We start from the raw sequence: 62,905 nt of genomic DNA on the forward strand, positions 1-62,905 counted from the left end.
CCTCACCCCAGCTTGCTGAGGCCTCTGCTCAGCAAGCATGTGACTGCAGAATCAGGCCTCAACTTCTCCCCCTCATTCCAATCAATGGGATCAGTGCTGTGAACTTGGAGACTGGCTTTCTTTTTTTCCCCCTAAAGTCTTCCTTTACTCGGTGAAACAGGCAGTTTCACCAGGAAAAGAGTTTGCAGGGTCCTGGTGTTCTGCTGGGGGCATATGTGTATTTTGATTTCTATGCCTCATTTGCAAAAACTGAACCTAGTTTTTCAGTCTGGAAAAAGGCACTAAACCTCAGCCTTTAGTGCTGGCACCAACATGAATGTTAAGACTATCCAAGCCATCATGGCACAGCCTCCTCCTCTCACAGCTTCCAAAGACAACGCACTCCCTGCATTGTCAAGCCCACATCATTTTACTGTCTTTGAAGGGCAGGGAACGGTCATGCTGCACATTCAGTCAACACCTTGTTTCCAGTTCATTGCTAAGCATCAATACAGACAAGAGGAAGTGTTGTTTTGCCCTAGTCTCAATTCAGATTTGCGCTTAGCTTTGTGCCAAAAGCTGATTATAAGCCCTTTATCAATTGAGGCTCTGTCCCACAGGCCTCCGTTGGGTAATGGAAAGAGAATCGGCTAGCATGAGGGCAAGGGCCCTGGCCAAGCATCGCCTGAGGTAGGTAATAGACTTGCTTTCGAAGGGTCGTGTATTTTTTCATGGTGGGATGTAGAGGGTTTTACGGGCTTTAAGCTCTTTAGGGAGCACATTGGTGTCTCTTGATGGTCCCAGCAGTTGATGCTGAAGACAAAGGAGAACTGAGGGAGCCATGGCGCTTTGCAGCCAGGAGGACAAGACCATGGGGACATGGGGATGATCCCCTCAAACTGCCATACAGAGTAGAACTGGCCCAAGCCCCTTCAGCAGCCTCTGGGGCCCCAGGGAACCTCAGCGGGGTGAGATGGGGGTGACAGCTGCCACGGGGTCCCTGAAGCACAGAGCACATGCCACAGCCATGGCACCTTGCGGCCAGGGTCAGGCCGGCCCCTGAAGAAGCGTCGATCCCCCCGTGGCGGGGTGCCGGTCCCGTGGCGGGGTGCCGGTCCCGTGGCGGGGTGCCGGTCCCGTGTGGGGATCCCTGGTGCCGGCGGCGGGGCAGCTCCCCTTCTCCTCCTCCTCCTCCCCCGCGTGTGCGATGCGCGGCCGCATGTGGGGCGCAGGCGGCGGAGTCTCCACCTCTTCTGGCAACTTGAACCTGTGGCTGCCAAGCTCCATTAGAGCTATCAGCAGCCGGGGGGACGCGCTCCGCAGCAAAGGCGGGCTGGCTTGCGGTGGTTTATTTAAAAGTATCTCTTAATTTTTTTCCCCTCCTTTCGCAAGGCTCGGGGCTGAGCAGGACGACTGCTCCGGAGCTTGCCCCACCGCGTTCAGCCTCCCGGCCGAGCTGAAGCCGGGCTCCTGCCGCCGCGGGCACCGGAGCGCCGGGGGCGGCCCATGGCTGCGCCGCCGGGCGCCGCGCCCCGCTGAGCTCCGCGGGCACCGGCGCGATCGCGCCTCTGCTGCCGCCGGCTCGGCGAGGAAGCACAGCGGACACCATGGTCCGGTGCTGGTGGCTGGCCGGGCTGCTTGTAGGTAAGTGACATCGGCGGTCGCTGCCGTTCTGAGGCGGGTGGACGGGACGGGACGGGGGGGCGGCTGCCGGAGCGGCTGGCCCTTCGGGGGGCTCCCTGCCACCTCCCTCTGCCCCCGGGCTCCGCGAAGGGCCGGGAGAGGGGAGGATGCCGTGAATTAGAGGGGCAACGGGACTGAATGGAGAGTGCCAAGAAGTCGTAAGGAGCGTGCAAGAAAGCTGTAAGGAGGGTGCAAGGAGTTAGAGAAGAGGGTGCAAAGACATGGCAAGGAGGGTGCAAGGAGTTAGAGAAGAGGGTGCAAAGAGGGTGCAAGAGAGCCGCAAGGAGCGCGCGATAAAGCTGCGAGAAGATTGCAAGGCGTGCACAGGGCAGTTGCGAGGGGGGTCTCCCTAGGGCCGGCTCGGGCCGTGCTGACGGCGGGGCGGGAGGCACCTGGCGTGCGGAGCTGCGCTCACCCGCCCTGCCCGGATCCCGCTCGGATGCCGCCCGGCGCGGGAAGCGTTTCGGGGCCGTGCGCACCCGCGGTGTCCAGCCGCGGCGTCCCCGCTCCGGAGCAACGCTCCGCGCAGCCCGGCACCATCCACCGCTGTCCCGCGCGGAGAGCACCGGAGAGAGCCCGGATCCCTGGGGACAGAGCCCCCGCTGCCGCCCCCCAAGGGGCTTCCCTGAAGCATTTCCCGTCCCACTCTCCGAGAGGCGTGTAAACATACCAGGAGCGCTGCAGGGCCGGTGCTGAGCTGCGCGGAGCAGTGCTGGGAAGGGGCTTAATCTCTGTTTCCCCCTCGAGGCTCCCAGAGTGATGGAGGTCGCTGTTCCACCAAGCAAAAAACCCTGTCAAACTTCCCTCTGTGCCATTGCAGTTTGTTCCTGTCCGGAGCACAGAGCACCGTGAGTGCTTGAGCTGATCTTAGTTTCAGGGAGGGCTCACAGGTGATTCTTAGTGGTGTTTCATTAGGAATTGGGAATTAGCCCTGGGAGGATCCAGCACCTGCCCCAGCAAGGGACAACTTAATGAGCAGTCTCCATCTCCTCCAGCTGTGCAGACCTTCAGAGCTGCACAGGCTGCATCTTTGTGGCCCTTTTTCAGAAAGGCATCTTTCAACCCCATAGTTCTTGGAGCAGTTTGAGAAGAAAAGGTTCTGGCTTAAGGGACCATGTGAGAGAACAAGACAACTGTGCTGTGAAAAAGGGCAAAATGATTTCTGTTTACAACAAGCAGCAGAGCCTAAGGGAGGCTCTTCAATCCTTGGACAGAGTATTTTGGTAGGAGATGCAAGTAACACTCTTGGTTGAGGCTCTGCCTCCCCTGAGGAGAAGGGGGAAGGTGAAAGGAGGAGTGGGAGGGTGTCCCTGAGGACCTCGTGCAGTCTGGACACTGAAAATCCAGACACCTGGGTTTTTTGCTGCTCTCTTTTTTACTACCACTTACTTTACTCATGTAAAAGTTCTAGGCAGCAAAATATCATGTTGACTTGCCTCTTCAGCTCAGGGCTTAGTTTAATGATCATCACAAAGAATCATGTGGTGACAGTTATCAGACATTGCTTGCATTGTGTAAAGGATCAGGCTACAGAAAGAGGTCTCGAAACAAGGTACTTCTACAGTTATTTTTCTGTTCTACTTATGTGGAGCCTTTGTCCTATGTCATTCCTCAAAGATAAGGCTTAACTGGTTAAGAAATATATATTTTCCTGCTCCATATGTTTTATTAGCACAAGTTGCCCTGCTCAGAGGCCTGTTATACTGCATTATGTAACATTACTCACTTCAGTCTAATAAGAAAACTTTTTTCTGAACTCTTCATACCATTTATTTTAGTCCAGTCTAATTTAAACCCTGTGCTTCTTCCATCTGATGTCAGTGACAGAATTTCCACTGATTTTAGTAAGAACAGAAGCTGGACCCTAAACCATATATTTAAATAGCTGAGTCTGATCCAAAACTCATTAAAATCAAAGCAAGGTTTGCCAGTGACTTCACTGTGAGCAAAACTGGCATTCTGTATTTTGCATAAAACTGAACATCAGCATGAGCATCACACTAGGGCATAATTACTTGAAAAAGTACTTGAGTTAGTGAACTGATTTTGGAGTCTCCTCCAGCAGAAAAAAATCACTCATTCCTGGAAGTGTCCCCAGAGACTCGCTGAGTTTTACCTAAGCTTTCATTAAAGTCTTTACATTCCAGTAACACCACGCTGATATTTTTCATGTGTAGCTTGTCCTACATGGCTTTAACATAAAAGATCTATTCTTGCTTGCTTTGTTTATTTTTAAGTTTAAAAATTACAGTGTGGGGGTAAGATAAGATCAGCAGATGCATTCAATTATGAGATTAGGAAGAGAATCCCACAAATGATAGTAGTATCCAATGTGGATATGTGTGTGTTTGTGCATTTACACATGCATATAAATCTATTAACTTACTATTAAATTAACATGATGGTCTTTGGTTCAAATATGTGTTTGGGCAATATTTACTCAGCTAATTTATTTTTACCAAGTTGCTGGGTTTTGTTCTTCATTTCTCAAGCTAGCCAAAAAAAATCAGCAACTAGTGTATTGTGCTGGATCGTGTGATAGGACTCTATTTGTTCTTTCCATAATTATAGGTTAGCTGTGTTTCTAAGTCTATGGATATAGATAAAAACAGGGCTGAGATGTAAAAAAAGCACAAGTGAAAAAAATATCGTGTGGTTTCTATATTTTCCCCACAAGGACAAATTGTTGAGTAAGGAGATTTTCAAAAGCCAGAAATTGCTATGAAGAAAACCAAAGCTGGAATCCAATGCTAGGGGAGGCTGCATCTGGCAGAACAAAGTTTGGAAAGAGCTTTTGCCTTCAGTGGGATCCTGTGTTTCCCCACAACATAGCATATGTCATCTACAAAGACAGTTCCTTCATGCCTGAGGTACAACCACTGCGAAAATCAACCTGAGAATTAGCAAGCACCTATATAATGCTGTTGCTCAGTTCCTTTGGGCATCTTATGTGCATTTGCCAAGGAAGATAAAGCTATGAAAAAAGAGAATTCCTAATGTCATCATTCAAGGTGGTGCATCTGAGGTATTAATAATAATACCAAGAAACTGACAGTGAGAATGAGAGAACTTTAATGTGCAACCCTTCTGTAGGCTGGGTGCTGCAAGAAACTGAAAATATGATTCATAGAACAGCTCCTTCTCTACCCAGTTTAAGTTGTGTAAGATCTGAGGGGTTAGTAATCTGCAATCTGTGTGGGGTTTTTTCTTCTTTTAGGAGTTAAAAGGTCTCGTGCTCTGAACTGCAAAGTTAGGAAAGTTCTATTTCTGTGCATTAGGAAAGAAACTGATGTCAATTTGAAATGCCAAAGCTCCAGAGTATTAAGTGATAAGGGGGTTGAAGTGCATCATTATAGTGGAGCTTTAGCAGGGTGATGGTGTGATAATCATGTCTTTCACACTGATGTTTTCTCATTTTCAGTGAATAGCTTATTAAATCATCACAGTTTTAATTCAGTTGAAACTCAGCCCCTGTGGCACTGTTACATAGACTTTTGGATCAGTGCAATAACAGCTCTCAACTTACAACTGGGGTGATGGTACATGAATCAACAGGAGAAGTCTCATCACTGAGTGTCTGAATTGATTTTCTTGAGCTCAGTTTGTAAACTATCGCTTTAAACTTGAGTGTATCCTTTTAGCCCATTGTGTGGTTTCTATAGGGTTAATAAGAAGCACGGATGTGTGACATTTTGGCCTTGTGTAAGTTAAAGACAGAGATTCTTGGAAGTGGGATTTCACCTCCTAGTCTGAGATTAATGTATACACCAAGCTTCCTACTGAGACAAATGGAATCACCTTGTCCACACTCCTGCCAAATCCACAAGCGCAGAACACTGTTGGGTTTTGGCTTTTAAGTGTCTGTTCTTTTTTGTTGATACAAAAACACAACACATTATTTTCAAAGCTTTTTCAGAGAAAAATATTTTTTGCAGTTAGACTCCCTGGAAAAGATGGATGAGAACAGAAATGACAGCAAAGTTTGCTGCAGGAAAGCTCCTGAGTTTTGTGAGCTTTGAGTAGCGCGAGTCCCGTTATTAGATTAAGCAGCACATAGGTTGAATGTCAGCTTTGATTTTAGCGTCTGTCAGCAGTGTTTAAGAGAACTGGAACACATCAAAACTCGGCTAATGCTGACAGGCAAAACAGTAGACTGAAATTTCAGGCTATCTACAAACCACACCCAGACCCCAAAACACATGTTAGAAGTAACTTTAATTCTGTGCTTCAGCTGAACAAGTAACCTTTTTCTGTGGTCACTTGTGATTCTAAGTTGAACATGTGTGTGTATTTCTGGGGTGGGCTATGTATCAGTTTACCACCTTTCCACAGAGCATTTTTTCTGAGGATAGCTCCCTCTATGACTGCTTTTGAATGCCCTTCTCATCTTTGGCTTCACAGGACCCCAGTAGCCTCAGCCTATTAGATCCTATTTTTATTACTATCAACAGTATCCTTGTGGCACTGCCAAGATCCCTGTTGTGTTAGGTGCTAACTAAGGAGAGGACAATGGATCGCTCTTGGTTTAGTGGGTTTGTAATCTAATTTCCCAGACTTAGAGTTTCGACAGTGAGTTCTTGCCATTGCAGGGACCTACGGGGATTCCCAGCTGTGTCCAGCCGTTTAGGACCTACTGCAGTTACTGATGTCTGGATGCATCTAAACACCTTTGAGCATGCAGCCTGTATTTCTAGCCCCACAGGGACCAGGCAGTGATTTCGATGAGCAGGACAGCAAACAATGTGCTTACACAGGAGAGCAGCTGTCTCCCGTGGGAGAGGGGAACTGAGGTGGCTCCATGGCAGTGGGAGACTGAAAGGCCACTCAGAGTATCCCGCCGACTCCCTGCCAAGAGCGGGTTATTCCCTGCTGTACTAATGCTTTGTTCGACCCCTCAAAATCCTGCCAAGCAAGTAGACTTTGCACTGCCTACTAGATTGTGCCTCAAGAAGTTCACCCTGATACACAAGCCACATTTTTTTCCTCTCTTCATTCACTCCCAACAGAACCTCTTTATTCACTGCAGGGAATTCCTTCCCTTCCTTGGTGTTTATGCTTTGTGAATAATTATAGGCTGTTATCATGTCCATCTTGCCCCAGCTGTCACTCAGCCAGGCTCCATGTGCCCTGCTCTTTTACTCTTGCTTCGTAACTCAATCCCTCCCACCCCCTAATCATTTTTTGTTGTTCTGCTCCCAACTCCCGCCAATTCCAGTTGCTCATTTTGCTTTGAGTAAATGCTATATTTATGTTAATGTCATGTGGTGGGTGGTCCTCTGTGTGCTCATGGGCCATGTAAGTGATTTAGACATGTGAAATGAGGTTGGCATTTTATAGCCAAGCCATGGCCTGATTACTGGTTCTGCTCTTCAAAGCACTCCAGGAAAAAAAATACACTTAGCCATCGCTATTAAAAATGGCCACGATGGCCACTAAGGAAAAGTCTGTGCAGGGGTTCGAGGGAGCTGCCAAAAACTGTGTGGGTGCTCTGTACATAGGAAATGACAGTGTGGCATTAATTTCAAACCCATAAGCTGTATTTTCTAGTGAGATTCCATCTCATCTAAATGGAGGGAGATAGATCTGATATTTCCCATTTGGTAAGAACACGAATTCCAGTTAGAACTTATCCGAGTCAGGACTGTACCCCTGAGCTATTGCTCAGCCTTGGATTGAGTTGGTTTGCTTTCATTTTGGAAAAGAACCTCATGTGTTCTGACCAATCTCTCACTGTCTAGGTACCCAGGGGATTAGAGATCATCTCACTATGGTCTCACCTATCTCACCAACTTAAAATTTGAACTTTCACCAGTCTTCAAGGAAAAGACCTCTAGCATTGCCCTCTTTCCTTTGGTTTCTTTTCCTTTCTGGTTATGTATTTCTTTGTGCCAAACTTAACTGATCAGTTTGACACAAGTTACAATGTATTAGTGTGGCCTGAACCCATTTGCTTCTTTTGGCACTTGCCAATGCCAAAAATAGAAGGCACATAGCAATTGTCCCAATAGTTCTTACCTCTCCAGATAAACCATCCCTCTGCCTCCAGAGTCTGTCCTGTAGTTTGTGTGGAGGTAGTGAATGGCAGCAGGGGAGCCTCGTGATTTCTCTGATTTTGGCTCACAGTAGGACCCAATTTTCAGCACTTGCCCACTCTCCTGGCCCTCCAGCTGGGCTGTGCTGTGCTGCGGGGCTGGCAGCAGGACAGGGAGCTAAGGACCAGTTACCGCTGAGCTCATCACAGTGATTGGGCCAACTGGAGCTATTGGGCCATACAGAACTGCTCAGCTGTGCTCCACTAAATCTTTTTAACATTGACCAAATTAGCTGTGGAAAAGCATCTGACTCGTCTTTTTGAGTCTGCATAATGTCTTCTACGGGGTGTGAGGGAGAAGCATGAAGTGAAATGCCTTCTATATCTGTCAGGGCAGCGAGGATGTGGTGAGCAAAGCTTTGTTCTGTAATTAGAAAGTGTGGTGTTTTGATGAGCATCGACTGTAGGAGATCTTTGGGGAAGATGTACTCACATGAGCCACTGGTGCTTTTATTTGGGAATTTGAGTCAGCTGATTTCCCTCTTAGGAGCTGCAGAATTTCATATGTGATTACACTCCAGAATGCTCAGGAAACTCAAGGTGATGCTCTGCAATGACAGCTAACACATAATACATTCCTGGTGTCATCCTTAAAAGAACAGATGAGAAACATCCAGGGAATTTGAAGCATTTTACAAATAGCATGGGCTGAGCATCAGGCTGGTGAAACAGCTCCATGTTGTTGTGCCTGTTTTACAGACAAATAAGAGACAGGACGAATAATAGAAATACTTTTCCAGAAGCCAAACAGTACTCCAGTGAAAGCACTGGCATCCTCCCTCAACCACTTGACCACATTTTGGCTTAAATTCAGGGAGGCATTACTAATCAGGAAAAATGCTCATGCACTGGCTTAATTTCAAGTATATGCTTAAGTTTCACTGAAACCAATTAGACTGAAGCATGTGCTTAAGTCCTGTCCTGAACTGAGTTTAGTTTTCCGATAGGCAAAATGCAAAGTTCTGCTCTGATACAGTTTTCCACCCCCCGTGGGTTATATTTAAGTTTTAAGGCTTTATGATATTCTAAAATCTGTCTCTTCCCACAGAATAGTTCTTTTGGGAATGCCTTGTACTGAGTGAATTAAAAGCACCACTAACTTAATCTCCACACAAATGCAAGAAAAATGGATTTGATAAATACAAACGTTTCCTTTGCTTTTAAAACAATGCTTATTCCTTTAGTGGCTAACCCAAAACCCATTCTTCCTGCTCTCAGGAGAGAAAAATGCTAAAGAAACACTCTTCTGCTCTGTTAATGAAGTCTTTGTGGCTAAGTATAATTCACTTATGCAGAATATATTGATATGTTTCTTATCATCCATTTCACTCCAGTCTGAACATTCCTCAGAAAATATCAAAGGTTTTATGTCATCTCTAAATTTAAAAATGTGTAATGTTCCGTGACTTCAGGCACTGATCTTATCCCTGTGAATGGGTGACTAACTGAAACATTACAATTATAAATGGGAATAATAAATTCTGGCCATAGGAGGCAATAACATGTAACAGATTAAGCAATCTAGCTCTGGAGAAGAGTTCATCTGCAGTAACTAATTTGGTACAAACTGTAATGTATGTATTTTCTTCTCTATTTATGAAGAAACAGATGTGACTCAACTTTGCTTTTTTTTCAAAGTCACTGTGCTTGGAGGAACACGACATTTGTTTCCAACAAGGCATGTTACAGTATTTTTCTCCTGGTTGTTTTTTTATCCTTTTAAAAGTGAGAAGTGGATCTGAACGTGGAGCATCCAGCAGCAACATACACAATCCCACTGGCAGACTCTCCTCTGCAGGCTTGGCTGTTGCCTAGGAATGTTTGGTCTTAATTTTACCAACAGTTGACTTAGCAGAGAGTTTCTGGTTCTGCTTTTCTATTGCTTGATGCCGTGGGTCTGATTTTCTTCTACAAACGAGCGTGTGCAATAGCTGGTCAGTGTTTGCTACTGCTGTCATCTCCAGGCTTGATCCAGTTTCTGCTGATTACAGAGATCAGCTGCTGCTCCCGGTTACTGACAGTCCTAATTGCCAGAGTGCTTGTGCAGCCCCATTGCTCAGAGACTTTGGGCCAGTGCTTTGGATGCAGCATGCCCCAGAAAGCTGGGAAAAGATCCTGTTTTGTCTAGCTGCTGTACCGAGGAGCTCTCTGGAAGCGCTTGCGGTTAATCGATACAGACAGACGGGATAACAAGTGAGTGGAAGAGATCACAGTTGGGGATATTTTTAGGTTTTCCTATGAATGAATATTTTTCTGTCGAAGATGAATTGTGAATACTTCCTTCCTCCTGCCCAAGAACTCTATAAAGCAGTTAATTTGTGTCTCTCTTAAGATGGAGAGAGGAGCTGCTCTGATGTGCTTCACCAGGAGCTGAGTGACAGAGTGACATATGAGTGACAACCACTTTATGCCACTCTTGGAATAGAGATCTGCTCAAACTACAGATTTTAGGTCTGAAGCTGAACTTTTCCAGTTTGAAAGGATGTTTGGGTCTGGTTCTGTTTTGGTTCTGTAGACTGTAGTTCTGAGGTACACCAGTACCTCAGGAGCCTGTGCTTATGAGGAAGAGCAAATCTGACCCTTACAGTCTTTCACCTTGAATACAAATACAGTTATTTTTTAGTTGACCATATTCTCTAGGATAGAGTTTTCATGTTTAAGTGCAATTCAGTTTGGACTGTCATACTGATGGCTCTCCAAAAGCTTTGCCAGTAATTAGGCCTCTTGATAGGGCAGTCAGACAAAACTTGGCATATTCTGTGGGTGAGTGAAAAAAGACCCAGGGGTAAGAAGCCCACAGGAGTGAATTTGCCTGAGCAAAGTCATGGCAGAACTGAGGTGTGGATGCAGAGCCCCAACTCCTCATGGGCTCTACTAAATAGGCACCCACAGGGCAGCCTGCATGCAGCCTGCAGCTGCCAAATGAAAGCTCTCACTAATAGCTGTGGGTTTTGTCAACCAGTATCTTCCCATCTTCGTATGAATACTCACAGGAACTCCTTTTTAGGAAGCACTGGTGCAAGCAATTGTGAAGGATCTGGTTATATTTACTCTTCACATCCATCCCTTAAAGATGATAAAACCAGTGCAATCTTGAGCCTGCTCCAAAAAGAGCCCTTAACACTAATAATGCATCTTTCCAGCTCATTTATACACTGCAGTGCGTAGTGAGGTAACAGAAAATCCAAGCTGTTTTCACTGGCCTTTGGGTAGGTAGGCTGCTTCTGTAACTGCTCTGCTGCTTCAATGGGGGCTGCACTTTCCATATGTTTGTTGCCTTTGTGACAGTTTGAAGGTTTTCATGCTTAAATCTACATGAGTACATTTCAAAGACCCTGGTCCTGTAAAACCGCTGCAAATGGCAGCACTATAGTGAAGTGACTGAATTCGTCCATCAGATGTAAGTCTTCAGTTATATATTCCTAGATTAGTAATAAAATACTATTTGAGTGGAAATCTCTCTGCCCTGCCACATGTTCAGGAGCCTCTGAGTTGCACAGCAGATGTTTAATTACTGAGTTCCCATTTGACTTGGTCTAGAGCTTATGTTTGTGGAAAATTTGGATGTGTAAGGCTTGTAACAGGGGTTTAACCCTGTGTGTGTGTGTGTGTATGTGTAGGATGTGTTGATGCCAGGGATGAGAGGTTCTTGTCTTGGAATAAGTCATTTGTGGGAGTCAGGGGAGCCTCCTTGGTGGGCCCAGCCATGAAGCTCAATCTCAGTGTTTATATCTGTGAGATGTCCTGAGCTTGCAAGCTGGGGAATTTCGCTGATGTTGCTCAACAGCTCGTAGTCTTGCCCAAGGTTTACAGCAGCACCATATGCACCGACTTCATCCTCAAACACTGCTGGTTAGGAAGGCGATTACACTCTCCAGGCTGGGCTTGGGCCCTTTCAGTTCTCTCACATGCAGCCATATGGTTTGGGTTTCTCTTCCCCATGAAGTATCTGGTTGAGGCAAATCTCCCTAAAAAGACAATGGGATGGTTTTGCTTATATAGAGGTACACGTGTGGCACTAAGACGAGCAGTTGTGACTCTGTATCTTGATTTCCTGCACTGAGGCACAGGGTGTGCAAACGTTTAGCATCCTCACCCTGTGGGAAGGTAATACATATGTGTGAGATCTTTCCTCCAGCTGATGAGCAGGCTGGAAAGCAATCTGTGTCCTAACCATTGCTATGTAGGGAATGAAAGTTGGCTTGACGATTTCCAGCACACCACTAGGTAAATTGCAAAGCACAGCCAGAGCAAGCAAAGCCTGGCTGGGCTCATGGACCCCAGGCAGCCCTGGGCTGTGCTGAAGGCCATCAGGCCATCCATGGGACTGGGCTCTGCTGCACCAGGCAATGGTACGATGGCTGAGAATTGGAAGAGCTTCTGAGAGCTCATTTTGTGGTGTTCTGAAGAGGTAAATCCCAAGTTTCTTACTGAGCTCACGATGAGTCCATGAGAAATTTGTTTAAGTAAAGAGTGAGTATATAGGAATATATGTACATATATATGTGTGTATGCAAAGGTCTTCAGGATTTAGCTGAGTGTTCACACATTCCCTAAGCCAATAACATCCGTTGTTATGGGAAATGAGGTAAGTGACAGAATTACTGTCCTTATGGCGGGCGACAGGCGAGCCCAGCGTTCCCATGCCGTAACTCCCGGTCTCGGTTACTGCTTCAACAATAGCTTGAGGGAGAGAGAACGTGAACAAAGAGCACGCAGCTTTAGTTGAAGATTTCATCTAGAAAATAGTTGGATTCGGATGAAACCCGAGTTGGAAAACACTAAAATAGAAATGTGTCCTTAACTTAGAGCTTGTTGACCCATGGGGACTCATTGTCTAGCCAGCCCTTGTGGCGATGGAGCCAGGCGAGCTTCCCCCGGCCGTGCCGCTGGCCGTGCGCTGCGTCCGGGGGTCCCGGCGCGGGGGGCGAGGGGGCGGCCGCCAGAAGAGCCCCCAGCGCTGCGCCTCCCGCCGCGGGGCCCAGGGAGAGACCCCGGGGAGATGTTCGTGTGTGTGTGTGTGTGTGCGGGGAGGGTTCTGGGGGGAGGGTGCGGAGCGCGGGCTCCGGGTGCTGACGCCTCCCCCCGCAGCCTGCGCGGCCGCGGAGCCGCCGCTGCGCTGGGAGCCGCCGTGTCGCCAGCAGCTGCGCCACCTGCAGGACGGCGCCGGGATCGCGGCTCGGCTGCCGCCCCGACTGGACGGGCGCTGGGTCTCCACTGGGTAAGGCACCCCCGGCCTCAGCCCCGAGCCCACCTCTGCTCTTGCGCACCCCCTCGCCCCGGTGCTGCTGGAGCCGCGCAACCCTTCGATCCTGAGAACCCACCCCAAGGTCACCCCCGCGCTGCTTTTGCCCCAGTCACCCCCTGCTCGGTACTGCCGGGCTGGGAAAGCAATCGCTGAGCAACAGAAAGCAAGGCTGTCCCCCTTTCCCTCTCCTCCCCAAGCACCCACCCCCGGCCAGAGGGAAGCCTGAGGTCACTTGGCCCCATGTGCCCATAGGGCCTCTTTCTGTACCCCTTCAGCGCACAGCTGATGAGCACACCCAGCTCAAATGGGCAGAGCAGCCTTGGTTCCTGCCTGCCCTCAGAACACCTCCCTGGGAATGTGGCACGAGGCATAAACCCCTCTGTCCACCCTGTCACGTTTTGGTAGCAGTTGCCCGGATCATAAAATCACCCACTGGGTGTGGGAGGCTCCTGCCCGTGATGCTGCTCCCACCTCTGCTCAGCCCTCTCCTCCCCGCTCCGCGTGCCCCTGGGGAGGGTTTCCCCCTGCCGCTGTGCTGCACTGGCTCAGGACTGCCTCCCTGCCCAGGTGTGAGGTGCGGCCAGGACCCGAGTTCCTCACCCGATCCTACCTCTTCTACACCAACCGCCTCTTCAAGGCCTACCAGTTCTACTACTGGGACCCCTCCTGCCGCGACCCGTCCTACTCACTGGTCATCAAGGGCAAGCTCCGGCTGCGCCAGGCTTCCTGGATCACCCGCGGGGCCACCGAGGCCGACTACCACCTCCACAAAGTTGGCATCGTTTTCCACAGCCAGAAAGCCATGAGGGAGGTGGCCTCCTGGATCAACCAGACCTCTGGCGAGGGGTGCAGCGGGTTCCTGCCCCCGGGGCGCACCTGGGTTCCCGGAGCCCTCTACGAACTGCTGAGCACTAAGAGCGAGCGTGACTGCACCGCTGCTTTGGGCTTCGCCATGCACGAGCTGAGCCTGGTGCGGGTGGAGAGGCATTACCAGCCCTTGGTGCAGCCACAGCAGAGCGGGAGCCGGCTGGTGGAGGAGCTGTACCTGGGGGACATCCACACCGAGTGGCTGGAGAGGCTCCACTACCGACCCACCGGCTATCAACGGCCCATGCAGAGTGCTGTGGTAAGGATGGTGCCTGCACACGCTCCCCTCAGGTTCATGGCTTTGCCAAGCATTTGTTAGTCCCTTACTGTTAAAATGCCACCCACCTGCATTCAGCCGCCTTCTGACCCAAGGACAGGCAGATGAGGAGGTGCAGGGCTGTCCTGTGGGTTCCCAGGGTGCTGCCTGGGTGCTTCACAGCACATGAGGTTCAGCCTCTCCCTCACTGAGAGCAGGAGTGGGTCAAGTGAAAGCTCAGCAAAACCAACAGCAGGAAGGAGCCCGCGGTGGCACGGGCTGGGAGCGAGCAGCTTTTCTTTGGCTCTCTGTTTTCCTAGGAAACTCAGCTTCCTAGTTTCCTGCACCAAAGTCAGTGAAAGCTTCAGGCTGCAAGTCATTAGAGACTGCCTACTCTGTCCTTTGTCTTCCTCCCCTCTCTTTCGCTCTCTGTTGTGTCCTCCAGGTTGAGAGAGGAGTGAGGAAGCAACATCTGCCATTAGATCATTAGTCCTCGGCGTAATGCCATTAGAGGAGGAAGTTGCTCTGAATACAATTATGTGATTACACAGAAATCAAAGTTCCATGTTGACATAAATAAAACTGAGCAGGAGATTTGGTTGCATTTTATCTTTTTTGTTGCATTTTTTGTTTTGCAGTAGGTTAGTTTATTTCCAGGAAAGCTCATTTCTGTCGGAATCATAGCGAATGATTGAGCAGTGGGATGGGGTGAAAAAAACCTCTCTGATTTACCAGATAGAACTGAATTAATTGAAAAAGTAATAATAATAATACATTTTTTAAACCCCCCAAATTATTTTGGGGGCAGCATTTTCCCACTCCCCAAACTGCACCAAGAGAACTCTGGAAAATACAGATGCAACACTCCTCCTCAGAAGTAACATTCCCAAATTGGTTAAACTTGTGTTATCTTGGGCCAAAACCATATATCTGAGCAAAACCAGATGGTAAACATAAACACTTTTAAAAAGTTAATTTAAAACCAAACCTAAAGATACTGAAATTCACTCTCTGAATGCAGTGCTGTAATTAATCAGCCAACAGCTCTCCAATGGACCCGCACATGATGTCACCACTTGGCGATAATTAGGAGCTGCCATACGTTAGAAATAACTTCACACGGCTGGTTTAAGCAAGCAAGGTTTTTGGCTCCATGTCTATAGTGATAATTCTACTGGGCACAGGGTTTTTCTTTCTTTTTTTCCTTTTCTCTGAGCTAACCTCCCTTTGCCTGTGCTGGTGAGTTGCACAGCTATGCTAGGAATTATTTTTATGAAAATATCACTCTTTTCCCCTTAAATTTATATCTGTTTTAAAGAAACCCATTCTCCCCAAATTACCTTTCATTATCAAAGAATTTCCTGTCTAAGGAGAGCATATATATTTGCCAAGTTCTGGGATTATTTAGCCATAATGTACTGTGTACTGTCAGCACTCATTAAGGTGACAGTAGCAGTAAAGCAAGCTGAAAATGACTAAATTACTGTAGACTCCAATCAACCTGCATGTAAATTATCCACCCTGCAGTTAACTACCGAGTTATTTAACCTTGTTGCATACGACGCTTCAGTAAAGATTAGCTCGTGCTCTAGAAAACGATATAATGTTCAAACCCTGGTTCTTCAAAAATAAATCAGTTGTGATATATAAAGTATAAGGAAAAGTTCCAAGCTACCCAAAAAACCCCCCTCCTGGCACTGGGTCGGCCACAGGGCTGGTTTGACTCAGTGCTCTGCACGAAGCACAGCCCAGAAGCAAAGGTCAGGCCCTTGTTTTGCAGCAGGTCCTTTCCTTCCCGTCTCCTGTGCAGGGCCCATCCTGGCTGTTTGGCAAAGCTCCTGCCTCCCCCTCCTGACCCAAAACCTCCTGCCTGATGGTGACCCGAAACACGGGCAGGGGCTCAGGATGGCTGTGGTGGGAAGGGGAACATGCCGTGCTTTGGCCTGTGCTGGAGAGGCTGCCCTCAGTGTGGTGTGGGGCAGCCAGAGGAGGTTTCACAGCGTTTTTGGTTGCCCAAAGGACCGCGTTGTTCCTTGGGAGCGGTGCAGAAATGCGCTGGGGCAGCTGACATCGCCCAGCACCCCCCTCCTCACCTCTGCCAGTGGGAAACTGGTGGGGGAAGCAGCTCGCCTGCCTGAGTGCACATTCCTTGCCCTTGGGGCAGCTCTGCCCTTGTACTGCTCCCCGCAGCCTGTCCTGGGGCCCTGGCACCAGGCCGGGATCTCGCTGTCCTTCTCCTGCACCAGAATAGCTGAGAGCCAGGGCAGTGCTTTATCTCGCTTAATCTCCTTGGATGTCTGGGCCAAGTTCATTGCAATTGAGTGCCCGGGTGTGGAAAAGGGGACTTTGAGCTTTTTAAATACTCTGGAAGGGGGTTTTGCCTGTCAGTTCACAAACCCATTATCTTTTGCCTTCTGCAGCACCACGTGCACCCTTGCCCAGCCTGTGGGATTATTTACAGAGCCGACGAGCACCACCCGCCCATCCTGCCTGTGAGAGCACAGCTGCCCATGCAGCTCAGCGGCAGCTGGGTGAGCACCCACTGCGAGGTCCGGCCGGCCGTGCTTTTCCTTACCAGGTACTTCATATTCCATGGTAACAACCACACCTGGGAAGGTTACTACTACCACTACTCTGACCCACTCTGCAAGCAGCCGACTTTCACCATCTACGCAGCTGGGCATTACACCCAAGGCATCCCTTCCTCCAAGGTGCGCGGCGGCACCGAGCTGGCTTTTAAAGTCACCCAGGCACGGGTGACGCCGATGGACCAGGTGACGGTGATGATGCTGAACTCCTCAGAACCTGGAAGCTGTGGGCTGACAGGCTCCTGGAGCGCAGGGGTGGAGCAGGATATAACACCCACGAATGGGTGTCTGGCTTTGGGCATCAAGCTGCCCCACACAGAGTATGAACTTTTCAAAACGGAGCAAGACACGCGAGACCGCAGCCTGTTGTACATCGGTGAGAGGCCCACGGACGGGTCCAGCCCTGACAGCCCTGACAAGCGACCCACGTCCTATCAGGCACCTCTGATTCAGTGTGCTGGAGCCTCAGAGGAATTCTCTAACTATGTTAGTCTAAAATACTCGGCAAAAAAGGATGCTAACGGAAACAAAGCACTAAAACCCTTGCCTGTGGCCTTCTTACTGTTTATAGCAGTTCTGTTTTTAAGATGGGACTAGGTATCTGTTGGGGTGCAGCACAGAATTCACATAGTCTTGGTGCTAGCGTGATTTTTGTATCCTTCAAATAAGCACATCTGGAATCAGTTTCACTCAGATTTGGAACCACTTTTTTAAAACACCCAACAACAGGGAAGGAAGCCAAGAAGATACGCCTGGCTACATACTGTTTGTCCTGTGGCCTCATTGCCTAATCTCCCCTCTTTGCATACCAATTTAATGTAGTGACACGGATGTGCTGCACATTCCAGTAGATAATTTAGCAATACGAGGGGGGAAAAAAGGCGACATCAATTGCAATCGCCGCTTTGAGCTTTTGACATTGCTAAGATTTAACCAGGAGCTTGATTCAGATGTAATTCAAACACCCCAAGTGTCGGCTGCTGAGTTTCTTTGAGGTTAAGTTCCCTCCTCCTTGCTGTTCTTGCAAATTTAATCTGCAGAGTCAGTCAGCAACAGATCAACAGTGAGCCAGTGCTCCTGCTGAGGGCTCGGTTAATCATGCTGCTCTGTTTACAGACATTTCCTGCAGTTTTCATGCACATGTGCACACACAAAGATGCATCACACCATCTTCCACTGACAGACAGACAGCTGCACTTGCACAGCGTTACCTCCACAGACTGTCGGGTCTGACCTTGGCCATAAAAGAAGGTACAGTACGTGGAAAACACCTCCGTGCACAAGTGCTCAGCTCCACCCTTCAGCATTCTCTGGCTGCAGACGCTGCCTCTCGCCGCCTGTCGCGCTTCCCAGCACAGCACTGGCCGCACCTGGGCACCTCAGCGATGGCACCGCGGGCACTGGCACCACCGACCCCCCTCGCCATGCACCCAGCAAAGCAGAAGATCTCTTACAATTCTTCTCAGGCCATATACCTTTGCTGTCTCCTTTTTTTAGTAAGTGTCCTGGTGTAGCAGTTGCTAGTCCAGCTCTTTCAGTCCAGACGTCACTTCCAGGTGCTTTATAAATCTTCCCTTAGTGAACAATGGGCTGAGGAGAATCTCGGATCAGACACTTTCGGGCCATCAGTCAGGTCAAACCGATTTCTACTGGCAAGAAGGACAAACTAAGAAATTGTACTTCCCATCTGCTGCAGCTAAGAAGCATATAACTTACTTGGAGAAACCCTCCTCCCAGTAGCTAAATCCTCTCCAAATAAGCCTATATATCTTACTCACAAAGGATATTTTGTTAAACCAGCTATGCAACAGCTACCTTCTTAATGCTGTATTTACGAACTTGCAGCTTGTATTTAGATAAATTATGGGGTTTATAACATAAAAATACTTTTGGGGGATGTGTACATTACCTAATAATTCAAATGAGATGCTTATTAAACACATACAGTTGTGACACAAATGTCGGCAGCATGTTTACATGTTCCAGGCATCATCAAATATTAATCACTCCCATAACAGTTGTACATTGAAGGTGATACACAAAAAGGCTTCCTCACCTTTCCTCACCTCACAGTCAGTGAAGAAAGAGACTTCTCCAGGGGTTCAGCAGGCAAAATGCCTCCCTGTTTCTAAGGAGTGTGTTTCATTGCTTGCTACTGCGTGGAGATCCGTGAGCAAGCGTTTGCAGAACGGGTGGAAAATGTGGAATCTCCTTTGGGACATTCCCCACTGAGATGCCACGAATCGGGGCAGGTCTGGGGTAGCACAGCATCGTCTCACAGAACCCACACACGTGGCAGAACATTTTTTTCAGCAGACCAGTTCCCCTTCTCTATGTAGAGCAGTCCCAAGGATCTTAAAGGTCTTTTCCAACCTAAATGATTCAACAGTCACTTCAGGCAGCCTGGAGGAAATGTTCCTGTGACTCAAATCATAGAATCATAGACATCAGCAAAGCTGTGTGCATGACTCAAAGATGTCCATGGCAAAACCAGATACATAACCTTGTGCCATCTTTGGAGGGTGGGTGAAGGGAGGGAAAGGCAATTCCTGCCCCACATTTGCCCTCCAATGAAATTGGTGTGCATGTACTTTTTTTCCACTTGTGTAGCATAGAAAAGTGTCAAACTAGGTAAATGTTCAGATGCTGCAGGGGGTAAACACTCCTCCAAGACCACAGATCCTTTCAAGGTGGTGATGGGATGGACATGATGTGAGGAGTTATGAGGCAACACCACGTACTATGCAACAAGCACCTGAGAAAGCTCCCACCTCTGTGGCACATCAACCACACTCAGCTCCAGCACCTCCAGACCCTCAGACACAGCTCCCCAGCTCCATGACACGCAGTCTAAGCTGACTCAACCTTCCCTACAGAAGCCTCATCAGGAGTCTTTGTCCCATTCCCCTCCTTTAAGTATGCTTCTGAAAGGAAAAAAGGAAAGCCATGGAGAAGCTATTTGCATAAATATTTATTGTTCTGTTCACAGTCCTAAATTACACAGTTGCTCTCTGAAGAATTTGTGCCTTTTCCAATTGGAATCCTCTTGGCTCCGAGGCCCAGCCAGTGATTCTTGTGTTGCCCTTATTAAGATCAGAGGGCTGCAGTGTTCAGTATTTTCTCCCCATGCAGGTACTTGTGCACTGTAATCGAGACACTCTCAATTCTGGCAGATAAACCCAGCCAACTGAGCTCTCTCTCTCTCATGCTCTCTAAGGCGTTTTCACGCTCCACCAGTGATTTTTGATTCTTTTTTTTTGCATCCATTCCAATTACTCTGCTTCTCTTTGAAAATGTAAATATCCAAATTGCATCCAAAATTCCCAGCTCTCACAGCTGAGACATACAGAAGTATAATCACTTACTGCTAACAGTAATTAAAACCAGAAACACATTCGCAGTCATTACTCTTTTACCCTGCGACTGCACTGGGAGCACTTGAGGAGCTCTTGCTCGCTCTGGCCCTGGTATGGATGCTTTTGTCACCTTAATGTTTTATCTGTAACGATTTTGTATCTATTTTCACCAGTGATGTGGAACTGCTGAACTGTATCAGGTCCCAGCTGAACCCTTCTATGAGCATTCCCCATTTCATTGTGGTTCTCTTTGAACAACCACTTCTGAAGCGTGTGATTGTCAGGAGGTACCAAACTTTGCTGGAGCCCAGATTACTCAGTTCACTCTAATCCCAAGGAAAAGCAAAACCCAAAAGAGCTGAATGAAGTGACTTGCATGGCACTCCTTCATCACCGTGTATCTCCTCTTTCATCCCATCCCTGGGGACCTGGAGCACCTCCCCCAGCATTCCTGTGCTGTTTGCCCTCCCTCTCAGCAGCAGGTAGGGTTGCTCCAGGCATCTCCCCTGGAAACACTGATCCAGCTTCTAGACCTGCCGAATTTCCAGGTGTTAAGCACTGCTAGTGACTGACACCACCCTTCCAGCTCTCATTACTGTCAGTTCTACCACCTGCATTGAAGCCATGGTCCTCACCCTGCTGTGGATTCCCTCAAAACTGCTCTTTGGCAGCCTCTCCAAGCACTCCCACCCATACACTTTTCCTCAGGCTATTGCTTTCCTTATTAATTTTCCACACTTATAACACCCATTTTGAGTTGAATGCTGCCTGCTTCCCTTTTTCTTATTTGTTTTATAGTACTTTACATTTTGTTTTCCCCCTCATTTCATCATGAAATGGGAAAGGTGGTTAGCCAAAGTCATTCTCCTTCTCCACTGCAAAAGGACTGTGTTTTGGCCATTTAACACCTTTCATTTAGAAGACTGCCAATTCTAATTCAGTTTTCCATCTGATTTCTTCTTCACTACCAGATCTGATATGGGATTTGCTCAGTTATGTCCTTCTGAAGGGTCAGTTACAGTTATGAGCAGCTTGCTTGGCTACATGCCTAGCTTGAATGCAATCAGGATTCCAACTTTTAGTTATGCTATTTGCTCTTTGTTGGACATAAGTAAGACAGACCCAAAGAACTTTAATGTCTGACACTGCATTAGAAAAATAAGCCTAGGATACAGACAATGAACATTGGTCCTGACTACTGGATCCCTTTCAACTGTAAAATAAGGATCCACCTTTTTATGTACAATGTGAAGAAAAACCAAGCCAAAACCCACTGGCAGGTTAATGCCAGCTGAAAGTCAATGGCAGTGGACAGATGTGTTGGAAAACTCTTCCCTATTCACTTTGACACTTTCCAAGAGTTTTAATATCTTTTTTTAACTACTCCAAAAAGCAGAGTAAAATAAAATAGTTTTCAAATGCTCCAAATACATTTCCTAGCTTCCTGCACCCAGTCTGAGCACAAAAGTCTCTCGTACCTTCTTGAATACCAAGCTACTCAACAAGTTGCCTTTGCCATTTTCTGCTTCTCTAGCAGGCACAAACATTTAAAGCATGAACTGATTTGCTCGACAGCCATGGATCTGATCTCTTCACAGCTCAATTAGCAGTAAGTTTATTTTTCAATTAGCCATCTTCACGCCCCTCTGTTTAAAACACCTTACAATGTACTTTGCATTCTAGATTTCTCCAACAGCTCTTAAACTGAGAGGAAACAGAAATGCTGTAAAACATTTTTTGTATATATTTAGGGGTTGGACTAGATGACTCTTAAAGGTCCCTTCCAACCCAAACTATTCTATGATGTCAACAGTATTGAGCTGTGCTTCATCTGGTAAACAATCCACGCTGACTAGAAAAGCCTGCTATTTACTACAAATATGCTGAATTGAAACAGCAGAAAAATGCCAGACAGAAAGAACTTGATTGAAAAGACTCATTGCTCCCAAATACCCAGAGTAAAGAGGAAACAAGAGGAAGAAATTAGAACCAAGGAGGATGCAGAAAGGTGAGTGGTTACTGGGTGGGAAAAGACACTTGGGACCAGAGTTGGGCACCAAGAAAAACTCTGCCAGGCAGGCACAGGGCTCCAGGGGCAGGGAAGAGCAAGCGGAGGAACAGGATTGAGGTGCACAATAAATAGGCAGCATAGGAGAAAAGCCATTTACAGGCACTCAGCTGAACACTGGTTTCTTTGCCAAGGAGCAGAGAAGGAACAAGGATGACTTGGATTGAACCAAAGGGCTGAGGGACAGGAACAGCGTGAGGTTTGACAGCTCAGGCAGAACAGATTAGAAAAGAAACTGGGGAGGAGAGCCTGCAGCCTTCACAGAAATGTGCTCTTTCTGGGCTCAGAACCGAAGCAAATGTTCCTGGCTCCCATCACACTTCTGTGTGGCCTCCCAGTGAAATGGGAAAACAAAACCTGCTGCTTCAGCTCAGTTACTCACCACTACACTGGATGCTTAGGTCAAGAATGGTGTCCATACACAGAACATAACAGACTCAATCCTGACACGAGGGTTACACCTAACACCGTGATGTCATTTTTTTCAGTTCAACTTTTAAAAACCTTATTATACACATCTTAAGATAACTTTAGATTATATACAGTCAGGCACACAAAGCTGGGCAGTTTTAGACAACTTCTGGGCAGCCTCAGCTCCCTTTTTGGCCTGGTGCTGAGGCCTTGATCAGATAACGCAACATACTCACAAAAAGCGGCACAAACTTTTGGCTTTGCCATTTCCTAACTTGTGAGTGCTTGACTTGGTAAAGCCTTAATAAAGGCCTTTTAAAAGTAGTTGTGTGCAGATAATTGTGTGTGGGAACTCTGCCAACTCAAACACGAGGGAGTTCAAGAGGCTTTTCTAATCTCGTGAGTTTATCCACTGAAGAAAAAGATTTGATTAAAAAAATGAAGTACGGCTAAACTGGGAACAATACTTTACTGCAGGCTGTTCTTCAGTTCTTCACAGGCACTTCGAAATCTTGGGGAAAAAAAAAATCACAAAATTGGGAACTTATTAAATAAGAATGAAATGTGCTGTTGCAGAAACATAAACAGAAACGCCAGATGTATAATGTCAACTTGTAATATGCGGCTTCAATTAATTCTTCTTAATTCATTTGTTTTCTTAACTTCTTTTGCCATCTGGAAAAGGCCATTTTCTAATGACAGATCTTAGGAGGAAAGATCCAAAGTTCAAGTTTGCTCAAGGAAAAGCAGCTTTGTTTCTGTGCTCACAGACTCAGCGTTCCTTTTTGTAGCTTTCACTCACGCAGAAGCTTCAGGACAAACTTGTGCCTGAACTGGGAGGTGAAGAGATCTACATGGAAGTTTAGTACAGCTTTCAGAAGTTTTTGTCTTTAAAGAACAAATGTGAAGGGAGTTCTGTAAAAGGAAATGAAGCCATAGCAAAAGGAAATGGTGGAGTAAATGACAGGCATATAGTTATTTTGGAAGTATGCAAGTGCATGCTTATTACAATATTACATGTAAGAGGCTGCTGGCTGGCTTGTGTTATTTTAAAAACTAATCTAAATTTATCCAGTAAAAATAATTCATTAATAAACCAAACAAATTTTACAATTAAGCAGATCTGAGTAGCGGAAACACACCATTACTTTGTCCTCTGAAGCTAATCAAAACAAAAGTAACAGCACAATGAGTAACGTCACTTTTGCACTGGCGCCCATTAGACAAAGTGATTCAGTATATGTGAAGCTGTCAGCATAAAATAAAGAAATCTTAATTGGACATGGTCAAATGATCAGCATTGCCCTGCTTGAACAATAAATCTCACTATTTATCTACCTGCAACACATGATTTATGGCTAGACTGTATCCCACTGGCATCCTCTAACAGAGTGTACCTCGAGACCGGCTCAGCTGCTCTCCGTGGGGCAGCTGCCTCACTCAGTAGTTGCTTTCTCTTTTTTTTCTAAAATGCTTAACATTGGTTTATTCAAATGTTTTCCAGTTAGCAAAATGTAGATACCAGGACAAAATCTGGAGACAGGCTACTACTACACGAAGAGTAGTAACTTCTGCACAGGGCATGGAACTAGCCTCTCTCCCGTGGGGTTTGCTTTCTTCTTTTTATGTTAGTGTTTCTGACATGATAAAAACCCAAAACCTGGAACATGTACACTGAAATTCACTCACCACTTGTCCCTTCTCTGCTTCCTCACTTAAGGATTTGAGTAGTGGGTGCTAACTCATTTTCAAACGACAAAAAAGAAGCTCTCCAGCCCCAAGCTGCTCTAGTGCTGCTATGAAGTACTACGGCAGCTGTAACACAGCCACCACAAACACTAAGTCCGGAGTGCTTGGTTTACATCTTCTTTGATTTCAAAGACAGGGATTTTTGGTTGTGGGTTTGCTTTTTTTCCCTCAGTTACTTTATATAGAAAACAGAACTCAGGATATGGCATTTCAGGACATCATGTAAAGCAAGAAAACTATAGCTTCAAAAATGTAGAGTACTACAAGTGTAGCACTCTAAGTCACCATTGTGCCTGAGGGTTACAGACCTGTTCCAATTGAAAGTGTCATAGACATTCTCTAAAGGGATGACATAGGCTTCTTTCATTAGGCAACTGCAATATCAAGTACCTTAAGAGACATTAACAATCCATTTTTGTGTGCACACCACTAGGTAGATGTGCTGACTGCCAAGTCAAGATTATAATAAGAACTGGAAGTTCAAGTGTGCTGTGAATAGAAACCCTTCATACTTTATTGGTGAGAAGAAACTCTAGCCATTTGCAAAGTGAGGTTCCAATTTTATCCCCCTAACAGCATTTCAGCAGAAAAAAGTAACATGGAATACTACCATGAAGCTATTACAATTCAGTGGTTTTAGAAAATTACATCATGGTCCATCAATCCCTTGCTCCTCAACCCCTAAGGTCACTCAGTAGTAACTCAAAACTGAGTGCCCAGATTGCAAATGCAACTGTTCCAATTGTGCCTTCACAGCTGACAACTGCCAATGCAGAGCAATAGTTGTGATCATTCATGCACAGAATATTTGCTTTTAGATGTGGATAACAGCATGAAACAGTAGGAACTATTTGCCATCCATTTCCCAGTACTAGGCTTCAAGACATTTCAGGTATCTCTTTATACTGAATTTGCCCAAAGAATGCAGACAGGAGCATTAAGCTCCACAAAATAAAGCCTCACCTTAAGCAGACTCTCCCAGCTCTCATAAACAATAAATATATATGCAAGTGGGCATGTTAAAACAACAGCAAAACCAATAATTAAGTAGTAATTAGATTTCTCTTATCATGTCTCTATTACAGTTTTCTATTATCTGGTGGTGTGTGAGGACACCAGACAACAATCTTATCTGGACACTCTACATTTCTTGCATTCCTAAGAAATACCATGTCCTCCAGAATAATCCACTTTCTAGGAATACTTCATGAAAACATCTGCTTTGGTGTCATCATGTAAGGAACAACTTAGAAAGGATTCAGGTGACTTGAGAACATCCATCCAATATATTTTTTATGTTATGTCTACAGAGTGGACTTTTAGGGACCCTGGAAGAAAAAACATCCTTAGATTTCTCTCTACTGCACATGAAAGATGGGTCTGGTCAAACAGACAGGTAATAAGGATTCCACTGATCATTTTGTTTTAAGCTCAGCAAAAGCAAAGCATTACTCAGACAACTCACTGCTACTGTCTGTTCAGGTTCTTGTCAGAAATGGTTAGGAAAGACCTCAGAATTTTGTTAAGTTCCAAACTACATGCAGTTAATGTAAGAGTCTTGTTGAGGACTGATGGTGTGGGTCAGCCTCAGCCACAGGCTACAGTCCTTGCCAACACATCTTTAACTAACTGTGGTCCTCCGGTTGTTGTCTCCTTGATCACACATTTTAAGGCATCGAGCAAAACACCAGAGTGTCTTCTGAGACCTCTCTAATCCTGGAGTTCAACAGGAACAACTTTGCTCACAAATGCTATAAAAGTTGCAAGTTCACAGATCGCTACAAAGTGACTACTGAACAGTGGCAGGACAGATGTTCTGATAGCTTTCCTCTTCATCCGGGAGCAGCCTCTGTCAGCAAAGTCAACTGTGGCAACTAACAGGGTGTGTAAAATTTGTCTGGGACATTAGTGAAGATACACTAACACAAGATCAGCCAAAAGCTTCAAACCTTCTTCTTTAGCCTCCAGAGACAGCAACTTCTTTTTTTTTTTAAACAAACTTTTGAGGTTGTTTTTCAGCAGAACAAAGGGCTCAAAAAAAAAAAAAGTCTTTTTTAAAAAAGCCTATTAGGAATTCAGCTAAGAACAGAGTTTTAGTCAGATCAAGATACTTACAGCCTCTAGAAACAAATACTACACAGTTCAGTCTCCCTTCAGTAAAGGTTCTCTCAAATATATTCTTCAAAGCCATGAAAACTAGTTTTGCAACACCATTTACAACTCTGTCTTTCTAAAAAGGTTCTTTTATGTTTTCTGTGTAAGTTTCTGTTAGCTTCTACTGGCTGGAAAGTATCTTTTTCTTGATCAGCTCTACCCAGTTTGTCATGCTAAACTGCTTCACTCTTTCCAGCTCATCTCTCATTTTCTCTGCCCTTTACAGCCATACTTTAATAGCTGTCTCTTCCATCCTGACCAGACAAGGCACTAGCATTTTGAAACGCTAAAGATACACCTCTAATTTCTGTTCATTCTTCTAGAGGTACTTCCAGAGTTCTGTTCATAAACTGAATACACCAGTTAAGATACTTTTTCCCCCTCATATTATTAAACCTCAAAATTTCACTTGCACTTGCAAAGCACAAACACCTTGAAACACGTGGAACAAATACAAAGGCCAATGAGTCTAGCAGCCCAAACACCTTTCTCAGGGAAGCACAGGGATGATAAAGGAATGAAAGGAGTCACTTTGAAAAGATGCATCTTGATCCTGAAATTGTTTCAAAAACTTTTGCCACTTTTTGGACCTATCATTGAAAAATGTATGGGAATTTATCTCCTCAAAATTTGCTTCACCCACTGAAGTTCAACACATTAAAACATATTGAGTTTATGTATTCTGTACTAAAATATGCTTAGAAACACAATTACCATAACCTCTCTTTGATTGTGCTATCAAGCAGCCCAACTGCTGAACCCAACTGAACTGGAAAATGAGAAGTTACCTTGTACCTCAGCAGCCAGTATGGTTACTCTGAACAATGCTCATGTGTATCAGGCTCGTGATGGGGTTGTTCAGACTGATTTTAAAATTAGGCTGGAAAAAGAAAAATCATCCTGAAACAAGGCTGCAAGTGCCTTTATGCCATAAACACCTGACAGAGAATAGTGTTTCCTCCCCACCTCTAAAACTGTGAGAGCATGACAAAAGTAACAAAGGAAACATTAATTTGGGGGCTTTATTTAATTTTTCTTGTCTTTTTTGTTCTTTTTTAGGATGCTACATAGTCAAACAGAATTGGTCTTTTACGGCATAGGACTAGTTTACTACTAATATTTTCCCCTAGATAGACTTATTTACATACAAAAACAGTTTCCTGACCACTGTTTCTCCAATGTTCAGATGATCAAAACTCCCAACAATTGTGTAGTGCCCAAAATATCAGGAGGCAGAAGAATCTTGCATCACTACAGCAGCAAATTTTTAGTTCTAGTCACTGGCTTTAAACAGGTGCCTTTTCATACCATATAGTATTAGTCAATTTTGTGACAAGAAGGAAACATGAGATGAAATACATTAAATAAGTTAAATATGCATTAAACATCTCTGAATAACATTTTAATTCAACTAAATGAACCAACAGCAATGTAGCTTGGTCCCTTTATGAGAACAAAGCATTGACCTTTATTCCAAATGAGTGTCATACCAGTCAATATATGCCTCAATGATGCCTAGCGCGTTCAGCATTGCCACATACAATTCTTCTCAGCTTCTCACGATTCATTGAAGTGCCAAGAAATTGGTAACTTGAGTAGAGTTGAAGACACTGATAGAAACTGTTAAATTTATGAGCAGAATGGCAGATTAAAGTATTTTACAGAAGTTATCAACACCTCCTGCCTAACCCAGCTCCAAACATCCAATAGGGCCAGCTCCAGCAGGGGAGGAATAGTTTTTTCTGGTTTTCCTTCTTTTGTTTCGGTGTTTTGGTTTTTAAAAAGGAAGTAATCCATCACCATGTACCAGGGTCTAAGAATGTTTAAAATGACAGACACAATATTCCATTGTAGTGTTAAATCATTATTTTCTTCCCCCTTTCATCACTGAAGCATATTCTCTTCATTCATTCACTCATATTACACTTTAAACTTTCTAGGTTATGTTACATAGTATTTGTGCAGGGGTAATTTAAAGGCAAGACCTGTGAGATGTCATACATTAATTTTTTTTTAAACATTGTTATGAATAAATTTAATCCAATGATATGGCAGAACCATCAAACCAATTTACAATTTCCAGCATGCTGCCTCTACAAGGCTATTTTTCCTATAATTACACCAAAGACAAAGAACAAAACCACCAAAGCAAGTAGTCTGGAGCTGAGCCCTTCGTCCTTGACAGCAGCTGCAGAAGCAGATATTGGGTTGTTTGTCTGAGGTGCCTTCCTCATCCGCAGTCCATCTTCTTCCTAAAGGAAGATACAGTCACTATTTCTACTATTTCTAATATTCACCCTTATCATATTTATTTTGAGTGTAACAAAACAGGCAAAAGCTAATTTACAGCTAATTTAGAGCTCTATTTCCTAGATAATCCTGTGAAGGAAAGGGTAGTGAGGCAGACAGGAATTCTTTAAGGCAATTATACTCATCATTCCACCAGTTAGATGCCACAAGCAAATTTTACCAGTGTTTGAAGGGAAATCTATTTCTCCCATCATATTAATGCTGACATTTTGACATGAAACTAATGGCAGTAATTAGGATATTTTCTGGGTATGAGTTTGGCAGCTCTCTTGGTTTGAAGATGTATGAGATGACAAATAGAACGACATCGGAACACCGGATATTATCATTTCAAGTGGAGACGATGTTCTCCACATCTTGATCTAAACTGATGTGCAGCACAGCTGTGTATTAGCACACTCCATTCCACACACACAGAGAGAACACTTCAGGAGATGGTAAAATGAGCCCTTTGTGACCTAACTTGTATACAGCTGAAGCAACAGTGTTAGCTTTTATATGACACAGTATCGTAGTGCAAAAATATAAGATACTGAAGCAAAACCCTTCGGTCTAGACATAAAAAAGTACTCAAGAAATAAAACTGTAATAGAAGTTACTGCAAGCTTAAAAATTGTCAGTAAGTGAAATTCAAAAGGCTCAGCATATATCAGTGTTTAGCACTTTTGAATTTAAAGGAGCTCCTAATGTTCTGGAGGAAAACATTATTTCATCTTTTAACAAAATATTTCGTTATTAAAAGTCACAGACTACCTGAAACCTCACTACTGCTCTAAGTCTGGAGGGGGACAACTAACTTTTGTAAACAGTAAGACGTTGTTTACCTCTTACTGCTAGAAACAACACATTTTCATTTTAAATATTTAAACTTCCTTTTGCCAGTGAGTAGCCTGACATTGAGAGGACCTGGTGGCTGGAAGTAATTTAACCTTGTTTTCTGATGTTTTGCAGATATTTCTAACACTCCACAAAGGGAACAATGAGCTCACCATTCTAAGTTATTACTCTAAGACTTCCTCAATTCTAGGTACACGCTGTAGAGTGTTTAATTTGATTTGCAAAAAAAAAAGAGAACATAAGAAGTTAAGGTTGTGTCTCAGCTAATATATATGTTATTTGTATGTGTTAAACAAAGCAGGTTTACAAATGTTTAAGTGATTTCTTCATGCATCAGCCAGCCAAGCAGCACCAGAACTGACAGAACAGAGTTCCTTTCATTGGGCTCCAATAGTCAGAAAACTCTCATTTTCATTGGTGCTCTTATCTATGAAACTTCATGTTTATGAAACTACTGTAAAAATAGTTTTTCAGCACGGTGATGAAAGTTTCTCAATTACTTGATTGCAGAGTGATGTGCTGAAGATGACAGGGAGTATATTTCCTATTGATCTGTTTTACTGCAGTCATTTCAACAGCATAATATAGCTACAGTTACTAAACCAGTATTTTCACAGCACTACCCTAAGGCTCCCATCGGTTAGAGAGAACAGGGCCAAATCCAATACTGAATGCTTAATTGAGACTGAGAAAATTAGGTGGGAAAAGAAAGAGAGGGAATTTGTTACCACTCAATCAGTTTCTGACTGCATGACTCGTACACTTCTTTCAAAGGAAGCTTTAGTTTCAATAATTCTCAGTTCAAAGAGAGAAACTTAGGTTATCTTTTAATTAATTAGCAGTATTAAGATATTGTGCCAAAGACAGGTAACCAAACCTTTACGTTGGAAGCTTCTTTTTCTGGAAAGGGGTAAATCTGAAAAAAAAAAATAGTATCTTTACCTTAAACTGTTTATTCTCCTCCCGTAACCTCTGAACTTCTACTTGAAGCCTCTTATAGTCTTCCATTACTTTCTTAACTTCATTGTCATCCAAAGAAGAACTTATTGATTTAGACATTACAGAGGAATCTGTCTTTGTTGCAGTTGTGGATACAATTTTATTTATTTCTATGTCATGCTGTTAAAAAAGGACAGAGTGATTTTTGGTTAGTTATCAGCAACACACCACACACCTGATATTCAGGAGGAGAATCAAGTAAAATTGTCTGTGAACACCTGAAACGTGCCTGTATCAAAAGAAACAAACAACATTTTTCTTTCTGCAACCTTTACTCTACCTTTCTGTTTCACAAAAAACACCAGATCAGCAATAAGTGCAGACAGAATGACCTGAATTTGCAGTCTCTGCAAATACAGAAAAGGAAGTATCTTTAGATCATGTCCCACAATATGAATGGGAACTTATTTGCTCAGTCTGCTTATGGAGTACCAGTGCTCTCCTCACCTTTCCTTCCCCAAGCACAACACAAGCAGCTGACTTCAGGACCCAAGGTATTGTTAGAAAGTACCCATCTGCTCTGCTGCAGTCCACTCTTCACACCCTACAGCTGGCTATCACCTCTCCATCTTTCTGTGTTTCTGTGGTGATGGCAGAACCTGCAACCCAAGTTAGGAAACAAGGTGCAGACCTTCAAAGCCTCTTCCCTTTCCTTTCAATCCTCTCCATCTTCTGTATTTAGAAGGCAAAGTGCTTGGCTCTCATAAGAAATCACTCCCTCCCCACCCAATGTCTTAACATAAAGACTTTATTTATATTAATAAAGGAAACCAATCTTGTTACTACTAGTAACATTGCTGGTTCATGGTTAGTTTGCTGTTCACCAGAACTCCTAAGGTCCTTCTCTGCAGAGCTGCTCTCCAGCAGGTCACTCCCAGCCTGTACTAGTGCATGGGGTTGTTCCTCCCCACGTGCAGGACTCTGCACTTGCCCTTGCAGAACCTCATGAGATTCCTCTCAGCCCAAGTCTCAAGCCTGTCTAGCTCTCACCAAAGGGAGCACAGTCTTCTGGTACATAATTGTAATTACAAGCTGTCCAGTTCAAGGTGAGTAACTGTGCCTTCAATACCTGAATATTAAGAAACACTTTTCAGTTTATTCAATCCTTTATCAGTTCTATACCTGACAATACATACTTCTATTAGAAATGTACGTATTCGTTACCCTAACAAAAAAAGGATCCCACAAGAATACACCTGCTAATTGCCATCTGATCCCTAACTGCATTTGTGTCTTCCTTACTAGCTTTCTACAAATTTACTTGCTAAAATCAGTGTTGTGCTAAAGAAGCAAAGCAGAGTGTTAAACAGGCAAATTTATATTGCTGGCAATGATAACTGCTTCAGTATAAACTCTTGATGACCAATCGGCATCTTTCCAATTTTGAAACACTCTTTATCCTGTGATCTTTCACTAAATGAAAATGGATGAACTCGAAACATTTATCTGTGCTTGTGTTGCACTGACACTGTTCAGGTTAGGTGCTAGTTACAATGTGCATCACTAAGATTTTAAATGGTTTACACTGTGTTTGCAAAGGGTCATGCCATCCAGGCGGTTCTGTCTTTTGCTTACATAGCTGTCTCTTTAAACATGCCATTTTACATGATTTACTGTGGTATTAAGTGAAAACACTCTATGTGCATCTGAAAATACTCACAGGCTTATCATTTTCCGCTGGTAGCTCAAACACACACCTAAGTTTCGAATCCATGAGTTCTTCTGGTTTTGCTTCTTTCCACTGGAAGAATTTAATATCAATTTAATATTAAACATATCAGTATAGTAAAGCAGATGGAAAATGCAGTGTGTTATTTAAACTAATCACATCACCTTACTCAGGAAAATCCCCACAGGTGTTAGTCATGCTACCATTAACCACCTACATGATGAAAAATGAAACCAAATGCATAAATGAGTGTTACTGTAAAGAAAGAATAGACACTATGAAGGAAATCATTCTAAATAATCTGAAACTTAACACAGGTAATTTATGACGGAACTAGGAACTGTGTAAGAAGAAGTGGCATGGATAGGGGGAGCTATGGATCTGATTTACAGAAAAAAAAAAAAAAAGAGGGATGCATCCAAAAGGAAAGATAACAAACAACCGTTGGTCACAATGTCAGTTGTGAAGTCTTTGCTCAGTGATGCTCCTATTCAAGCTTTTCACATTTCATATGGCTAACTACAGGACTGTTCTTTCCCCTCCTTGTTTTCCAGCACCAGTGTCTAAACAATAACAGATATACTACATTTAGAAAGGGACAACTTCCCCTCTCATCCTCTCTCCCCTTCAACTAGGGAGTTTACCATAAAAAGTTTCCCTCCAACATTTTTAATAGGGATTAACAGTTATAAATCTTTGCTTCATATCAGCTGCAATCTTGAGCTGAAAATCTTGATTCATAGTAGTGATATACAGCAAGAAGTGTCCATACTTATGTCCTGGAGTTCTCACATGCTTCTCTTCATTTTGATCATACTTCTGGTAGTGTGGTATTGCTCAGTAGGTGTCAAATTATGGCTCACCCCTGTGCAACCTAAAGAAGTATTTGATTCATCCTAAATAGCTGAAACGTACTTCAGCTCTTCTGTGGCTGAAGTAAGAACTCTTATTTCAAACTTGTTGGCTGCCTGTGAAGTGTTGAAAGCTTTATAGTACTCCAGTAATTTGTCTCACCTGTTTATCCAGAATAGGAAGAGATCTGGAGACTGGCAACAAAACAGAACTGCTCAAGTGTTATAGGAAAAGAAACCATATAGGTTTGGATTGCTCCGGAAAACTGAAAGAGCCATCCAGGTCCTAAAAATCATTCTCTGCTAGCAGAAGAGGCAGATTGACTTATCCTTCCAGTGATGCAGATGTTTTATTACTACTGCTGTTTCTCCCTCCAGATCTTACGCTGAAGACATGAATCCATCTATCTCCTACAGAAAGGAAATTCTTTAACCTGCAGGGTGCCACAGCTCTAAAAAGCTATTCAGAAGATACATGTTGTGAAGACTACTGTAAAACAGCCGTGATATATACTCTGACCTTTTGTTGGGGTTGGGTTTTTTGTTTAAGCAATATGCATGCATACAAACACTCTCAAGCCCATAGGAAAAAATATGATCTATGAGGGACTTTGATTTACCTAAGCCATAATAGACACAGGGAGGAATAAAGAAAAAGAATATACTTGTAAATTATTCTCCTGTTTCTTGCTGGGAAAAGGAGCTGCTCAAGGGAAGACTCAAGACTGAGAGTAGAGGCATAAAATAGAAAAGATGCCACAGATTTATAATATATCCTATATATACTTAGAACATCCAGTTCAAGTTGGCCTTTCTAAAACACAATATCTAAAAAAAATAAAATATTACAACTACTTTACATCTATTTCATGGCTTGGCATCCCATGGCAGCAGCATCCCAAAGAAGCTACCACAGACATGAACCGTGTCTTTCAATGTAGATTCCTGGGGCTTGAAATGAACTGAAAACACCTTGCACAGAGATGAAAATCTGGCAAAGTCTTTAAGGATCATTCCAATGAGGTTTGACAACAGTCCTTATGCAATGCAGTAAAAGGTCTTATAAAATTATACAGTCAGAAAGAAATCCAATTTAATGAATTTGAATACTTACTACTGCTTCCATATCTGAAGTATCAGCGGGAGCAAACATAGACTGAACCATAAACTTGTGTTTACTTTTCTCATTAGGGTCATAGTCAAAAGGTTGTAGCATCACTGCAAGAAAAATGCCAAAACACGTGACGTTAACATTGCTCTGATGCAGAGTCATGCACTGATGATGTAGTTACCAGGTTTGAGAAGTAAAACATTTAAATGGTTTCATGTTCTATGTCCGTTATGACCAAAGCAGCTGAGATCAGGAACCCCACTTTAAAACAAAATTTCAAAGGATAAGAGAAACAATCTTCTTCAGTCTGTCTAGAGTCTTCTCTTGAGAATTTTGAAAATGCTGGTCTCTAGAGAATACTCCATACAAATCTACAGAGAGATAATCATAGTAATTCATAGTAAATAAGATAATGGGGAAAAACTTACAGTAAAATAGAATAATAGGGAAAAATTCCCAACGAAAGCATCCATTTTTCTTCCTCTATCCTTGGGATAGAAGTAACAAGCTGGCATTTTAATTAGCTGCATACACAGTATTGCTAATGGTTCCTGAGAAAAGCTACTGAGCTAAAGTCAAATATTTTAAACCTCGATGTTCAAGTCTCAGAATGGAAATTTCCTCTACAAAGTTTAGAGTCTCATGGTATTTGTTTTATCAAGCACAAGTATTTCTTCCAAAAATAAGTTGCCGAAAGATATAAACTTGGCCTCTGAAAGGTATACAAGAAATGTGTTTCTGCACATTCAAAAACCACCACCATTCCAGAAAGCGACTTTGTTCAGGGGGCAGAGCACAAAGAAGAGCAGGTTTGGGCAGGGTGTGTGCCTTTTTAAAAGTATTTTTTACAAATGTATTTAATATTAGGAATTTCCATGGCTTTTCTTTATGGGTAAAGAACAATCCTGTTAGAGTAACTTAAAGAGGGAGAGTTATGCATTATATTTACATGGAATATTCTTTAACCACAGTGGTTGCTTAGAATCCCTACACTTTGCAAACGATACCTGGATATTAAGACACTGTGACATTTATAAACACGGGTTTGGCTTCAATATAAGACAAAATATATGTGAAAATAAGCAAAGCAGTTTACACAAACATGTTATTAGATATTGCAAAAAGCTATCGCCCCCTCAAATTTTAACTGAAGCTTGCATCTACTGCAATTACTGCCAGCATAAAAAATGGTGTACAGTTTGAAAATTTACATTTTACGACCCATAGGGCTACTTCAGCCCCTCAATTCCATCACTAAAGAAAGGGAGCAGTTCAAGAATTAGGATTACATTCAAATACCAGTGCTATTAACAGTATATGCCCAAATTCATACGCACTAATTGCAGGGATTTGTCATATAAAAGTGGTATCCAAGGATCCCATTTATTGAAAATGAAGGCAAGTCAAACCAATTTGGCTCCTCCAATGGGCAGAGCATGTTATGGCTGTGCCATCTTTATTATGCACACAATCTGTGGCTATCAACAACCACATGCCTTTTAAAGTCTGAAGAGAAGGAAGACAGCAAATTCTCTCAGATGAGGTGCTTTAAAAATCATACATGTATAACTCACCTTGCAGTAATCAAATACTTGTTCAAAATCAATCTTTGCAAATTAACAAGCTACTTTTAAAAATACTTTTCCAAAGAGAAGTGACTGCACTGTAAAAACATGTATTTCAACGTTGCATGATACATCACTGAAAAGCAGTAGGGTAATTTTTTCTCCCCTGTAGTAGACACCGAACTGACTTCAAATCTTCATAATGAAAAAGATCCAACTGAGTCGGCAAAACTATCCACCGTTTATAGAACTTCTCCAGATCTCCAGTTTTATCAGTTTGCTTTGGTGAGTGTAACTAATAAGCTCATTTGAAAATCATTATTTCCCAAGTGACAGTGCTGAAGCCATTCTTGAACGTCAAATGATTGCTGCTCTCAATTCCATTCACTGAATCATAGGAGCAAGCAGCTAGAGGGGACTTGACAGCACAAACGTTAGCACTTGTATTTTTAGATCAATACATGAGAGCCACATTGACACAAATTATTCAGCAAACGTAAGCCAGACAGGACACTCAAAAAACTATTCTTTGTTCAAGAGGAAATCACCACCTTTTGACATTTCTCTGCACTCTGTTTTGGGTTTCAATGATAGATCAGTCCTATGTAACTGCCCTCATCACTGGAGAATTTGCTGCTGTCAATGTGGCTCCTTTGTTTTGACTGGAAAGCCCGTATCTTAAGCAAGAACTATGTGAAAAGCCCATGTTCCTACAAACCACCTTATCAAATCAGTCATCTCATCTTGTCAAAACTTTCTGATCAGTTTTCATCAGAACCCAGAGTTCTAAGAAACAAAATGATTAATACAATTTTCAAGTTTACTACTAGCACTAGCACCCATTCAGCTGAGACACAGATTTAACCACTTTCTAAACTGATCACCCCATGGCTAAAACACCAGAAGTGTTCTACCACAAAAACTGCACAGTCATGGAGAGATCAATGCAATGAGGAATAACGCAGCTTGTATTTATTAGCTGCTGTCTCCTGAAATTCGAATATGAAAGATCAACCTTATGTTCCTGTTCTGAAGTGTTTCCAAAGAAATAGATACTGGTTTTCTCAAACATTTCTGCTGCACTCCCCATATTTTACCAAAGCCCTCTATAGACAGTGAAAGAGAGGCAGTGACAACCTAATATGCTTTCTCCTTTTCCTAGAACACTTTACTGGCAAAGTTAATAACAATGTCAGAAGCACCAAACCCTTGTGTCTTTCTCAGACTAAACCTGCTTTCTCAAGGAACAGAGGATATTTGAAGCAAGGAATATGGAAGAAGGCAAAACTCTACCCATAATTCCTGCTAGGATCTAGCACTCTCTTCCAAAAGCAGAAGGAACAGAAAAGTCTCCCTGCTCAGATAACTTCCTCTAGTTTCCATCTAAATTTATTAATGGCCTGTTTACTTGGTACTGGACCAATACTGCCCTTATGCTTAAATATCAAAGAAGGGGAAGAGTCATTTACTTCTGGTGCACTCTAAGACATCAATCACAGCTGATGCTTGGCCTTCTGGTAAACTGAATATGCGAGACTCAGTGGGTGTCTCTGGCCTAGGCTCCCCATTCATCCTCTGCACCTGTTCGAGCTTCAACTCCTCTGTACAAGCTACTCTAATTATACATCCAGGAAATTTTACTGGTGCCTTAGTAGCATTTATACCCTCTTACCCATTCCATTATCCAGCCTGTTTGCACAAACTCCATTTACTTTATTCACAATCACGTTATTAATTTCAGCATCTTGGTCACCCCCTAGCCAGCTCCTTTCACTTAACAAGCCTCCAATTACAGCAGGAGTATTTTATTCTCCAAGTACACGATTTTGCAGATTTTTCTGTTGAAACTCATCCTCTTTCTCTTACTGTAGCCTTCAAGGACACCCAGTTCTGCTGCCTATCTTCAGCCTCCCAACTTCACACTATGATCAGGGTTTTTAGTGTATCCATTGTGCCAGAATTGCTTATAAAAGCATTAAACAAGATTAACACCAAGAATAGTTCTCAAGAAACATCACTAGTAACTTCATGCAATTACAATTCCATCCCCCACACCACTGTTTACTCTCAAGTAGCTCATTCAATTGTCTGCAAATCTATTTTTCCTTTCTAGCTTTATTGATAATTTTTCCCAATGGCACTGCATGACATTCGTTATGTTCTGGATAGATCAAATCAACCACACTTATGTCAAAATACCCCAACCAGCTACAGAAGCAAGCCTCAAGATCGCTGTGCAATTTGATAAGCTCTGCCAGAGGTGAGCAAAGGATGCTCACATCTCCAGAAACAGATAAAATCCACTGCATCACTTCACATCTGTTCCATGTTTACATAGTTCTTTCTGTAAATATTTCAGTAATACTTGAAATGCTGAATCTGTGAACATAGACTCTTCTAAAGCAAGTGGACAAAACCACACAAAATCTTGGCAATTGCTACATAGTCCTGAGAGGCCCAAGGGAACAGCTCATAGCAGTGACAATGGCTCAGGGAGTCGGGGACTGCAGTAGAGGATGGACATGAGCTGTGTCTTGCTGAAAGGGGCAGATCCATTGCATCCAAAGAAAGCAGCAGCTGCAGAAGCACCCTCCTGAGTGGAATGCAAACTGCCTTTTCCAAGTCAGGCAAGTTTACAAAAGACTAAAAATCTGCCTCAAGGATATTCAACAGCACAACCTAACTTCAGCTTCTTCCCATTTTTAGGAAGCATGTTCAGACTGCTCTCTTCAGCGGGACACTGTGCACAGATGGTACCATCTGTACTTCCTCTCTCCCCCATTATACACCTATCTGCAGACTCATCATCCACTCATGCTTTTTATTTAGATTTGAATCTCTTGGAAGCCACAAAATCAGGTATCTTTGTTGAAGTAAGACACATTTAACAAAAATGGAATGCGTACAAATACTCTTCACAATATTTCATACCAAATGCAATGAAATCAGATGACAGCATGCACACTTCCCGACAGTTACATAAACTCAGCTGTTAAAATTACATGCCATTATATAAGAGGTGAAAATATGGGCTATAAACCTGATATCACAGCAAGCAGTGCATGCTGACAGGGCCTTAAATGCTGATATTTAGGAAAAGCTGTGATACAGCGTAAGAAGTCAGTACTTGAGACTCCACTAGAATAAAGCAAGCTTTATTTTTCTAACATTTTATGTTTTAAATGAGCCATCATACTAGTATGAAATAAAGTGGAATAATATCCTGACTGCTGCTTCCATCTTAGGGCAGAACAGTTTCTCATATATCAAAGTAATATAGTTTTACAGGTCTGTAACAAAGGCATCCACCCATTACAGTGCAAGGAAGACACAGTTGCCCTAAACTCAGCTTCAATCAGTAATATTCTGAGAAACTAATAAATGATTCCAGAGGCTCATGCCATTACACTTAGGCATCAATTTTGGGGGGAGACAACGTGCAGTACCACCAAGTGGCTGTGTTAAAGCCAGTCAGCAATTCTCAAGAGGACAGATTGCATACAGTAAATACAGTCCAATTAGTTTAAGTTTGGAACTTATTACTGAATTAACTATATTCTAATACTTCCTCATCAATTGTATTTTCACTAAGTTTGGACAAAATTCAAGTCCAATTTATGCAAGTCCTATTTTTATGCCTGATGCAAGACTTTAATTACATGACTGAAAAATAACTGATTCAGAGGCAAAGAAACAAATTCCATTCTCTTTTCACTTCATTAACTCCAAAATCAGCCCTCTGTTCTTAAGCAACATCACTCACAAGTAAAGGTTAAATACGTCTCCCCCCTTTCTGTGAACTCAAAAACAATTCTGTTCTGTCAGTTAATGGAAGTCCCCTCTTTGATCTCCTCATCCAAAAGAGCCCTTCTGCTAACCAGAACCAGAGACACTGCCATCTTCAAGTCCAAAATTCCATCTCATGCATGGTTTAAAGATGCTACCTGGAGCACTATATATACAAGAGAAACTGAATCACAGCACAAGAGAAAGACAGCTTCAGTTTACAATGTTTTAGGAAATAAAGAACTAGCATTAATAACCCCAAAATCCTCTAACATGTCTACCTATAAATTTGCCTTAATTGATTGCCTAAAGAACAATGAATGTCTACTGCCCACATTTTAAAATATGTTGGGATTGTTATTTATTATTACCAAGTTATCAACACCAAAATAGGTAGAACATAAATGCAAACTTGCGATTAGATGCTGCCATTTGCAAAACTAACTGAATCATAAATCACTATAAATAACGTTATCAGAAAAGGGAAATTTTGCAAAGCTACATAAGCAAGAGCAAAACATAGCTTAGAGTTGGCACAGCAATCTCATAATGGGATACTTTAAGTCAGGTCTTGGGCATTGTATGCTATATGGTGTGCTGCTGGGAAGATTCAAGCTGAAAAAGCAAGTAAGATGTAGGCATGCTGGTAGCAAAATGTAAGATGGTCCATACAATGTTCTTTTATACTATATTCTGCTCAAGGCAGAGTGAAAGGTCACCATGAGCAGAAGTTTCAGAATAAACACTCCCTGTTGAGATCAAGACATTTTAAAAGTATGGTATGTGCCCTTTTAATTTCTAAAGTTTGTCTGAAAGATGAAAAGAATCCACATCTTTATAGCATGAAGATAATTTGTAGCTAGAAACCATGCTAATTTTCATTATCACTTCATTGATTTCTATGCCTTTAATATGCTTGCCTGCAGCTAGCAGAGATGACAGACAGCTTTACTTGAGAATTGTCCTGAGTTTTAAAATTCTCAATTTCTCTCTAGAGAGCTTTTTGATTTACATATTAGTCATTTCAGAGCTTACTGGATACGTGCTAGTATTCTTCTGAAGCAGAAGTGCTCTGCCTGCCCCTCTCACAGCTACCACATTACACTGGCTATCTCCTCATTCTGACTTTCCCCAGAGTTGCATGCAAGGAACAATTCTGCAATCACATGCATGCTCAATTTGACACAATAGAAATCTTAAAAGACAACAAAATCAATGAGCGAACAAACGCAGGCACGCACAAGAAGTCTTACAGGATTAGAAACTCTTAATGTTACAGTGCAAAGCACTTTGGGGATCAATTTTTATTTTGTTGAAGCAAGCTTTCCAAGGGTGAAGTGTTTAAACATTTTCACATAATTATGTAAAAATAAATCTTGAATTTTAAATTTTGATTTCTTTTTTTTTAAAGAGCAGTAGTTTGAACTCCCAAAATTGTTTATTACAGGCCAGACAAATTTGGTAGGAGACTAAGGACAAACCATGTAACCTATCAGTAAGTAATTTATCTTATCAGAGGACACTATTACAATTTATTAAAAACACTGAAACAAATCTGCATGTTTGCATAAGTAATTTTCTTAACTAAAACATCAGACTTCTTTATGCAGTATGCCACTACTACGTGCTTTGACAGAATTCTTCATTAAAAACATGGATCAGAGAAGTCATTGAGAAAAGACACTGCCTGAAAGTGTGTATCATCAGTAAGTCAGTAATATACAGACATGCTGTTTATTGGAAATACTCAGCTCTTTATGCTTTCAAAGTAAGCCACTCCTTGGCTTTTCCATTACCAAACTTAGGCAAGTCGAGAGCTACTGACTCATCAAAGAAAATCATTAACTTTTCCTATGGAACAGCAAAGATTTAGTCACTTGACATTTCTAACACCAGAGCATATTGCATCTTCTAGGAACACAAAACAAGCATGGTTTGTAAGTAAATGTTTTCATTATTGTTATATTAGGCAGTTTGGCAACAGCCAGCACCAGCCTGAAGCAGCATGGCTGCAGTTCCTCAATTTTACCGTCCCCTCCACGCACTCATCCAAGCACTCGCCTGACCCTGCCTGAGCTGCTTCAGGAAGTTAAGCTGGCAAAAAACTAAGAGTACAAAAATAATCCCTCGGGGAGGGCGGGGTGGCAGCAGGACTGCCTAAGGTTCATCAGAGACTAGATCATTTATGTATTTCTCCCATTTTTTCTCCTCCAAAATAAGATATAAAACCTAATATTGCTAGATCACACATAATGGATGTAATATGAAATGGCTGCTTCTCCATGAAACACTACCTCTTGCTTTTATGAACATTCGACAAAATACTTTCAGATTGCAAAGCATTCCAAGAAATAATTGATTAGAAGAAACTATTTTCAGTCACCAGAAAACTGCTTGAATCGCTTACCAGAAACATTAATTGATGTTCCTGCATCGATAATTCCACTGTTAGGCCTTACACAGTATCTACGTGGTGCTGTGGTCTTAACTTTGAAGCACACATTTCTGTCTGTAGGATTGCCGAGTTTCAGGTTTGTAGTGACAACATCTGTGAAAGGACCTGAGGAGAAGAGCAAAAGCAGATTTGAAATCACACAGAAAGCACTTTTCAATCAAAGGCTAAACAGGCTTTAAATCTCTGTTAACAAATCTTATAGAGTAATCAGATGTTCAGTTTCCATCTATGGCATGTACAATTGTGCACGCAAAGCTGAGGATGCAGGGAGGCCTCTGAGCATTCTGATCTGCAGCACTCTCCAACACTCACAGCTCAGCAGCTGAAGCTCATTGTTAATGGCAAAATAAAAAGGAGGAAATCATTTATACATGGTGCCACCATGGCGCTCAAATGACGCCAAACTCTCTGCTGTATCACAGCTACTCCATTCTAACTACCAAATCCCCGTAAACCCAGTCTTACAGAAATACCACATATGCTGACGTTACAGGTGATAAATACGCAGTAAAGTACAGCATGTTAACTAGAAAGGGAATGATAACAAAGTGGCTACTACAGATTCATCTACATATGCAAGCTGTGCCTCCACAGGAGGATTCCAACAGATATTCAGAAACGCCAACTATAACCAGCAAGATAAGCATTCAGTGTGCATCCCTTTTTCCTACCAAGTCTTTTTAAACCTTGGCTAGCAGAAATGATAAACCAGAAGAAATCTTCATTAAATAGTCTACCTCACTCCAGGCAGGAAATAACCACGTGGAATTAGGAAAATTGATAGACACTGAGAGCATTGGCAAAAATTTCTGTATTAGCAAAGCCAAAAATCAAACCACTGTCAAGTTCTGCAACACCAAGTGCAGGCAGAGCAATTTCTCACAGGCTCACTACGTAGCTGAAACTGCTGAAATCCCTCAGGCTAGAGGAAAGGCTAGTTACTGATTTTCTGTAAGACATTCATAAATCAGACATGTAGCACACAACTGCAGTGCTTGCTGAGATGGTAAAGAAGTAAAATAAAAATAAATAACACCACACTTTGATGAACTTTCTTCTGCATAGAAGTAATTAATTTGGTGCTTGAATAAAATACCTTCATCTGTTCTCAGGAGTAAAGCATATTGGTCTCAAAAAGCATTGAATCTCTCTTTGCAGAAATGACAGCCCTAAAGTTTAAAAAGGGTGAATGATAATGAATGAAAATAAAAAACAATAAAAAATACTAGCAGGGAGCATTCCACTATCCTCCTCCTGCAGCATGGCTGCCTTAAAGTAATTTAAGTTTGCTGCTTATCACACAAATTTGTCTCCTAAGATGACATTTAATACAGCTGTAGAAGTAATACAGTCTAATACAGTCTTCCAACCTTTATCCTTGATCCAATTTGTTTTAAATAATCAGAAGAGGAAACACCAAAACAATTGCATACAGAAAAAAACCCCCAAAGGTGAAAATAACATAGCAGCATTTTTGTCCACACTGAGAATAAGCCAGCTTTGCATTTAAAATGCAACCTGGTGAACTGAGAAGTGGAAGAGAATAGAACACAGCTGTCAGGGGTTTTTTTTTTTCTGTGCTCTGCATGCAGAGAGAGACTTTAAGTCTAATGGAAAATAACTGGGCAGAAGCAGCCATAAACTGTTGAAGAAGTTAAGCCAAACTGTAAGAAAAATCCACCAAACATTTAGGTCTGTAAAGACAGTAGCAGATCTTCAAGATAGCTCTAACTGAGAAAATTCTAACTTTTCAAAAGAAATTACTTGACACTCACGCATTAAAGATGTGCCTCTACTAAAAAATTACAGCTTGAGGTATCCCAGCACAGAGGGAGGGTCATCTGTACAAAGCCCTACATAGGCAGCTGCATCCTCAATAGTGCTTTACTAGTCCACATGCTGGGATAGATTTCCTCGGGGAAACACCATGTTTTTACTTGGCTGATCCATGAATGCATGTGGGATTTGAGCACCCCAGCACAGAGCTGCTGTTTGTAACAGTAATATGACATCAATGCTGTGTGTAAAAGCAGTAAGTAACTCCATTTGGAACTTATAACATCGATCACACCAAATTATTTGGCAGCAAAACCTTTCAGCATACTGAATTAATTTCTTGTGTTCTTCTTGTTTCCTCTTCTTTTCCGACTGCTAAACTTTAAAACAGTTTCTTTAGATACATTTTTGCCAAATCACAGGTTTTACAGATCAGCCAGCAGAACTAGAAGAGTAATGTCTGCTCTCAGCAAACTGGCGCACAGGCATACTCCTTATGGCACTGCTCTTCCAATACCATAGCAATGCAAAACAGAGCAGACAAACACAGGATTCAAGTGTGATTATAGGTGTTTTGAAATGTGTGAAAAACACAAACAGACAACAGAGTATTACTCATTAAACATCAGTGAGTAATTTAATGTTAAACATTAAACATTTTATTAGGAAGGAACTGATCCCTGGATAAACACTAGCTAATTCTGTACTGGAGAAACACCTTTGCTTCCTAATGTCTCTATCTGAGCACTGCAGGTAAAGTTAGCTTGGGTATTAACAGTTGTGTGAAACACACATCTAATCTAGAGCTTTGCTTTTCAAGGCAAAGCATTAGGACTTCTGGAATCATACCCAGAGATACAGTAGGATAAAACACTCTGCATTTCTTTCCAAGGATGTTGTCAAGTAGATGGACTGTTTATTGCAAGTATACGCAACACCTAGGTAATATCTCTTCGTCCATGGTGGGCCGTAAGCACAATTATAATCAGTTTACAATCAGTGGGCTGTAAGCACAATTACAATCAGATTGGTGCATCTGGACGGTACTTGGGTGAAATGCAACAAGTTGACTCTGCAGTGAAGACCAACTGTATGCCTAACAGAAGTCACACTCTTAAGAAACCACCACCTTTCCTTTATAACATTCAAAACAAAACAATGGATCTTTGATTGCTCTTAATATTTCTAGATGAGTAAAACTTAAGGCAGGATGCTTTGCAAATGATTCACACTTCTTACAAAAAGCAAAAAGAGGAGTCGTTTTCTCCCATTTTTTAAAGATCATCAAAAGTGCCACTGGTGGTGTATCAAGAACAAACTTATGGGAAACTCAGTGTCTGTACATACATCATCAGACACGAGGTTGTCATGGGAGCACTCTGTCTAGAAGGAAGAATGTGGTAAACGGAATTTGATGGTGAAAGTTTGGAATATTCCACAAGGGCTTGATGACTTTTTCCTGACAGTTGGAACAAAGTCAACTTGTGTTAATGCAAACTGGGCATCCAGCAATATGCAATCTAGCTGTACTACTTAAAGAAAAAAACCTAACACCTCAAATACTTCATGCAATAACAAACAGTAAGAGGTATCACTGTTTTTCATAGGGTCACTTTTCAGCAGGGTTAGCTTCAAACTACAGCTATGGCTTTCCACCCAGGAGCTATGCATACAACCCTTCCCATCTGAAGATCACAGCATTAGCTAAGAATTTGCCACGCTCCATTTCCTATTCAAACACCAGGGCTCTATCAATCTTTCCTAAGAGTGTCATTCTGCAGTGTACTGCATTGTAATATCCCAGATCATTTTAGTAATAATATAAAAGCCAAAGAATGAGGTCAAAAGAACATGATGTCAACTCTATTTAAATTTTTAATAACTCTCACTGCAATAAAAATTGCCCATAATTGTACTGGAAAATCCAGGTGGGTAACTTACAGCTCAGTACTCGCTCTAAGTTTCTTGTCACTTATTCACAGTACTCATGTTACACAGCTGCATCACTTGTAACTAAATAGAACTATTCTCATCTCAATCAAAATTCCATGCTTTAGCATGGCAAATAAACAGTCCTTATATACACGTACTTTCAAAGCAGCAAGAACATTGATTTGCACTCTTTGGCATGTGAAAGAAGTTAGCACAAGAATCAGCAGAAGGAAAGCTTTGATGGCACAGGCTTGGGCAGGAACATTCAAACCAAATAGGCATAGTCCCCTGCAGATTTATATGTGCAAATACTACATCATCTTTATAATTAACTACACCTATTAAGTGGGGCACAGTCCCAGGGTGGTTTTACTCCTGTATCAGTCCACGTCACTGCTGAAAGGGGCAGTGGGCTGACCTCTCATGTCCCTCAACTGCTTGTGCTAGCTGCATGTGTGTTCATCTGCTTGTGCTGAGAGCTGAGCCAGGGAGCTGTTCAGGCTGAAAATTAATCCACTGACAAGGCAGGGAGTGATGGAGGGGGCAGTTGGGAAGAGAAAAGGGAGACTCAGTTTTCAGCCAGACCAAGCAGCACTCATGACACTGGCATCAGGGAAACCAAATCTTTCTGCATAGTGTTCCGACAAATTAAGGCAACAAGGTCTCATATATTTAGTAGGTTAAAGCTGGCACATCTTGGTATACATGCTGCAGTCACACTTACACTGTTGGCATAATTGTTGAAAGCAATTAAGGCACATCCTTAAATTTTTTTGCGCTTAAATTCAATGTAAGTTCTCATCTGTTTGAAGTCAGGCATCCTTTAATAAATGTACTGAACTGCTCCTCAGAGCAAAAGCACTGCAGGAGCACTCGATATGTTTGTAGCCACGTTAAACTGGCAACTGTTGATCAGCAGGACCAAAGTCTCATCAAGCTGCCCATGTTATTCCCAAAACTTTTTAGATGAACTTTCTTCGTCTTTCCCTAAGAAAACCTTTGTCACTTCAGCTCACCACCACAGACAGGTATCCAAAATCAAGGTAATTGGAAATGGCCAAAAATAAAGGCAGAGCTTCTGGTCAGACAACTCCTCTTGTGCTTCCTTTTGAAAAGCTGTGGAAGGCAACAATAAGAGGGAAAGGATGTATTTCACCATGGTTTAATCCCATCAATGTGTCAGATGAAAGTCGTTCATCACCTGACACATTAATCAGCCATATAAAGGTAACCAAGGAATCTTTAATAAGGGAGATTGTGGAAAGCAGTGCAGGGGAAACTTGGTTTGTGGCTATTCTCAAGAGCCCAAATCCTACACATTGATGTGCCCTGACTAGCAGATGTCCACATGGAGCAATAATTCATCCCGCGCAAGAGCTACATTCACCCTACATATGTGAGTGGAAAGGGTGGGGATTGAATGCAATATTTCAAGCTCCCTTCCCCATCACACATCATGCTGGCTCCTGTTCCCATGCCAAAATGCCTCCTCATTGGCTTGTCTGCCCTTCAAACCAGGGATCTACCTCGCCCTGCTCTAGTATGTACAAACCTATTGCAGAGACCTTGCAAGAGCACATTATCACCATCAATAAAACCACAACCACCAAAAACCAGAGTTGTTTCTCCATGTGACTATTTCAGCCTTCCTACTTTTACCTCATCACATCTGAGTTGTTTCTCAGATTGTTTACTATGCCTCTGACAGTACCAAGTGATTTAATTTATTCCCACAACTTCTCTGATTGTATTTTTGGGGGTGTCTATCAGCAATAGAAATATAGTAAAAATAAACAAAATTCAGAAAGAGGGCTCAGTAGCAGATGTAGAACTTGACTTACTATGCACTTCTTTTTAAAGTCATATATAAGTTGATGACCTTTGAAAATAAACACTAAAATGAAAAAAGCTGAAATGTCAAGCGAGACATCTTGAGCTATCAGCCAGGTGCCTGTGAATCAAGAACATCCAAGAACCAATCAAACTCTCCCACCATCTTACTTGTCTTTAGACAAATCACTTAAGGGTTCGATCTTCTGCTATTAAGAGCTTTAAGAGTTGACAGCAACTCCAAAACAGAAGCAGGTTTGGACTCTTATAGCTTTCCTCTCTGTGAAGTCAGGAGAATACTTATGTAATTACAGAGAATCTTATGAAGATTAGTGTTTTAAAAAGTACTGTATGCCAAGTTTTAATCATCATCTGGCTCTGAAGACATCCATAATTGAGCATCCACAACTTTTGAAATAAAAAAAGTCAAAAAATAAGAAACAAGAAGTGCCTGTGTTGCATAAACATCTGATTTCACAAGTAACTAACTGAGAGAAACCAACAACCCCAAATTTGGTAATTATTTTTAACAAAGACTTAGTCCTCTCTTAATTCTTGTATAAACCATTAAAATCTTCAACCCCAGCTCAGATTTTAAGTGGAAGTAGTTATAAATCCCTACCTTGTGGAATTCATTTCTTTACTCTTACTGCAACTGTCCTCACCCAAAAGAGCCCTTGATGTGATGGGAGGGAAGTGGCCGCTGTCACTTCTGCTGCATCAAGCAGAAGCCTCGGTGAAAAACATATTAAAAAAATAGAAATGCCATCCAAATCACTCCCCATGCAACAGCTGACACAGGGAAGTATTGTTTTTAAAGAATACAGAATCACTAAAACTACCTAAGGGGGAAAAAAAAAGGACGATGTAGAAAACGAACATAAGCACATGATCTGAAGTTGAAGCAAGGTTGGCAGTGAACTATTCCATCTGGATGGACTGATGGTGTCTTTCTCTGGCCTGTTTTGGCACAACCTATTTTTGCCAGAGCATGCCTTATGCTTAATGGGGAAAAAAAAAAGAAAACACAAACATGAGACTGAAGGCTATTTTCAGGCTATCTATTAGTATGTAATTTTTGTCACTTCTTTTTTTTCCTCAGAGCATCATTAACAGCTTGACTTCACAGTTGTAAGCACTGAGAGGTGACACACAAGCTTTCCAAGTGAAATGGAAGAATATGCCCTTCAAATAATTTTGGTACCAGTATCACTTGTGTTTTCCAACTGATCTCTTCAGCATTTTATTACACCCTAACATTACTTACAGCAATTTTCAGCAGCAAAGATCACACAATATGAAATATTTTCTCTATATCCTAAACTTAAAGCAATTTTCAACACACAACTGCATAAACAAGAACCTGATGCTAGAGCTGGCTAGCTTTTAGAGGTATACCTTGGTATCAGCTGTGCTTTCATATTCTTTTAGAACTGAATGCCAAACATATTGTACTACTTTGTTCATTTCACTCACAAATACAACACATACCAGCTCTCTTCAGGTATTAAAACAGCCCAGAAAATAGTGGCATACTCCCTTTTGATAATGGAATAGTAGCTACCTCTTTCAATAAACGTGATCTAGTCAGACCTTCTTCCAGTAAGACACCTACTAATTCTACATGGCTAGAAGTCTCATTCATAGAGGTTGCTGGGTGGGTAGTGAAATGCTACTGAAGAAAAGCACAGGCCCCCAGGGAGAAACTGAGATGCAGCAGCAGGGAGCAGAGCATGACTGTGGCCTGATGTGCAAGCTTCCCTTGCAAGAACAGTGCTAAAGACTGAGGTCACTGTAAAGTAACTCCCTGGAAGAAGCATTGTGATTTTAACCACCTGCACAAACTATGCTTTTCCTTGTGAAGTAATTTCTCCTGGTCTAATTTCCTCGCTAATTTCCATTTCTGATGCATATTAAAATAGCAAGGAAGGGGCAACTTAACTACTCTAATTTTATGCTCATATACACTCTTCAAATAGACAAATTTGATCTGTAACTTAAATAGCAACTGAGCAAATATTTTAAGTGCAATACCATGCATAAATTGCAAATATCAGAAGAATGAGTAAAATCAGAGAATTTGGGATGCACAATCAGTAGTTGCTTTTCTAGTGAATTTTTAAAAACTAAATAGGCAGTAAGAAACTAGAGCTACAAGTAAGGAATCGTGAATTTATCAAGCTACATTTCTGAGGAACCACTTGAAAAATAGCTTATTTAGTGCGCTTTCATAATCAAAAAGAAAAAAACCCAACTCATTAAACCAAAATCAGATCAGAAATTTAATCAGAAGCAGTAAGAAAACTTAATAGGGAAAAAAATACCTGACAGCTTATACTGTCTAGCACAGAACAGGATACAAATGTGAAGTTGCATTCTCCAAATATAAACTTCCATAAGCATTACCTGCACCACCATACAATGCCAGTAAGTGTGGTGGAACAACAGCTACACAAGAAAAAAAGAATCTTCCTGCCATTACAATTTTGCTCCTAGTCTGCTAAAAAATGTAGGAAGGCCAGAAGAGGAGACATTGCAAATCAGAGGAAATTATGCATGCAAATATTTGGAGAAGATGCAAAATAAGTTGTTAATTCACACATCACAAGAAGCAGTTACAAATATAAACAGACAACAGTGGCAGTCCAAACACGAAACTGTACACAGGAGGGCTGGAGTCCGGCTTGTGAGGAACATTAAGTACCAGTAAGGATGAAGTAACTGGTTAGAAAAGAAGCAGTCATGGTAAAAACAAAAAGCTTTTTTCCCCGTCTCCTTAAAGAATTAGATAGTCATTTGACATGCCTTCACCAAGCACACCTAACTTGAATTAGGTCTTTAAGATTGTTTGCAAAAAAATATAAGATTTGGCTCCACAGCAAGCCCCACACCTACACAATTTTATAATTTGCACGGTAAGTAACTGGATCACCAGGCAAACCTCCCTCTTCCCTATTTTTTCCATCCCTCGTGGAAACCAACCAAGAAAACAGGATTAAATTTAGAACGATAAAATCTTTAATCCATAGCACCGTGGTATAAGGGGCTTCGTTCACAGCTCAGAGAACCAGACACTAAAGTGGTTTAGTAAAGAGATTATTTTTATAAAGTATTTATAATAATATGGGATAATATACTGCAGGCAGCAGCAGTACCCAATTTGTACAAATGTTTTTGAGGCCAGAAGAATTACAGTTGAAGTAAGCAATTTTCAGAACAGCTACAAAGCAGAAAGGACAGACTCAATCAACTCTCAATCCGGATTGTCTTGCTAGTGTAAACAATCACTTCAATCCATGTGCATTTCAATACCGCACTGAATTAAACACAGGAATGGTGATTCACTTTGCATACATTTTTAATGATGGCAAGCTTGTGACAGCTGTTCCAGACTGATGGCACAAATCCCTCTTTATGAGAGGTTGCCTAGCAGGCCAAGTTTTAAAATCAACAACACTCCACACATCTCTGAAAATATCCTATATGCCTCTACAGACATCTCAGCCTACAAAGCAGGTATGAAGGGATTTATATATTGAATAAATCTTGGGTCAAACACCAGAGGAATGGACCTGGTATGAATCTGGCCTCTAGTTTAGATAAACTGGTATTTGCCTATTCATATATTTAGCCTTCTTTTCTGCCTCTGGTCATCACAGAGGAAGACAATTAAAGGAAGCTTCAATGTTACTCGTGGTAGGAACTGTTATTACCAGTATCAAGACTCCTCATTCAAAGAGAGAGGTCTAACTGGGAAAGAGATACTGACCAAACCAGGTTCTCAAATTGGTGGGGGCTTACTTGAAAAAACCCACACAGCTTGCAGCAGTATGGTGATAATGTTAAAGACCACATTCCCTACAAATACAAAGATGGAATTTAAGTCTGAAACAACAGCTGTTACCACAATAAAACTGTTGCAAACACCATCAATAAAGCTTTCAAAGCCAACCAGCTACATAGACAGAAAAAGTAAAAAAAGGCTGTTATTATACCAACTATGAAATGCGTTCTGTAGTTATTAGTTGTTCCCAGCAGGGAGCAAACAGAAGACCAATATGGTAACAAGATAGTAGAAAATAAGTGGGACCAAGATGAGGGTAGAATTAGCAAGGGTCACTTGACTCCTGCATTGTCCCCAGCTAGGCAGAAAGCTCTGTTTAGAGGCACTCTAAAAAAATGAAACAAGGCAATCCCTTGGCCACTGAGTCTTCTACAAAAATTGCATTATGACGTATGCAGAAGTTGCTCATTTGATTATAAACCCATTCGATGCAATCGATACCTTCCAGAGTTGGGCGCACAGAACAAATTAAGCGTCTTTTAAAATTGGGTATTTGCTCATAGATGTAAGCTGACTTGAGCTTATAAAGTTGGATCATTCACTATGGTGATGATGCCCTTTTTCCAATTGAGTTTCAAAACAGATCTGACACTCTATTTAAAGGTTTGTACTTTAACTTTCACAATCCTCATTCTGAATCAGACTGCAACTAAACAAAATTCAGCCTTGTGCTCAAAGGCAGCTAACCTGTTTTAAAAGAAATAAAGCACGACTACTGATAAGTTTTTAATTTATAAAACCTGTGAAGTGAGGAAAAAAGGCAAGAACTGAATTTACAATGAGAGTGAACTATCAGAAACTCCCGTGTAACTTTCTACTTCATATTCCTCTTTCGCGAATGCTAAGCTATTGCACATGGCATGCAGGGTGGCAGCTGGGAAATACTATTTACCGCTATGCACCTGTGTGAACCTGCACTCACTATGAAACAAAACCTATGTCTTATTTTGACATGATAGCCAGACTCCTGGGACATAAGGCAGCCACCTTACCTTGTTTACAGATGCATTTTCAATACAATTTGTTACCAGATATTTTTTCTGAAAGGATGAATAGGACATATCCCAACAATCAAATCAGATTGGCAGTCTGCCACTCTGATGAGCTCTAAATAACAGTTTTCACGTATCATTGCAATAGTTCCATAGCTCAAAGTGAGCTGAAAATTAGTGTACAAACAGGAGATTCCCAAAGAACAGGAAGTTATGAATGTGTGTCCCATCCCTTACAATAAAAGCAAGCAGTTGATCACATTACAGGCACAATCCACCACAAAACTTAGAGAAGTAACCATGAAATAATAGCTGCTCATGGTGATTTTACAACTGCATTAGAACTTTCCTTGAAACAGTAACATTTTGATCCCATTACTTCAAACACAGTTCTCAAAATCTGTGCAATACAAAATTACTGAAAAGCCTTTAACCCATATATGACATTGGCCAAAGCCTTCAAGCAAACTGTGAGATTTCTGGAAATAGATCTTTGGAGACCTAAATACATTAATAAAAGTTACCAGAAAACACAGCTAAATCTCCTTGATTGCTTCACATATCTGATACAATTGTTACTTGGCTAATCATCCTGTTCAAAGTTTCAAGTTTCTGTTAGCCCACACACCTACGACTCGCCCCTCCCCAGTGAAGCTGTTCATGTCCTGTCTCTACTGTATAGGACACCAGCAGACTAAGGAAGCTCAACAGAAGCCAGGTCCTTCAACTTATTGCACCTTTCAAAAAATGAGATGTATCATGAGACATTCAAAATGCATCATTATCTTGCTTTTACCTCTACTTCTTACAGATGCTGCTCTTTTAAAGGAATCTAGGCAAAAGGATGAAGAAATTATCAAACTAGTGAGGCACATGAAATTAGAACAAATCAGCGAGATGCAGTAAGTCTATACAACAGTAATAAACACTAGTATTTAGAATAAGCTATTGATTCTAGCTAAGCTGCAAGAATAATGAGCATTACATGAACTGCAAATACTTAAAAGTGTCACCAGAAAATGACTAATTTTGTTTGACAGTTGGGCTACACACTTAGATTTCTTTAGAATTAGGAAGCTTGCCTGTTATTTCAATACTACATCCTCTTTCAAGTGTATATCTTGATAATCAAACAGAAATCTGTAGAGGGATGTGAAGGCTTGCATAAATTCAATACATCAATAATGATTTTACTAGGAATGAGGCTAGAGAAAAGGAAGCCTGGTGCATTTTTCAGAAGAAAAGCAGATAGTCATTGGCACAGCAGCCTTCAAAGAATAAAGATACCCTAGTACTGACTGCCAATATGCTCTGAATACCAGGAGGGCTCTAATAGTTTAAAGAGAACAGCATGTAAATTTTCAGCTTAAAAGATGCATATTAATTACACTAAACAGGCAACTCCTCACAGCATTGTCAGTATTTTACATTCTTAAACACAGCCAGTTCCAGTGGCAGTGACTAGAAATCCCTGTTTATCCGATACAGAAAAGAATAAGCACAGAGCCAAATCCCTTGGAATACAGTGCAGGAGTGCTTCAATCACTATAGACAGATCCTGACAGGGACAGAGGTGTAATTATATAGTCTAGTCACAATGTCTGACTAAGTCCTTAACCTCTCTTCTGAGATTCAACAACTGCAGGTTCAGTAACAACTAATCTTATGTCCCAAATGTTACTGTTGGATTAAGCAGCCTTAGCCTGCTATCTGAGAAGAACTGGATACTTGTGTCAGATACAAAAGGTTTTAGACACCTACACTGCAATGCACAAATCTGACAACAGTTTACCCAGATTTAACCGAAACAGCTCAAACTATCTTTTTTGGGAGTGGCAGCAACCTAACCACAGCAATGCAGGTTACACAGGCTGCATGGGACTGTGGCTAGATACCACATACCTCACTCACAGCCATACTGTTGGGACCAAGCACATCTATATGGGCCAAGGCCACATCTTTTGACTGCAGCTCTGATGTACTCAGGGGATTCAACTGAGTCAGTGATAGGTGATAGCTAGGCCTCAGGCCAGGTCTGAATCAGTACTATTAGGACTGAAAAGTATTGGCTATTCTGGATTATTATTGTGCTCTTTGCAGAAAGCAAAGTTACACAGTGACATACTGCATGTATGCGGGTGCAAAAATCACATACTGGGAACAGGAAACAGCATTTTCACCTGGCAGGAACTCACACAGTTTTGCAAGGAATTAATCCTGCGTTTGGCAGTACTGCTGTTTGCCACTTGGGGAGCACTGCAACAGAGTGCTGAGTCATAAGTCCAGCCTAACCTGTAGCAAACCTCTAAAAACGTTGCTGAAATATACTTCAGCCTGCCTCACCTTTGCTTTTGAGCATGTTCCATACTAAACACTACTCCTCTGACACTATGCATCTGCAAAGAATGCAGCAGCACTTTAAACACCTAAAAACCCAGGCAAGTTCTAAACCAAGTTATATTCTAACTAAATCTTAATTACTGACATTAAACAAATCACCTCAATTCCAGACAGGCACATGATGCTGAAATGACAGATGGGCCTCACTGAGTAGCCATCCTGTGACATGCAGGAGGCAGTGCCCTCCAGCACAAGGGTGGCACACTCACTAACAGCTGCAGCCAAGAGCACCTAGCAAAAGTAGCCAGAATTACACATACTTGTCTAAGTTTACAAGCAGTAATTCCTCAAATCAGAGCCTTGAATACTGTAATCTACGTAATCCTTGGCAGATTATTGGATGTTTTCTCCTAGGAAAAGGAAACATAAATAGAAGTATCATGGGTAACAACAATGATCTTTTTCATCATTTATTACCAACAAAGTCTGAGTAATAAATCTTTAGTTCAATGCCTTCTCACCTAGGCTGCAAGTTTACAACAACCAAAAAGTGGAGGAAGTCACTGGCAAGGCAGTAAAGCTCCTATTTCACATGGCATCAAAGATCAGGGCAGGGAAACAGGCACCTCCAGCCACGGAATGGTGTCCTGCCTCCCACTATTCACAGCTGCATTTCGGCACAGCACATGCTGATGCTATTTTGGAGCATGTGTGTTACAGTGTAGGAGATGGGAGGCAGGGAGGAAAGACAACCCCTACTCATGTTCACATGCTGTGAAAAAAAACTCCATCAAACCACATCTAGCATGAAAAATCTCCTTTGATATTTTTGCAAACAAGTCCCAAACACAGTATTTTGAAAGAGAGTGCCAAACAAACAGAGGAGATTCACTGCAAATCAAGGTGCTGTAAAAGCTTCCTCAAAAAGGTCTTCAATCCTTTACAAGTGAGAGTGCTGGCTAAGAGAGGTGGTTGCAAACCCACAGTGACCGAGATGTTATAGAAGAAATCCTCACTTTGATATCTTATTCCCCACATCATTTTGTGAACATCATGCCACCCTCTAGATTCCATATTTAAGAGCTATACAGAGCACTTTTAACACTATCAGAGCTGACTATTTTCTGCTTTTCCTACCTGCATTTCGACTAAGACCTCCATCCATTTCCTGTGTTTGTGAAACTTGGTTTACAGTCCTACCTCCTTGACATTGTTGCCCTACATTAAGCATCAGCTCTTTCAGAGCTCACTAGCAAGGAAGCACAACTGTGCCAGTCAGCAGCACTACTGACCTCTGTCAGTTTGTATCTATTTGCAGGGTGCAAAGCAACGCTCTGGAAAGAAATGCAACTATTTACAAAGGTGAGAAAATCATTACTGCCATATTACCAGGCAATATGCCATCACAAAACCAGTAGGACAAGAAGTGCTTAGAGCAGAATTTACTTTATGAATATTTCAAATTGGCCTTTCCTGAATGAAGGACAGCGGTCAGCACTGCTTGTTAAGAGAGGACTGTACGACAGAATTTATTGCCAAGCCATATGAGTGTGATCCATAGCATTAAGTCTGTTTGAACATTAATATTTAAGCATACTTTTAAACTAAGCCATTTATTAGCTGCAGGTAGTCAAGTAACATTTTATGTGATAGGGAGCGTATGTTGCTGGCTAAAGACCTAGCAACCAAAAATCTCTGTGGTCAGTTGATTTAGCTTCAATAGTTACCGATTGTTTAGCCCAGACCCTCAAATGAATGATGGGCAGCCTGACAAGTTATCTTTATTTCAACAAAAAGCATGAATTGTCTGGGTTTGTACCTGCATGCAATGAAAAAAACCCCAACAAACTGTGAATTACAATTATATCTCATTAGCAAGTCACTGCCAATTAAGGCCCCATTTTTTTCCCACCTGAGTTTGGATTCACTTGATCGTTGAAAGCAATATTACTCAGAAAAAATGGCAGATTTTCATCTAATCGTACTTAAAACATAATGTTACAACAAGAGTTTCCTTCTTAAGTATGTTTGATACTGCTGCCATAACAACATGCAAATACTTCAGCTTACAACAAAGATATAGTCATTCCATCCAGTTTATTACTATGCATTTTCATAAGCCCACTTAATATTATTACTTCTAATATACCTACTATATAAAAAAAGCCTCTTGCATTTGAAAATGTACATGAGTGTTGTATTTACCAGAAGACAGTAAATAAATCACCGTTTTAAAAAAATGCATATTGGCTAGATATTCAAATGAAGCTATAAAGCACCTCTGACTCTAGAAGCATAAATAAACTTGCTGAATGCTTATTTGTAATCCCAGAATATTGTATTACAGTAGTGCTGTCAGGCTACGAGACAGACATTTCAACGCCAGCAAAAAATTAAACCCATTCAAAATTTTTATTTAAAAAAGAGATGATTTTTTTTGCTCAGGTCGAGTATTCACGATTAGTTTATCTAAAGGGCTTGTCCAATTGTAATAATAATATGAAAAAGCCACAACACGCTGCCCAGTCCCCGGCCAGAGGCCCTATGTTTTCGCTTAAAGCTCGGCCGAGCCCACGAACACGTTTCGGGTGCCCCACGCCCCAGCTGCGTGACAGCTCGGGGAACACTCGCCTCCCCCGCCTCAGGCACGGGGGTCTCAGAGCCGCCGAGCTCCTGCCTCAACGTCAGCCGAAAATCCACTCGCTTCTCCCGCCACCACACCTCCGCGGAGGCCAAGGGCTGCTCCCGCCCGCCTCGGATATTCCTCCCTCCCGGGCGGCTCCGTGGGGCTCGGGCGCTGCCTGCCCCCGCCCGCAGCCCCGGCCCACGCCCGACGGCCGCAGCGACCCCTCCGCCGCGCTGGGGGAAGGTCAGCCTGCGGTAAAAAGCGTCTTTTCCTGGGCGCGCAGCTCCGCTGCCGCCCGGAGAAGGCGGCGGCCGGGACCCCCCCGCGCACTCTTCCCTCAGGCCGCCCTCGGCCCTGCAGCAGCCGCCCGCGGCGCGGGTGGGGGCGGGCGGCGCAGCCGCGGCGGGGGCAAGGCCCAGCAGGGACCCCTGCGTCCCGCTGCGGCTCCGTGGGCCGGGGCACACCTCCCCACCCCGCGGCTGGCGGGAGAGGCCCGGCAGGACGGGGGGCGGCGGCCGCGGCACTGAAGGACATTTTAGCGGCTGGTGCCCAGCCCCGGTCCCCGGAAAATGGCTGCCGCCGGAGCCGGACCTGAGAGCGGCCGCGCCGCCGGCCCAGCGCGGGGAGGCTGCGGGGGATGGCGGCAGCCGCCGCCTCGTACCTTTGAATTTGAGCTCGTGTTGCGGTTCGAGGCTGAGGACTTGCTCCGCTTTCGCCATGTTCCTTCTCCTCAGCGGTGGCGGCACCAGGCGGAGAGAGGAAGGGACGGGGAGGGAAGGGAAGGAAAGGGGGAGAGGGGAGGAGGGAAGGCAGGCGGGCGGGAGCGGGGGTGGGGGGCGCGCCCGGCTGCTTTATTCAGCCCCCGCCAGGCAGCTCCAGAGCGCCAAAGGGAGAAACGCTGCGGGGGGCGAAGAGCGCACAGGCCGGTCAGGGCGGGCGGCGGCTCCCAGCGCGCACGCTGCCCTGGCAGGGACGCGGGGAGAGGGCGGGAGGCGGGACGGAGGCGGGATGATGCAGCACGGAGGGGCCCACAGAGAGGCTGCGGCTGACGTCTGCCGCCGGCACCGCCGCCCGCCCCCCGCCGCGGCTCAGAGGCCAGCCCGGCGCGGCTGCCCGGCGGCTCCTTGCACCGGCAGACGCCGGGCCGCGGGCTGAACGGGCGGGAGGTTTGTCAGCGCCTCTTTTGGGGGCTCGTTTGGCTCGACCTACCTCCCTACACCTGTAACCTTGCGGAGGAGGAAAGAGGTTTACTTAATAATATTAATGAAGTTTACTCATCACTAAATTCGTGATTCGTAATAAATGCCTTATTATCTAGTAGCAGCGTGTTATTTTAGGCCTCGGTTCCGCAAACGGAGGCTTGTATCGCCTTGGGGCTGCCACGGTTTCTGCCCGCCGCAGCGAAAGGGCAGCCCCTCGGCCGGGGCTGGCCGCCGCTCCCCGCACCGCCGCGGCCCTTTGGGCTGGCAACGGGAAAGGAACCGCACCCAGGGCACGGAGGGAAGGCTGCAGCGTCTGAGCCGCTCCATACGGAATGACACCCTGGAGCAAGGGTGCTGGGACGGCAAGGCTGAGGAAGGGAGTAGCACAGTACCAGAAAGTCCTGTTAACTGTCCTCCAAGATAGAGAAAAGACAAGCTCCTCAATAACTGGAAACATTTCAGGTTAGGGTAGAGATTTTAAGATATTTTCCCCCTCCCTCCAAAATTTGTGTTGGTTTTTGGGTTTTGTTTTGGGTTTTTTGGGGGGAGGGGGGGTGTTAGGATTGTTTTTAAAATTTTTTATATTTACAGGAGTTACTATATCAGTACACTTTTTTTTTTCCTTCCCTCTCTCACGAGGATGTTTTAAACATTCTAAAAGTTCCTACAAATATATATATATAGAGAGAGAGAGAGAGAGAGCATTGCTGAAACCTGCCCAATTCGTGAGGGGTAACCATGAAGCAGAAACATGCTGGCCTTAAAACCTGCTAATTTATATACACCAAAAAGTATTCATTAAGCCAGTGGACTTCAGATGTAACAGAGCTTTGGGAGGAGAGGCTGTTTGATGTCACTATACTTGCTTTTTATCTCTACAAACAGTTTCTGAAGAACAGCAACTCAAACAGTAATGGGGAGTGGATGATTAGGACAACAGGCAAGAGGTGAACAAAAATACGGTAACAATAAAACACTGTAAAAGGTCATTTTATCACCCCAGTACATCCTGTGCAATGCAGTGTATCTCCACCTCACACAAGTTCTTGTAAATATTGGTTTACTTCATAATTGCCACAAATGCATGAGGTATCTAAAAATACCCGGAATTCATAACAAGGGGGTTGTTTTCATTTCTGGTAATAAAAGCCATGGTAAATGACTGGTGTGTGTGGTACTTTTAACACCACTAAAGGGGACACTGACATTCAATGCTCTGAGTACATCTGAGTATTCATACCACATCTCAACACTTCAGCTACTTGTCCATGATAATCCCTGTTTTTCAGTTTATGTGCTTTAACCACTTCCAATCCCGTTTCATCTTTTGTTTTTGTTCTACAACATCTTTCGTTCCATGCCAAAAAACCCCAAACCCATAGATGTGTTTAGTGTAATTTGGATTTGCATATCATCAAGTGAAACCTGCCACCTCCTTCTAGCCTGTCCATCAGGACTGATTTTTAGAAGCTTATCTGAGTGTGCTGCTCTGTGTTGCTGAATATACTGCCGTTTTTCCTTCAATTCCTTCTCCATTGGAGAAAACATGGTCACATAATGTCATAAAGGAATGCATTTTCTTTTCCAGATCCCTGCTATTCTACTCCGCTCAGTTAATTCGATTTGGAGCCTAGGATGTTCTTTGTTATTTTTGCTACTTGTCAGGGTTTAATTTAAAGCATAAACTACAGATTATGTCATAACATTTTATTAGATGTCAAATCAGGAGAGAATTGAGTTCACTTACGCTTTGGAGTAGAGCTTTCTTTAGCCAGTGCTCTGGAAAGGTATCTTCTTTCACCTAATCTCTTAGGTTTGATTTTTATAAACAGATGCTCTCACCGAGCTAGGCATTCTGAGTCCAGTAATTAGAAGAAAATTTAAGCTTTATACAGATCTGCAAGTTAATTGGAAACTAGCAGTGAGGAATAAGACCAGGGAAACTTTATACAATATATACTCATACATAATAAATACCCCTAAAGTAACAGTGTTGCTCTCTAGACCTTTCCAAGTTCTACTTTTCCTGAAAGTAGTATAAAGAATACCCCTAAGCCTTTGATATTCCACATCTTAAAGGGTTTGCCAAGTTGTATCATCTTACTGCAACTGGCAGCTCTGAACTTACCTGGCTTGTATTTGAAGGGCTCACCCACATTTTCAGCCAGGCTGAAGTTTTTATAAAGCACAGCATTGTTTGAGTTGAAAATTTATGAAGTCTAAAGAATGTTGGTTGTCAGGTTTTTGTTAGATGTAAATACTGTCTATGCATTTAATACTGTGCAGATCAGATCCATTGAAACAGGAACGCACAAAAGCCACCTGCAATACTGCGTCCTTATCAATTACACAAAACAACCCTCACTTTATTAACTATTCAACCACTACAAGACTAGAAAGCAACTTGTTGCCTAGGTGTGTTTTTGATTAACAGGAGAAAAGATAGTTGAACACTACAGGGAAACTCTGAAGAGCACCTGAAAGCTTTGTACTGAAACAATTTTAAAGAATAGTTTTGTCTGTTAAAAAACTTTTAACCTTAACTCTGCGATCCAAACAAAACATTACCTCACACTGCATGCTGCAGATTAAGTGGTTTGCATTTAGTTATCTAGATTCCCTCTGCAAACAGACGTAAATGTGGTTTTCTCTCTGTTCTAGCACATTCCTTGTGTTTCCTCTTTTTATGTTCTCTCTGATGCACATTCATACCCCCTTATATAAACATGAACTGGAGACTTCAAAAGCAGTTTATGCACATCTAAGAGGATAACTTAAAAATAGCAGGTACTAAACAATACATGTAATTACTCCAGGTCTCACTTAAAAAGATGACAATCTGTGTTTCCTGCATATGAAGTGCAGCCAGCAGCTTTGTAGAAACTTGTATCCAACGTTTTCAAGTGAAATAGCAGTATCAGAAACAGGGCTTTTTGTGCTTACTTACGCTTTTGAAGGCTGCTATTAAATGAACGTTAGACTTGCCATCACACACTGTAACAAGAAAACTACATCTTTTAGGCATCACATAAGACAAGCGAGGTAACTGTAGCCAAGTTGGTATTTCTATGCTCTCCATAACCCTGAAACATGTGGTTTTAAAAAAAGCAAATTATCAACCAGCTGGCTGTATTAACAAATAAGGACCCCTTCCCAGCATGACAGGCCCCCACAACACTACAGATATTAAAAGCACTTCACAGTTTTGATTGACAGAAACCTGGCCTAAGTAGTCAAGAATTTTACATTTCAGGCAGTCTAAGCTAAAAGCAATGTATTAAATAACCTGACCCTGGCAGAATTTGTCAAGCCTTGCACTGGTTGACAAGACTGTGTGTGGCCTGCAGTTTCTCAGACATCATGCTGCAAAGAAAGGAAGCATTACACAAAAGCTGCATTCTCTCTGCTGTTTTTTCCCATCCCTTCTTTGTACAAGTTTGTCTTCTGCCTTTGTCAGTGTATACATAAACCAGGGAAAAGCTTCAGATTCTGAATGACCCATAGTCAATACTTCTGGAAAACAGCTATTCAAATCATCACTTAGATTCACTTCCACCATGCTATTGCTTACATTCCTGTAATTCTACTGCTAGAGAGACTTTTTAAAGATGTTGCCAAACCTATAAGCATTTATAAACAAAGCCAAAACATTTACAAACAAAGCTTTTTATTAATAAAATGTTTACACCTTTTTTTTTTGCACAATACAGACTGGTAGTGATTTAGCATGTTATTACACTATAAAAGTTTGTTATGAATGCTTAGGCTGAAAAGGTTGTTTGTATTATGCCAAATCAACATTCTTTATTTGCGTTCTATGTACTATATGGGAGTGTAACAATTGAAACATAAAGGAAAGAACAAAAGCCTGGTTCTCCTCATTAGCATCTACAAACCAACAATACAGACAAACCTGTACACACTCTCAGGACCAGCCCAAGAGAAGACTAAAAAAAGTCTCAAAACATTCATAAACTTGGGAGTTCATCACTACAATACTTCATCACTAGTAACCTGACTACATTTCATGCAGTGAAGCAATGGTTCTGAGTTTGTGCAGTTTACAGTGCTGCAAATGCTCTGTAACTTTGAGCGGCTTAAGTTTGTTTTAGTAAGAGATATTATAGTAAGAAGGCACAGACCTCTCAACCTTTGTAACAGGTTAATGGAATCCTACAATGAAAAGGCAGAATGTTCTTAAGGGGGACAAGAACTGCTTATTCAAAAGTTAACCTTCATGCTTAATTTTACAGGCAAACATTTATTACAATGCAAGAGCTATACACATACCAGGTTATTTTTGTGCCCTGAACACACAAAATGCCAGGTT

At 42.6% G+C, this 62,905-nt stretch overlaps 2 protein-coding genes across 3 annotated transcripts; one reads left to right on the forward strand and one right to left on the reverse strand.

The window, feature by feature from the left end:
- Positions 1-1,569: 1,569 nt before the first annotated feature.
- Positions 1,570-18,647, forward strand: APCDD1L (APC down-regulated 1 like). Its single transcript, XM_062009093.1, has 4 exons — positions 1,570-1,623; positions 12,845-12,974; positions 13,569-14,127; positions 16,545-18,647. The coding sequence occupies exons 1-4, from the start codon at positions 1,587-1,589 to the stop codon at positions 17,307-17,309; spliced, it is 1,491 nt and encodes a 496-aa protein (XP_061865077.1). The 5' UTR covers positions 1,570-1,586; the 3' UTR covers positions 17,310-18,647.
- Positions 18,648-27,458: 8,811 nt separating this feature from the next.
- Positions 27,459-58,374, reverse strand: VAPB (VAMP associated protein B and C). 2 transcript variants are annotated; one of them, XM_062008875.1, is made up of 6 exons: positions 58,035-58,374; positions 41,986-42,138; positions 34,231-34,334; positions 32,257-32,337; positions 30,475-30,513; positions 27,459-28,702 (listed from the first exon to the last, which is right to left on the reverse strand). In XM_062008875.1, exons 1-6 carry the CDS (start codon positions 58,090-58,092, stop codon positions 28,544-28,546), a joined length of 594 nt encoding a protein of 197 aa, XP_061864859.1. In that variant the 5' UTR covers positions 58,093-58,374; the 3' UTR covers positions 27,459-28,543. The 2 variants fall into 2 exon arrangements, with proteins under 2 accessions (XP_061864859.1, XP_061864858.1); XM_062008874.1 differs by lacking the exon at positions 30,475-30,513 and adding an exon at positions 30,540-30,716 and having other exon boundaries at positions 58,035-58,372.
- Positions 58,375-62,905: the final 4,531 nt, after the last annotated feature.

This window comes from Colius striatus, chromosome 16 (genome assembly GCF_028858725.1).
Source record: "Colius striatus isolate bColStr4 chromosome 16, bColStr4.1.hap1, whole genome shotgun sequence".
Lineage (NCBI taxonomy): Eukaryota > Metazoa > Chordata > Aves > Coliiformes > Coliidae > Colius > Colius striatus.

What these genes read in the sequence shown, in the direction of transcription:
- APCDD1L (XM_062009093.1), top strand. Translation starts at nt 1,587, where the DNA reads ATGGTCCGGTGCTGGTGGCTGGCCGGGCTGCTTGTAG. An exon ending in GCTGGCCGGGCTGCTTGTAG is followed by an intron (nt 1,624 to 12,844) that starts GTAAGTGACATC and finishes CTCCCCCCGCAG; the next exon opens with CCTGCGCGGCCGCGGAGCCG. An exon ending in GGCCCATGCAGAGTGCTGTG is followed by an intron (nt 14,128 to 16,544) that starts GTAAGGATGGTG and finishes TGCCTTCTGCAG; the next exon opens with CACCACGTGCACCCTTGCCC.
- VAPB (XM_062008874.1), bottom strand. Translation starts at nt 58,092, where the DNA reads ATGGCGAAAGCGGAGCAAGTCCTCAGCCTCGAACCGCAACACGAGCTC. An exon ending in ACACGAGCTCAAATTCAAAG is followed by an intron (nt 42,139 to 58,034) that starts GTACGAGGCGGC and finishes TCTTCTCCTCAG; the next exon opens with GTCCTTTCACAGATGTTGTC. An exon ending in AGGAGAATAAACAGTTTAAG is followed by an intron (nt 28,703 to 30,539) that starts GTAAAGATACTA and finishes ATCTTCCTTTAG; the next exon opens with GAAGAAGATGGACTGCGGAT.